This window comes from Euprymna scolopes, chromosome 7, assembly GCF_053919585.1.
Source record: "Euprymna scolopes isolate OS-2025 chromosome 7, ASM5391958v1, whole genome shotgun sequence".
Lineage (NCBI taxonomy): Eukaryota > Metazoa > Mollusca > Cephalopoda > Sepiida > Sepiolidae > Euprymna > Euprymna scolopes.
Genome location: NC_136488.1, coordinates 155,462,488 through 155,521,073, shown reverse-complemented (window position 1 = coordinate 155,521,073; position 58,586 = coordinate 155,462,488). Strand labels below are relative to the sequence as shown.

Below are 58,586 nucleotides of genomic sequence, written 5' to 3'. Positions count from 1 at the left end.
AAGTGGTAGTAGGAAGACAGGCTCGAACCTGTACCATGAAAGAGGAAAAGAATGGGGGAAAACGTGACGTATTTGCTGTCAAACCGGAAATGACGTAGGTTTAAATTAAGGTTATACAATCAAAAAGAGGGGATGACTTTCGAAAATATCGGCGAAAACAGCGATCCCTCCCTGTAGAAAAGTGCTCAGTTAAGGGTGATGAAATTAATGTTTTTAGCCAATTTTTCGATATTTGTCGCCTGGAGAGTCAAGCTTCAAAACGATACTGATCTTGTGAAAATTTGTCGCCTCTGTCGAAAGTTTTAGGCATATAAGCAAACATATATACATACATAGATTTATATATTGGTATCTCAAATTTTCGACCCAAACCGATGAAAAAGCTTGCCCTATCTCTGAATACCCTTTATGTAAAATTTAAAATGTTTAGACCAGAAATTGTCTGAGTAATTTGGTAGAGACCGCAGAGGTCAATTTTTTTTTTTTTTTAAACTTTGACCCCTATTATGACCCCTTAATATGTAGAGTTATTGCGTGGGGAACAGACACACGGACAGGCACAGACACACAGACACGTTCACTTTTATAGATATATAGATAGATAGATCAGAAGTATTTTAAAAATGAATTGTTTATATCTATGATGCTTTATTTTCATAAGAATTCATACGTTTTTAGTACTAAAAACTATATTGTTCGTAAAGATGTTTTTGTTCATAAAAAATAATACGTTTTCGAGAAGATTTTAATAAATAATGAGTTTAATAGTGTTCGTGATCGTTAATTAATAAATATTGAAAATTTCATTAAAATTTCTTAAATTTTGGTGAATTTTTAATTGAAGGGAAGGCGTTAAAATGTTTTTACATTTTGGATATCGGCCATTCCTTTTGCACGTACATTATAATAAATTTCCCTTCGTTTTATGTTTACCTTTTTTCGACGTGCATAATTGTACCTATTTACTATGCCTCCCCACGGGACAGAGTTAGACACCAGGGTCGTTTTTTAACGTGGAGAAAAGGTACAAAAATAAAAATTGTCTCAGTCCTGAAGGATTTCTCCTCCACCGAAAGAGAACAAGAAAATGAAAGCCTTCTATGAAAAGGGTTAAACATGTCGGTATTATTAGAAATTAAAGCCCAAAGAAAGAATTCCTAACCATTATGTTCTCCTTCTCGCAATTCTTGCTATCAAACCCCCCAGCGCACATCCGTCAGAACTTACTTCTACCAAAGAAACACACCCCCTTCTCTCTGATACGCAGGCTTTTTATTTGAAAAACCGACTGCATCTCATTTGCATATTTCTCCCAACTCTCGTTATCTCACGTGACCACCATTCTATAGATAGCAGGAGCAGCCATTTTTTCTTTCTTTCTTTATCCCTTTCCTGAAACGGATGGCATGTTGTACAATTTCGTACCACTTTTTAATCACACTATTGAAAGGCTCACCGGCATGACAATTTTCTTCCACAAGTATTTTTTTTTTTAATATTAAAATTGAAGACAGCCATCTTGTAGCCTGTAGGGAATCAATCTAGTGGCAATGCGTTTCACGAACAGGCAGTTTTCGGAGACAAAACTCTATTAATGAAAATTCTGTTTGGTTTTAGGTAGACAGAGAACGGAAAGGAACTTCTTTGCAGGCAAGTTGTCACGAATGTTTTACAAGGGATTTGGTTTCTTATTGACAATAGTTCTTCCATTCACAACAAAATAACAAAATATTAAAGTTCTGAATTTTTTAGATGAAGGCTGATTGTTTATATCACTTGTTTGTATCGGACTATTGTTCTCATCTTGGGTTTTATTTGTGCAACGTTTCGGTTGAATTGTTTTTCGACCGTCCTCAGGATTGTTGGTTATTGTTTAGAAAAGAAAAGAGAAAAGTTACTGTCTCCGTAAATAATTTTATATTCTCTGAGTTAGTCTCTATTTTATGATTATTTTTTGAAACGGCGGTAACAGAGCTCTGGTGAAAATCCAAGAGTCGGCATCAAGATCTGTCGTCCTCTGGTCGAGTGAGAATTTCTTCTTCTACAGAATAGAGTTTATAGAACTCTGAACGCAACCGTCAAACAAAACACTATTACCTCGTATAAAAAAAAAAATCCGATACTGTTTTTCATTGCAGGACGATGCGTCCAGCATAACCACAGCTTGTAAATGATTATCAAGTAGCTGTTTTTCATTTGAAGGTAATTCATTAAAAAAAAATGCTTGCAAAATAACCAATCGAAGTGACACGAGATTAACGCATTGTTCGCCTATACTCAGCTAACACAAACATTTTATTGGACATCGCATGGTCAACTATTCCTAACTGTTCTAGAGCCAGCGGCAACCTTGTAGTGTTGGAGCTATTCGACTAACAGAACGCTGGTGAAAATCTAAGACTCGGTACCAGGATCCGTTGTCCTCTGGTCGTATGATAATTAATTGGAGTTTATAGAACGTTAAACGTAACCGTTAAACAAAACACTATTACCTCATAAAAAAATCCGGTACTATTTTTCATTGCAGAACGATGCGCTCAGCGTAACCACAGTTTGTAAATGATTATCAAGTAGTTCTGTTATTCATTTGAAAGTAGTTCGTTAAAAAAAAATGATGGCAAAATAACCAATCAGGTTGACACAAGGTTAACACATTGCTTGCTGACACAAAAATATTTTTATTGGACATTGCATGGTCACAAAAAGCACCAAATTATTACCATAAAATTCACATCCTCTTTCCTTACAATAACACTGGGTAGGTGGAGTAAGGGAAACGTGTCGCATGAAAAGTTTAACTGGTCTGTCTCCATATGTGAAGAGCAAAGACGTAATAGACGCGGAACCGCAAATAAATGGAGTAAAAGCTATAAAGTCCCTTCTGTGCCATTTCTTTGTGTTCTAAAGCGAACCTTCCCCTCAGCACATACCTAACAGAAAAGTATAAAGACGCAGAAAGACCAACCGGCGATTATTCAGATTGGCACTTATAACGATAAACAAAAATGAAGAAAAACTTTTATATTATACCTACTTGTCATGGAATGAAGACTTTTTTATTCCAAGAATCCCCAAAATTGATCAAGTAGCTTTATTATTTACGAAAAATAAATTTGCCGTTTTTTACTAAGTGGCAGACAAGGCCATGTTTTTCTAGAGACCATAATAAGGGGAGGTAATCAGTGATTGTTTTAACAATTTCCACGCGCATTAGGGTTGTCTGCCCTTGTCCACCGATTCGTTAGACGCTTTTTTATTCTCATCGAAACAGAGGAAAATTTGATTTTCTTGAATAAAAAAAACTACTTGATTAAATTACGTGATTTTTTGGAATTTTTCATCTTCATCCCATGACTAATATGTCCACCATACAGACATTTCTGTATTTTCTTTAATTTTAAATACCGCCATATGTGCCAATCTAAAGAAGTACCGTCCGATCCCTTTGTATCAATTTTATCATACGATTCGGTTTATTCTTCTTCTTTTTTCTACTTTTTCCTATCCTTTCCTTTTGTTTTTCTTCTTATTTTCGTGCTTGCTGCCTGTGGATATTAATATTTGGTAAAAGTACAACAAACTCGTAAAACAAAAAGCACGTAATTTATACCAAAGGCATTAGAATGAAATTTTCTAAATTCTGATTTTAACGTTTATAACAGTCTCTGGTGATTCTACAGAATTTGAACCTAGCTAAACTTACTAAACCTAGATCTTAGGCTATTGTTAGTTTAGAGTAAGATTATAGTTTGTTTAGAGTTAGGATGGGTTGGGGTTACAGAAAATACGGTTCGGTTCAAATTTTGTAGAAGTAGCCATTTTTATAAAATCTCTCGAAAATCCACATTTCATGGCGGCCAACAAGTGTAGGGTGACGGCCATTCACTGTAAGCATTGTTTGTCGAAAAAAAAAAAAAAACAAGGTCTGTAGAAGAAAAAGTATTAAATAAAAATGCTATAAACATTAAAATTAGGCAAGTTAGGTAGGAAATTTCATTCTAATGCCTTTGGTATAAATTATATATTGCTGTTTTTGTTTACGAGTTATCGAGTGTTAATTATTCTGTACTTTTCCTTAATATTTAGTTAAAAATACTTTTTAACTGCAATAACTACTAATTCACCTAATATTTACTAATTACTAACCAAATAGTTGCAAATAACACACAGCAAAAAAAAAAAAAAAAAAAAAAAAAAAACATAAAAAGACTTTGGGTGAAAGTGCCCTGGTTGACTACCGGAAGACTTACCTTTAAGAATTCGAGATTAAATTGTTACAGAATAGTTATAAAACACCCTCATCTCCCCATGTTAAATAATAGGTTTCTAAATAATTAACCCCAAAAACAGAATACATTCAACAACAAATACCCAACTTCTTAAAGGTGGTCAACCAACGCATTTTTACCAGACTTTTTAATTACTTTATTTCAGTGTCACTTTTTCTATCGTCTGTAAGTTATCGTAACTTTCCGGCACTTTCCGTAAAACATTTTATAGAAAAAGCCGATCGGCCATCGGCCTTAGATGATGATGATGATGATGATTATTATTATTATTATTATTATTATTATTATTATTATTATTATCATTATTATTATTATTATAGGGTGGGGTAGGAAGGAAATCCTTTGAGATGACGCTCCATAATTTGTGTATTCAGTCATTTTGCGGACTGTTACACTCATCTTACAGTTGTTGTTTCAGCACATTTCAGCCAACTCATCATCTGGCCTTCTTCAGGTGATTAATCACGACAGGATAGGAATGCTAAATCTTTTAACTGTATACCCAGTAATCACGGCCTTCCATAGTTGTTGTCTCACCACGTTTCGGTATACTAATCCTGTGGCCTTCTCGGGTAAGACTGAAATCGCTATCTTCAGACAATGCACAGCCTGGAACCGTAGAGACTCAACGCCTCTATCCACTGCGCCACGGACCCGGAAAGGCGATCAAGGTTGGATTTTTTGGTTTTATAAATTCAATTTTGTGTTCTTATCTGGTCTTCCGTTGTCGACTCTGAACCGAATGGAATATTTTTTAATTTTTATTTATTTATTTATTTGTGAAACAACAACAACAACAACAACAACAACAACAACAACAAAAAAAACCAAAGATGAGGATAACAGTCTGCAAAAAGAATGAATGCATATATTATATTAGTTCAAAAGTTGTTGATTAAATTGTACGAAATCTTGTTATTACGATATGTTGTGTCATACATGTTATCAAAGAGTTGGAAAAAGGTCTATTGTTTCTGGTCTAAATTAAACGTTTCATTTTCTTTAATCAAGTTTGGATCCGGGGCACTTTTGTGTCCGATGTTGATGAGCCCCCAACACACATGGAAGAGAGTCCTAACAGCACTTATAGTGATGGAGGAACTGGTTCTATCCAACAGGCGGCCACAGCCAACGCTAAATCAACCACTACGACTAGAACCACCACTCTACAGGGGCTGAACATTGGCAACTCCAGAAAGCAGTTAATATCACTGTGTGACCTCAATGTGGCTGACGTCGAAAATTGGAAATCCATGAGTATGTCCGTGAAAGATCTAAAACACTTGGAGATTGACGATTTTCTGAAGAATCCGGTGTTGACTCAATCCTACAAGGTGACTAAGTTCCAGTGGTTGCAGACTCAGCTGGAAGCATCGACGCTAAACGCGACGCAAAGTGTTGCGGCACGTAATTCTCAGGTCGACACGCTAACAATTACGAACCAGAATTTTCTAAAAGTTAGCGAAGATCGCGAGAAAACCTTCGTTACTGGAGACTCGAAACTACCGTCGGTAAATTTTGAAGAAATGCTGGGCGCCATTGAATTGCCTGATGTTAACAATTTTAATAAATGTCCGACGCAGTTCAGCTTAATCGAACGTCCGGACTCTGATTCCACTGCCCCGATCAGTGACGTCATTGCCGTTGAAACAATCCCAGAAAAATGCGCCGTTTCAAATTCGAATCCGGCTTCGATTTTAAACCATCTCAGCTCTGACCTTTCGGAAGAAATGTCCGACAACGGATGCATGTCGTCTGCCGACGATGTATTTAAGACAGACTGCGCAGTGGTGGAGACACCCGTTCCAAATGATGCTGTATCGCCCAATCGTGATTTGATCATCAACGCTGACAATCGTTCTAAAGCTTCGGAGCGAAACGATCAGCAGGAAAGCATAAAACCTAAAACGAGCGACGCGACAAAAAGAGAAGAAGCGACAAACACTAGCGTTTCTCATGCGATCACCCAACCAGAACCGGGGTTGAAACATAACCAATGCGATCATATGGTTTTAGATGTATCTTTGGTGGCGAAGGCAACAGATAAAAATGATTCTACGCGGAAAGAAGAAGTCCATACAAACAAGAAAGAGGAAGCCATTGTGAAGAGCGTTTTCATTAGTGTTTCGCAAGAGGAGATAAAAGGTCGGAAAGCTTTTGCAAAAGAAGACGCCCAGGAGCCAATGAAAGGCGTTATGCAGGTTATGACCAATCTGGAGACGAAAGAAATCGATAGACTAGAGCCTGTGAAAGAATGGAGAGAATATCCTCCATTAAATCTGGACATCGGTTCCCGTGTGTCAAGGGAATTAGATGTCCTCGTCTCGTTCCGAAACGATGACGCAAAATCTCTAGAAAACCTCAACGAAAATAACGTTGCTGAAATTCTGAGAAAGCGGGACGGTCGTGCATCTGAAATAAAAGCCATTATTCCATTGGAACGGTTTGAGATGAAATGCAGCGTAGAAAGGCGAGATGGAATAAAAGAAAATGTCAATTTTTATTCAAGCGAAAGGGTTAATAAAAGTGGGCAAAGTCAAAGTCTCGATTTGAATGGGTTACGTAATGGCTGCTCAAAGCAAGATGGCGTCGATACGTCACACACTGATGATGATAGCTTAAAAGAAACGCGAGCGCGGAATAAAACGTGCGATATTTATAAAGAGGTTACTATGTCAACAACTGGTTTGCTTGAGAATGCAGAATATAAAAATACCAGTTTACTGTGCACCAATCAAAGTAATGGCACAGAAATGGATGGAATGAATACCATTATAACTTATAGTGAAGGGAGACGAAATATTCACGAAAACAAAACAAAATATTATCCAAACGAGAGGGAAACGCCACAAGAAACTGCCGATTTGAGTCAGCAAGAAACCTACGTTTTTGAACAATATAATCTAGAAACTATTTCCCTGCCGGAGATTTTACGGAGTTATGTTAGTTATCAAACGGAGAACGAATTTTCGTGCATCTATATCCACGATGAGACGAAAGTGAACGAAACGAACAAAGAATCTGTGTCGGCTGTTGATGGTTCACAAAATGGTGACACTTTGGTCGGCAGGCCTGTTCCTGGCGCGGCAAAAAAGGAACCATCCGCGGAGGACGATCACAACAAACATGAAAATGGGGTTTACAGTATAAACTCAAGGGAGCTAAGCAAGGAAGAGAGAAAAGATCACGATTCTGGGTCAGTCGTAGTTTTCGAAAATAATGTTGAAAACATATACCGACCGACCGTTGAAGATGATGGTCGTGCCGTAGTGGCCAAGATAACTCAAGGCCAAACAGAAATCGCTTCCACTAAATGCACTCGCAAAACCGCGGACAAAAGCACCGATGTAGACTTCATTAATGTCTCCAAACCATTTCATTTGACAACGTCGTCGACAAGCTCCATCTTAAAACTCAGTAACAACGACTTACAGGCAGGCGGCGGCATTCGGATTATGCATGGGGTTAAAGAGGATCACTCCAAGGCGGGGCCATCTATGATGTCCAGGGATAAATTAAAGCTTCTTACTTCGAATTTCGCACCTTTAGATCATCGCAGGGCTGAAACTTCCATAGACACGTTTATGGTGACATCTTCGGCGATCGATGACGTCAAAGTTCCTGAATGCTCTGAAACGGATCAATCGTCATTTGATTTTCGAAGGATGAATACGAGTTCAATTAACATCACCAAAAACGTTACTTCGAACAGTTCTGTACTTCCCAATTTAACGTCATCTAACATGGAAGAACGGCAGGCTGGTAGTGTCGGATGTGTTATCAAGGAATTGTCGTCCGTCGGAAAAAAAGGAGAATGCATTTCGCCGCCGAAAACAGTCGACGTCACGCAGAACAATTTATTGAACGCTCCTTCAACCGAAATGCAAAACAAAGATGACATACGCTCAAGAACAAGTCGTCGAGATGTGAACGGTGTATTCTTGACCCAGCTAATCACTGAAACGTCCGAAATGAGGAAGCCTTTGATAAGAAAAGATATTAAAGATGAAGTATACGGAACGACCAAGGGTGACCCTGCTGTACAGCATATTGGTGGTGGTGGTGGTGGTGGTGGTGGTGGTGGTAACGGTGATGCGACTGGTGTTTCGAAAGAAGCTGCGCCGACATGCCAAGCGCGAGAAAAAACAGAAAAGAAATGCAAAGAAACTGAGCGAGCCCAACGCGAACTAAAAAGCTATTCGATCGAGACGCAGCCAGACTCTGAAAATAATGCGTCGACAAACGTCCAGGTCGGTATTGCGGTGACCATGATTGGCATCACGAAAGACCCGACCTACGAAGCAAAGACCAAGATTCGTGAGAAAGACCAAACGCAGAACGACGACCAATCAGTCACCACTTCAGTGACGAGAAAAGTCGATAAGTGCTCCTGCCAAAATCGAGAGGCTGTGCAAACCCAGAAGAACGGTGAAATTACCAGAGCAGTTCGTGACATGTTTATAGTTGGGGGTGAATATAAGGAAAGGCGCTCAGCCTTTTCTGGTCACCGTGAAGCTTTAAAAATGCCAGCACATTTACCGACGTGCCCGCTAAAAAGATATCAAGAAACATTCTCGACTAGGTGTTTTACATCACCGATCATGCCATCCTCCGTTTCGAATTCGTTCAAATCAACTCCCAATTGGTCTTCAAATAAGTTATCTGGAAAAGCATTAAGCGTTCTTAGTACTTCCGGATTCCACTCAGATTGTAACTCTCCCACATGCGCTGCAATGCACGTCCTATCCAAAGGGCAAAGAGAAAGCTGCTCCTTTGTGTCTAACGAGAAAATTGTCACTAACGAGAACACTAACGAGAACACTAACGTAGCCAACCGGTCAGAGTCTTTGCTGTCACAGGTTGACCAGAACCAAGATGTTAAGCATGCAGTATTGTTTTCGGGCGATCAGTCAAACATTCCATCAGGCGACCTGACCGTATTTCCGAATTTGTCTACGAAGAAGCACAACAAAGCGGACCCTGTGCAGCCACGCCCAAATCCAAATGTCCGCAAAAAGAACAAGTCCTTTCAACATGAGAAGGACCATTCTTGTGGCGACGGATCTGCCGATGTTTCGTTCCGGAGTTCCAGAAGAAAGAAAAACAATGATCAGCTGAATGAGTTGATGCGTTATCATTTAAACCGGAAGAAACGCTGGAATCCTTACGAGCAGTGGGCTTCGATGCCTCCGCCTCCTTCTCCGGCTTCTCCCGCTGTTCATTCGCCTTTGAAGGATTTCGTCCAACATGACGACCACAACACCTTAACAGAAGATTTGCCATCGACACCGAAAACGTTCAGAAAAGGTGAAATAAGTGTAGACTTTGTTGTTGTCGTCGTCGTCGGTATTTCTTAAGAATCGGAGCAGAAAATAATCGGCAAAAATCGTAGACTTGTACGAGTTTTGACGAACATCTGCGACTTTTGCCGGAAAAAAATAAAAGCATGTAGAAGCGGAAGTTTCGTGTAAGGAGCCATGCAAATCTATAATTATCAAAATTGTGTCGCTTTATACGGTCGATCACTAATCACTAAACACTAAATCAGTGGTTCCCAACCATAGTGCCGTCGCATAGTGATGTGCTGCGAAATGATTACTAGGTCTGTGACAGCAACATATTCTTTTCATTGTTTTGACTCTATGTATCCATTAATATCTTATATGTTTTTATAGAGATTGATGTGGTTCTCGGTTGATTGACTGTGTCTTATTGTGTCGGATATATGCTTGAGAGTCAAAACAATGAAAAGAATATTCTGTTGTCACAGGCCTAATCATTACTAATGTGCCACGAATAGGTTATAAGTGGAAGTTACAAGTTGTTATAGGTGAAAAAAAATTTAATGCCGTTAGAAACAGAGTTGCTTGTATTAATAAATACCAACCCACACATTATTACTTATATGATATCAATGCTTAAATATCCAAAATGAAGAAATAAAACGTATAATAAATCGTTTTTTTTTTTTTAATTTTTAAATATTTTGAATTTTCCATAATAAACGATGCACCTGAACAATCAGCAATCCCTTTACACATTTTGCTACTTTTTAAATAGTATTTTCAAGTCACATTCAAGTTTTACGATATCTTTTTTTTTATTATTAAATTTTTAGGTGAAAGTACAGAATAGTTACAAAATACTCTCCCCTCCTCATGTTAAATAATAGATTTCTAAATAATAACGTTATTATTTTAGCGCGGGTCATTTATTGCAAAAGTACCTTTTGTTCGTAAGTAATTACACGTGAATTCAATTTTTTTGTGTAATCTTGTTTCTAAGCGATAATCGGCAGAAATAGCTCGAAAAAGTCGAAAACGAAAACAATTTGTAAGGAGGTGCTAATCGTTCAGGTGCACCGAATAAACATTAATAAGTCTTGTAAAATATTCACGTAAATATTATTATTATTTATTTATTTTTTTTTTTTTTTGTGATAGGTGTACCGCAAAAATGTAAAGAGTTCAATAGTGTGTCACCATGTAAAACAAAAAAGCTTGGGAACCACTGCATTAATCCTTACTAGCAAAACGTAACCATAATCTCTTAAAAGCAATCTTAATATTTTTTCCTCGGTAGTCAGTAGCTCTCACCTCTAACTCTTACTCTCATCCTAACCCTAACACGTAATACTAAGTTTAACTACTAAAAACTAACCCTAAAATTCCAGTAGAAAATGTGGTATCTTGTTGAAGCATTCCCGCCTCGAAACCGGCTTTTCTTGCGCTTACTCTAGCTCAAAGGAAAAACTCATTTTGAGACGGGAGCGATTCTATAAAATTGCCAGAATTTTCTTAAATGTTATCCTAAAAGTATTAAGCAGACTCAATAAAAAAAAAATGGTGCTTATTTAGAATTAAAACTGTTTTTAAAAACTAAATTGCACAAAAAAAAAAAAATATATATATATATATATGCTGAGTTACGTCTGGTTCGTTAAATGCACAAGTACCATATATATATATATATATATATATATATATATATATATATATATATATAATCCTTTTTTACGATTTTTAGTGATTTTAATAGGAAATTGTAACAATTAGAAGGCTGATTTTGATCTCAATATTTCGAATTGAGTTGTCTCCTCTTATTTATAAAACATGGCGCATCAAAACACAACGTCCCACTTCATCATATAATTTAATTTTCTTATTTAAAAATATAACTACTTTATCAATTTATGTGATTTTTAGAATATAACATCTTCGTTTCTGTGACGGGTGCATACGTCATAAAGTTCTTAAAAGATTTTTCTGTATTTTTGTTTTGAAAATAGGTTTAATTGTAAATAAGCACCAAAAAATGTCTGCATTTTTGTTTTCTTACTATTTCAGGAAACTTTTCTTGGAATGGGGAGACGTTTGTAAAATCTCGAAACGTCACCGAATTTTGTCAGTAATATTCTGCTCCTATTCTTTAGAAGTTGCTTTCGTTGTTTACAATATATGCATTGGAAAAGACATGGGCACATCTTTCCCGTTTGTTATTTTCGAATTCCGTTGAACACGTCCGCTATTAGCACAAACATATAAACTAAAACCAAAACAAAATATCACAAAGAATATTTCATTAAAAAAATGAAAAACAAAACGAAAAAAAAAAAAAACGAATTATGACATGACGTTTCTAGAGACGCCGTTTTAAACTGGTTATTCAAACTAGTTCGAAAATATTTAATTTCGTTTCCGCTTTGTTAAAGGATCGTTACAGATTATTTCAACAAAAAATTAATACATTCCTGATTAAAATTTAAGACCACTTGAAACTCTTAAAAAATAAAACTTTTTTTTTTTTTAAGGATAGATTTTAAACTCCTCCTACTTAAGTTTACCAATACTACAACCTAAAATGTTATGGGAGAAAAAAGCTACATTCCAAACAGATTCAGAAATTTACATTTTCATAGAATGAGTCATTTTTCACTTGATCAAAATTATAAGACCAGGGTATAAATTCTACGAAATGTAATAATGAGGTCTACCTTCACTGGCTTTGATGACTTCAAAAAAAATTGGCTTTTTTTTTGGCGGGGGGTGCTAGAAATAAGCGTTACCATTAAGGTGCTGGGGATGTTACTCCAGCTTCTGAAGATGGCTTTACAAAGTTCATTTTTTGTTGAATATTGTTTGTCATTTCGATGAACATCTATTGTCATCCATCCTCAAGCATTTTCAATTGGATTTAAGTTCAGTGAGCATGCAGGATATCCCAAGAGATAGACCTCATTTTCTTGCAGAGAGGTCAAGGTCTGTCGTGCAGTATGGATTAGAGCATTATCCTGTTGGAATAAACATCCATTTCCACACAAACGATGGCCCTCCGTCATCAACGATAGTTTTTGTAGCATGCTAATATAACCAGCCGTTGCTTGGCAACCCTTCACCACTTGGAACTCCATCGTAAGAAAAGACACCCTATACCATTAGGGACCCTCTACTACCATGACGTGTGGAGAAATTTTCAGGAGGTATGTTTTCGTTATGCCAATACGGTTGGAAACCATCAGGACCATCTAGATTGAATTTTTTCTCATCAGAAAACAAGGCTTTCTTCCACTTCTCAACGTCCCACAACCAAACATTAAGTGGTCCACCTTGTGACGTAGAAGCAGGCGGGCAATTTGTTTACGCGTTTTATTTACCATTGCTTTTTTTTTTTTTTTTTTTTTTTTGTCGTGTCATCTGATGGTTACTGGACTGCAATCAGCATCTGTGCCTTAATTTGACTAGAAGAAAGCCATCAGTCTTTCACAACAATCCGTCTTATTCTCCTTCTCAATGCAGGAGAATTAGGGGGGGGGGCTACTAGTGGATTTTGTTTTTCCATAATTCTCACTGTTCTTTCGAAAGTTGCAAATCACAGTTTTACTGTGATTTACCTTAGCTGCGATCACCTGCTGTGACAAATCTTGTTTATAGAAATCTAAAATTCGAGCAGGCTCAACTTCGGTAAGTTTGCTTGCATTAGGCATGGTGACACCTTTAAGCAGTGATTACTAATCTGAAACTGAACTAAAAAACAATTTATGCCCATAATTTTGATCAAGTGTAAAATGCCTCATTTTATAAAAATGTAAATTTCTGAATTATATGTCTGGAATGTAACTTTTTTTTCCATAACATTTTTAGGTTGTAATCTTAAGTTGGAGGGGTTTAAAATCTATCCTAAAAAAAAAAAAAAAAAAAAAAAAAAAAAAAAAAAAACAGAAAAAAGGTTTATTTTTAAAGATTTTTAAGTGGTCTTAAGTTTTTGATCAGGAATGTGTCTGCAGTTTTTTAATACTGTCGTTTCATCTATATTTCTATGTCCGTGCAAAAAGCGAAATGTGTTTGACGCAACACGGAGATGACAAAACAAAATTTAAGTTGCCTCAAAACACAATGCAAAACGCTGTAGAAAATATGTTTTGTTTTGTTTTGTTTCGTAGTCGCATAAATTAGAAGTTGAACATATGTATGTGTATAGTTCGTGAAAAGTTCTCGGTCCAGTTAAAATCTTTCGAGTAATTCTTCACCTATCGGACTATAATGGGTAAGTATGGGGCTAATTCCAAAGTTGTTCTGGTAGATGAGACATTTTTCTCGTTGCTTGTATTCGGCATAATATCACTCACATATTGTTCTACCATCGAGTGGAAAACAATATATAGATATAAAATATAGAACAGATTTGTTCCGTTGGGTACAATAATAGAAGTCCGTGCCGGGTAGCAACAACTGGTGATTTGACAAGTAAACTGTTAAGTGGAAAATTGGTAAATTTGATTACTTAAGGGGATGGCTTATCAAGAACTCGTTTACGTTCACTATCTTTATGTAGCTTTTGTAAGCTGTGACTTTTTGGTGGCTTTAATCCCAAGCTGGCATAGAGACTGATGCAGAGCCTACATTGAAACCCCTTGTTCTAATTTATGCCGCTCGAAGGATTACATTATAGCCTTCACGGATCAGCTGTCTTTTTAGATCCTCATATTTCTCTATTTTCTATCTTTGAAAGTAAATGATGCAATCATTACTTTTCCTGTTGTTGTTTTGTTGTGGTTGTTGTTTGTAAAGTCTGGCATCAAACTTTTGAACTCATGCGTTTTGATACAAAAATGAACAATATATATATATATATATATATATATATATATATATATATATATATATATATATATATATATCGGAAACTTTGGCATGGATAAGATAGACAGAGGATTCGAACTTGGTACGTTCAGGTTGTCAGTTCATGTCATTAACCATTTAGCCACCGTCACTTTCAAATTAATATCGATGTTACGTGCAGGAACAGAACTGCTGCATATGATAATTTCATACAATTATGTGTATTTGATTACAATTAGATAATATGACTCCTTTAATGGATCGATATAATCAATATGTATTTTAGGCTATGGAGAACTTGTTTCAGGCCAAGGTGGAAATTTTGTAGGTGATAATATAGCAGCTCTTGTACTAAGCTGCAAACATCCTCGTCATTTTTAAGTCAATACACATCATTTCACATTGTAGTAGAAACTTTGGCACAGATGAGTTAGACAATGCCTAGTCGTTTAGTGCAGGATTCTCCAAAGTTTTCGAATGACGAGCCATATTTTTTTATAGCTATGCAGATCAGTATAAACATAAATGACCTAGACGGGTGTTATACTGTTTTCTCATAAGCTTTTTTTTTTTTTTTTTTTTTTAATGAAATTGGTTCTCCAAAACCTCATTCTTTTAATCATTTTTTTAACAAAAAGAAAAACACTATTTTCTATTTTTCTTGAATATTTTTACATTTTCCATAAGAACTCCGCATAGCTGATTAGATATTTTGGCGGGCCGGATTTGACCCACGGGATGTAGTTTGGAGACTCTTGTTTTAGTGTATCGCAGACGCAGCTCTTGTATGGCTGTTCTAGTGGATGATGATGATAATGATGATGAAAATGAGGAGGAGGAGGAGGAGGAGAAGGAGGAGGAGAAATACTTTGGTAGGCCGGATTTGGCCCGCGGGCGCTAGTTTGGAGACCCCCCTGATAAGTGATAATTTAGCAACTCTTGTATAGTTATACTAAAGTTTAAACATTCTCGTCATTTTTAGGCCAATACACATTATTCCACATTGCAGTAGAAGCATCGACACAGATGAGTTAGACAATGCCCAGTTGTTTAGTGAACCGTGGCTTCTGTTAGCAAGTAGAAAAAAGGTGCGATGAAACGTGGAAACAACAAAAGAAGACAAACCCGCGTGTAAAAATAATTTTAAAAAATGTGTTTTTATTGCGGGAAAATAAATAGTCTCTTTGTTTGTATTTCATGCATCGCTAATTCGTTAGAAGTATGTAGTGGGCGATGATAATCATCATGTTTTCTCCTAATGCTGTTGGTTATGTCGTCTGATGTCTAAAGTCATGAAGTGGATTAGTTGTATTGCGACTGCCATCGCTGAGTATTGACAATGCGATAGGAACGGGGTCGTTGCTTGTCGTAGTCGTGGTAGATTGCTTTGTCGCTTAATGGCAAGTATGGGGTCAAGCTGTAGAAATGCAGTCTTTCATGTTGGCCGCAACAGCTGTTGATAGCGATGTCTTAATGTCACCTGATCGGTCGACCGAAAGGAAGATGCGCAAAGAGAGATGAAATTATGTCTATTTGATCGCATGCACCGAAGTTGTCGAAGGATTAACTTCCGGTTTTGGATAGCCGAGTTGTAAACATGAGAACGACAATATCATATATGCAAACGATAATAACAAAGACACTTGTAATTTGGTTTGGTACATTTCGGCGTGGCCGATCCGGTATAGCCGATTGTGTATCAAATTAGCGCTTCGTCGTTATAGTCAAAATTTTGATTATGTTTTAAAAATTAATTCAGTAAATGAAGATATTTTTTCTTTGAATAAAATTGAAATAAAATTGTTAAAAGAAAAAAAAATGTCTGAATTAAAAAAAATGAAATTTAAAAACGGTAATTTTCAAAATGTTTTAAAATTTAAACTCGAACTAATAAAAAAAGAAAGGACTCGTTAAATATATTTTCTAGAAATTTTTGAATTAATTTATTATTGATATTTTATTTTATTTTTTTAAATAGTGCTTTGCCTATAGAGAGAACCTAATAATATTACACGCGGCATCAGAACACGGTTAGTTAGTTCAGTTTCGGTTCAGTTTCAGCTAAAATTATTTTATTTTTAACTTAAAAATATTTTTTAAAGTTTTAAACATTAAAATTAAGGCGGAGTTATACAACCATCGTAATTTGTATACTGATAGTTTTTTGTTTTGTTTTTTTTTTAGATTTTTTCACTGGATTATTATTGACTGGGCACTAATTAACCAGATTATAAAAAAAAAATTGAAAAAGAAAATCTTATTTCGAAGGGGTTTTCACTTTTTTGTTACAACGTTCTGGTAAATCAGTCTCCCATTTTTCTTTTCTATTTTCTAAACACGAAAACGAATTTGTTGAAAGTAAGTACGATAACTTTTATCATGGACCCTTTTATGATTACTTTCCTTTTTACGTTTTAATCCCATAATCCCTTTTTACTCCCCGCTTCCTCTTCCTGTTCCAAAAAATAAAATATACTTCTCTTTATACTCGTCACACGCTTGTTCGTGTCCTCCTTCAAATCTTCGTTCCAGTTCCTTTTCTCTTCGTTCCAGTTCCTTTTTACTGAAATGCAACTCGTAACAGGTTATGTGCCCAGGAGGGATAATGGAAGCCGATGGAACAGACTTTTATTTGACGGAGATGAAACCAAATACGAAATTTGGAAGACAAAGTGTTTATGTCATTTACGCACGCTCGGCCTAAAGGACGGCATTTTAGGTATACACCTTAATAGAGACGGAAGCGACACTGAGAGAAATGAAGATACTTACGCCGAACTTGTATAGTTTGTGGACGACAAAAGTTTATCCTTAATAATGAGAGAAGCTATAGATAATGGGAGAAAAGCTCTCAAAATATTACGCCAACTCACAAAAAAAAAAAAAAAAAAAAAAAAACTCTCAAAAAGCGTCACAGAATACATGATAAGAACTGAACTGAGACAATTTTAACAGCTCTGAGAAATGCCGGGCAAATAGTTGACAATGCCCTAATTATCGCCATGATATTAAAAGGACTACCAAGCTGCTACGACTCTTTTTCGATTTATGTGACACACAGCAAGAAAGAAATAACATTCCTGGAATTTGAAACAGAACTCCATGGTTTCGACGAAAAATTGAAACATAAAATTCAGTCGACCAGTGACGAAGTGATGAAATTGACATTATCTTTTTCAGAGAATATGATGACGAGCCGTCACTACCATGACGAACGTGAAATATCGTGCTTCACTGCTTCACATGCGGCGGAAAAGGACATTTATCCAAAGAATGTACCAACAACAAACACAAACAGTGAAAACAGTGGTGTAGTTATTGTAAAAGTAACACCCATAAAAGGGAGTTCTGCCGTTACAACCGAAAAGATACAATGAAAAAGACAGCCGACACCAAAGAAAACTCCTCCGCATTCAAAACGGAGGACTACTACTATACCCACAACTTAATACCACATACGAATCTACTAGTCGACGCAGGGGTCACTTTGCACATTATAACAGACGTGAAAAAATTTAAGAATTTCGACCCAATATTCCGTTCTGAAAACCACTACATGGAGTTGGCAGATGGAACTAAAACCAGTGGCTTAGCCTTAAAAAGAGGAGACGCTGAAGTCTGTCTTTTAGACACTAACGGAAACTCCATTACGACTACCTTTAAAAGGGCACTACTTATACCTTTATATCCACAAGATATATTTTCTGTGAAAACTGCGACCCAAAACGGAGCCACAGTTATTTTCGAAGAAGACAGGAATATACTAAAACAAAAATGGAACGAAATTCAAAATACACATGCACAACAGACTATACTACCTAAAAACTGTGGAGGAAGGAAATGCAGAAGATAGTTGTCATCAATGCCATGATATCCACACGTGGCATAAAATACTCGGCCATTGCAATTACGACGACATAACAAAACTAACTGATGTGGTCGAAGGGATGAAAATAAAAAACAAAACTGCAAACAACGAAAACTGCAACGTCTGCATCCAAGGAAAATTTCCCCAGAAAAGAAATAAATCTCCCGACAAAAGAGTGACAAATATTCTGCATTTAGTACATTCAGGCCTGGCCGGCCTCATAGAACCAGCGGATTTAAACGGGAACAAATACGTCATTTCATTCACTGACAACATTTTTGGCGCCATATTTGTATATTTTATTAAAAACAAAATTGACGCCACACTTGCCACCGAAAAATTTCTCACAGATATTTCCCCATACAGCAAAATAAAAATAATGAGGTCGGATAATGGTTCGGAGTTCAAGTCAAACGACTTCGGAAAATTACTCCGCCGTAACAACATAAAATACAAGACCTCAACGCCATACTTGTCCTCATCAAAATGGAACGGCCGAAAGAAACTGGCGAACTCTATTCAAAATGGCAAAATGCCTTATCATAGAAAGTGGCTTACCAAAAACACTGTGGAGCTATGCAGTTATGTCATCTGCAGTTATACGGAACAGATGCTTCAATAACCGTCTAAAACAGATACCCGGGAGAAAACCGAACTTATCAAGGATGCACATTTTCGGTTTGCCTTGCTATGCCATCTCCAGCATAAAAAGAAAGCTAGACCCAAGGTGTCAAAGAGGAATCTTCATCGGATACGACAGAAACAGCCCAGCATATCTTATCTACTACCCAGAAAACGAAAAAGTGTGTAAACACAGACTGGTAAAATTCACTAACAACACCAACGACCAACACACTCAAACACAAACCCACTCATCAAGCGATGATGACGCAAATTTTCCCCTAAGAAACTTTTTAAAAAATTTAAAGTCAAGGGAAAACCCTGAACAGTCCAATGCCAACAAACAAGCCGAATCTATAGTAGAAACAAGCTGTACGCGAAAATACCTGACATGCGAGCACAAAATGCCCAGCTACCTAGAAGAATATGTGACAGTAGTTTAGGATGGGAACGGTCACGCATTAATCGACACTTACCACTGCTACAAGGCTGCACACGGCATACCCCGCACTTACAGAGAAGCTCTGACTTCCCCACCGACACACCACTGGATCCAAGCGATGTGGAAAGAAATTGACTCCCTAAAGGAAAATAATGGATACCATCTAACACCCTTACCCAAATGCAGAACGACAGTAAGCAGTAGATGGGTGTATAAAATCAAAGAAAACGCCGACAGGTCCCCTAAATACAAGGCTAGGTCCATCGCAAAAGGGTACTACCAAACTAAGCGACTAGATTACACTGAGTCTTTTTCTCTGATGGTAATGCAAATAGCTATCCAATACAATCTAATAGTACACCAAATCGATGTAAAAACGGTGTATCTCCATGTTCCAATTGACCACAAAATTTACGTGGAACAACCGGCAGGATTTGAGACAAAAGGGGAAACAGACGAGAAACTAGTCTGTTTACTGAACAAATCCCTGTATGGCCTAAAACAATCAGGTCAAAACTAGAATCAAATCCTCCACAGCTACTTCAGCAGACAAGGCTTTACCTAAATTCAGGTGGACCATTGCATCTATATGTAACACAACAGCAAAGAAAAAGTTATCATCATCTCGTTGGTCAATGATTTAATCATTGCTGCTGATAACATCAACTCACTAAATGACACCAAACAGTTGTTAACATCGGAATTTAAAATGAAAGATCTCGGAAAACAGTACCATTTCCTCGGAATAGACTTCAATATAACCAAAGGTTATATCCAGATAACCCCAGGAAATACCGCAAGGTCATCAGGAGTCTAATTTACCTGATGATCTGCACCTAACCAGACCTATGCTATATTCTCGGGAAATTGTCGCAATATGTGTCCAAGCAACAAGAAAAGCATTGGGTGGCAGCTAAACACATACTGAGATACATAAAGGGTACGACGCAACACCAACTGCACTATGCGAAAACAAATCCACCTAATCGCATATACAGTAACACCGATTGGGTGTCTGATCAATGAGACAGACACAGTACATCCATATATTGCTTTAGCCTAACCCAGGATGGGCCGCCTATTTCCTGGAAGGCAACCTATGGTCGCTCTATTCACATGCGAGGCTGAGTATGTAGTGCTGCAAAAGCCACCCAAGAGGGGCTATATCTTGTGCAACTATTCAAGGAAATGGATCCACACCGAGAACACGTCCCCATAAAAATATTCGGAGACAGTCAAAGCGCTATAGCACTTTCTAAAGACCCCATTCATGTAAACACATCGACATTAGATACCATTTATCCGAGAAGCTCTGAATAATAATAAAATGCAAATAATTTACTGTCCCACAGCAAGTATGATCGCCGACATCATGACAAAACCTCCAACTCGGATGAAGCTGGACAAGTTTAAAAAATGTTTATTCAGACCCTAAACTGACACTAATCTGCTCTCACATAATCTTCACCCTAAAAAGATACGCTAACCAGAATCTATGAATAACCTTGACTCTAAAAAACGACAAAAAAAAACTCTTATACACTAATTCCAACCAATCCTAACAAATCATACTATGACTCTAAAATCAATGATTGCAAATGAGAATTAAATACTTTTTAACAAATAAATATTTGTGAAAAATTTCTACGTTACTTCAACCGCAGATTTCTTGAAGCAAAAGGGAAAGATTCGAAACTCTTAACGTTATCAAGTATGAAGAAGTGTGCATGGTTACTCTAAGAGTAATTCGCAGACATTTATGCTGATGACACTACTATCTATGGTAGCACATCTAAGACCGTAAACGACCAAGTTCTCTCCAATTCTCTCTCCTCTCATCTTGAGCATGTGGTACAATGGGAAAAACAATTCCAGCATGCCGAGTTTATTTATTATCCAAACTGACTTGAGCATAATGGTTGTAATTTCTTGGTTCTGCTATAATAATGGTCATGATGGGTTTTCATGCTTGCTGAACTCTCGTGTAATTGTTTGCAGTGTTCTTCCTTTTCTGGTTCTAATCAACTGGGTAAGGTGGTTGGTATAGGTTTTCCAATTACAGTACTGTACAAGGGTTTATGTTTCACTAGAGGTTCCTTTTATTATCAATTAGCAATAGCAATAAAAGTCTGGGTTTCTTTTTGCTTTTGTTTTTTTACAAAGGAATAACCACTTATCAAGGGATAGAGGCAACTCGTGGATAAGGGTTAGAGAGTGAACAGTGGGCAAAGGAAAATATCATAATAATCGTTAGAAGTGTAAATTTGATAAATTGGATTACTTAAGGGAAACGGCTCATCAAGAACTTGTTTACATTGAACTTGAAGACAGACATATTGAAGTCAGCTTGAAAGCAGGTAAATAGAAGAGAATTCTACAAGTATGCAGTTCTAAGAAATAAGCTTTGTTCATGGAATCTACGTCAGTGGCGTACCTATGTAAAATGGCGCGCATGGCAAAGTTTGAATGTGCGCCCCTTCTTAATAATTTATACCTTAGATATACCTAACTACTAATTTTAATTTTTGTCAAGCAATTTTTGCGCTCATGTCAGAGTGGCGCCCATGGCACGGGCCATGCCTGCCATACCCTAGATACGCCACTGATCTACGTTTAGGTTTAGGCATAGATAAAGAGTGGGGAAAATTATTGATAGTAGTTTCAGCTAGACTGGAGCTCAGACGAGTACTTGCCATGAAATAATGATAGAGCAGAGGCTTGCAACGTCTCTTCTGTGAGAAAGAAGTTGCAAGGAAGAGAAAAGGGCATCCCCCACTAGGCTATGAAGTCTATTTTGAACTCTGTCAAGGCAAGATAAGCTGTTTCTAGCAGCTTCTGCCCAGATATGGCAACAGTACTCCATTCGTGGACATACATGACTCTTATACAGATAGAGAATTGCATCAGAAGTGAGATATCTGCTGGAGTGGTAGAACAATCCCATCATTTTTCCAGCAGCTTTGGCAACGGATTTGATGTATCTGTACCATTGCAGATCAGGAGCAAAGGTCAGAACCAGAAGCTTGTGAAAACATGGAGCCTCCCCAAGACGAGAGCCATTCATTTCAATTGATGCCAGACAGGGATCAGAGCGTTGATGATGTAAAGATAGAAACTTGGTTTTAGATGCATTAAAATTAACCAGCCACCTCTTTCTCCATTGCACCACATGCTCAAGATCAGAGGAGAGAGAATCAGAGAGAACGTGGTCGTTTACAGCCTTTGAAGTGTTGCCATAGATGGTAGTGTCGTCAGCACAAATGTCTACGAATGATTTTAGTATGTGATTTGAGAGATCATTAATATAGATCAGGAAGAGAGTTGGGCCAGGATTGACCCCTGGGGCACTGTTTTCATCAATTGATTTATCATGATGATTAAAGTGTATTCTGTTGTCAATAACTAATTTCAGTGCATATTTATTACATGATTGTAATGAAGTGGATTTATTTTTTTGTTTTATTTTTGTTTTATTTTTTTCTTGTTTTTTTGTGTTTTCTGTTTTTTGTGTTTATTTTGGTTTGTGTTTTTTGTTGTTTTTTTGTTTTTTGTTTTTTTAATGTGTTTTTTTAATGTGTTTTTGTTTTGTTTTTTTTGCTTTTTGTGTCTTATGTGTTTTTGTTTTTGTTTTTATGTGTTTTTTTTTGTTTTATTGGGGAGGTTGTTTTTTTTTGGTTTTTTTAGTTACGTTCACTTCTAACAAGGCATATCGTCACTTGGACGACGTTAGGGGCTACTATTTTGGACCATGCGAAGGAAAGATTAACAAGATGTTGGTTTACATTACATTTAAAGTTCTGCATCTCAGTACAGTCAAGGAAATAGGTAGCAGAAAGGGAATTCCAAAGTCTAGCTGTTCGAGGGAAGAAACTATTAGAATAGAAAGCTTTCTGGTATTTAGGGACCTCAACAGTGAAGTGGGGAGATTTTGTTGTTAAGCGGGTTTGTCAGGGATATCTATGTCAAGGGGGCACAAGTGCAACGAGTTCATCAGAGCACATTCCATTAAAATGCTTGTATAACAGGCACAGGGATTCAGCATTGCGGTGATGGTACAGGGGCTGGAGCTTAGTTGACAAAGTGGGACCTATTAGATTGAAGACTTTTTTGAGGCCCTATCCAAGAGGGAGACACTAGTGGTAGATGCACCACCCCTGATGTGGTGACAATACTCCATGATGTAGTCTTTTAGCACGATAGAGAGAACCTTTTGTTTGCATGTTTTTTTTTTCTTTTTTTAATTTAATTTTTTTTTTTCCAGGACATATGAACTGTAAGAATCTGCGGGAGTTGAAGGAACTAGAGAAATGTCTTAAAATAGAATCTTCTCGAATCAACAAACCGGCTCAGTAAGTCAATTGTGTCATAAAAATCAGATTGTTTTTTTTTTATTTAGCATGTTATTTATTTGCATATTAAACATATCTAATTTTATATATAAACAGAAGACAAAAAAAACAACATCGTCTGCATACAGTAACTCCTTGACCAAGACACGATGCAGCTTGGTTCTGGCATTAAAATCTTCTAAGATTAGAAATGCGACCTGTGGTTCGAAACTTTAACATGACACACTTATCGCAATCCCAAAACGCATGGGCAAGTAGAGCAGAAAAATATATAGAGAAAAGTGTAGGGCCAGGAATATCACCTTGTTTGACACCATTGTCAACAGGGATTTCATCAGACAATTTTCCGTTAAACGAGACTCGAGCTTTCATGTCCTTGTGCAGTTCCTTGAATATTCTAACAAAGGTTGGAGGACACCCTACTTTCTCTAAGATCAATCAGAGAGCATCCCTATTAACGGTGTCAAATGCTTTGGTTAGATCCACCAACACTTGATACAGTGGTATCTGTTGTTCAATTTATTTCTCCTGGACTTGCCAGGCTGAAAAAATCATATCCATAGCTCCTCTGCCAGACCTAAAGCCACTTTGTGACTCTGGAATAGCATTAGGACAAACATCCTCCAGTAACCTGTTTAATAGAAGTCATGCAAGAACTTTCCCAGCAGCTTCCAAAAGCGTGATCACACGGTAGTGGTCACAAACATTCTTCTGTCCCTTTCCATTAAACAGGGTCACCAAGGCACTATCAATCCAATCCTGTGGAACAGGAGCACCTTCCTAGATTTCCTCAACAAAACCAAGGATAGCATTAGCAATATTAACACCTCCAAACCAGATGCCTTGCAACCGTTGACTTGTGCGATAGCCAACTGCACCTCAACCAGACTAGGCAAACGATCCATTCTCAATATGACTTCACATTGTGGTAGGCTATCAATTGCATCAGCATTTACTGCTGAGGGATTGTGAAATCACATATGCATATATATATATATATATATATATATATATATATATACACACACACATATCATATACATATATATACATGCATATCATATATATATATATATATATATATGCACACACATCATATACATATATATACATGCATATCATATATATACCGTGTTTGAATGATATCATAAACAACTCTAATAAAATCTTTGTAAAAGCAGATAAAACCAGAAACTTTTACAAAATAGATAAGCAAGAATATAACAAACAAATCACAGAAAACATTACAAAAAACTAGACACAAACGAATGCGACTACATAGATATAATAAATACTGAAAGTAAACAAATTACCGATAAACTAAAAATTAGCGATAAAGTTGGCAAATTGAAACCTAGAGAGTCATACATTCTGCTTAAAGACCACAAATGGGACTTTAATAATAATTCCAGCACCCGCCTGATAAACCCAACTAAACCAGAAATAGGTAGAATTAGCAAAACTATACTTTCTAGAGTAAACAAACAAATAAAACGGGACCTAGAACTAAACCAGTGGGCAAATACTACCGAAGCAATCACCTGGTTTAAAAATATAGAAAACAAAGATAAATGTACGTTCATACAGTTTGACATCATAGACTTTTATCCCTCGATATCCGAAGAACTTTTTAACATTGCCCTAGAATTTGCCGAGGCATACACTGATATATCCTCGGAAGAAATCAACATCATTAAAAAATGTAGAAAATCAGTTCTAATAAATAACAATAACCAATGGATAAAAACTAAAATGAAAAATTCGTTCGATTTGGCGATCGGTGCCAGAGACTCTGCAGAGGCATCAGATCTTGTGGGATTATTCATTCTATATACCCTCACAAGGATATTCGATACTACGGATATCGGCCTATATAGAGATGACGGACTAGCTATAATAAAAAACTCCAACAAAGTCAAGGGAGAAAACTAAGAAAATCATACACAAAGAAATGAAAAAATTAGGTCTAAAAGCGGACGTATCAGCTAACATAAAAATAACAAACTTCCTGGACGTCACGTTAAACTTAGATAAAAACACATATGAACCATACTTAAAAGATAACGCTACTCCAATTTAGGTAAACCCTAAGTCCAACCACCCACCATCAATTATAAAACACATTCCTAACTCGATCGTAAGTAGACTTAGTAATAACTCAAGCGATGAAAATGCATTTAACAGGTCAACCAATATCTACGAAACAGCCCTAAAAAATAGTGGATACAAAAATATCGATATCAAATATAAGCAACAAAACACCAACAGCTATAATAAAATTAAAAATAGAAGAAAAAGAACTATAATTTGGTATACGGCCCCATACAATCAAATGTTAAAAACAAAACCTGGCAAGAAATTTCTAGATCTTATTCAAAAACACTTTCCCGCAACCAACCCCTTACACAAAATCTTCAATAAAAATACTTTGAAGTTATCTTACAGTTGTTGCGAAAATTTAGAGATGATAATTAAAGCACATAATAACAAAATACTAAATGAAAACAATGTAAACAACAACAAAATAAACAATAAAAAAAGTACACACCATGACAGAAATAAAACCAACACTAGCAGAAATAATAATAATAATAATAATAATAATAATAATAATAATAATAATAACAAACCAACCCCGGACAAGAACAACCATACCATAAATAATAATACTAATAATGAACAAGATAAATGCAATTCACAAAATAAAACTTACTCTAGGATAGCGATACAAAATAGCTTTAAAACTAACAATAACAATAGAAAACAAACAAATAAACAAATTAAATAAACATGAATATACATAAACGATCACACATATATGTATATATATGTATATATGTGTGCATGTGTGTGTGTGTACACATAGGTATATTCATATATAAAAAAAAAAAATACACATAGGTATATTCATATATTTAAAAAAAAAAAAAGGAGGGAAAGATCCACCTTAAACCACTAACCTAGTTCTAAAACAGATCCTTTGTTCGATAAAATGCATGCCCATTGGCTGATAGGAGGGGGCGCGGTGGATACTAGAAAGCTGATTGGCTAACTAGAAATCCTCAACATATACAAAAACAAGAAGCGACCACAAAATTCGCGCATAAGCCTGACGAATCCTACAGTGGATGAAATGCAGAATATTCAGTGTAGCTTAATCGCCATATATATTTTATAAATTACTAATTAGCTCTACCTACGTATTGAGCACTTTTGAAGTAAATACTTAAAGTTTACGCATAAATCTATACTTTCGTATATTAAATTTGTGTGAGTAAATGAAGTAGTTATATATATATATATATATATATATATATATATATATATATATATATATATACTATTTATTTGTTTTTACATAAGCAGTAATATGTTGCTACACAGTCTTGAGCATGTTTCGGAAAGCTAGTTACCAGTAACTAGAGACCTCTTCAGGCAATACAGCTTATACTAAAGCAAAGTTTGCAATGAAAATATCAAGTCTTCTCATCACAGGGAGTTAATATCGGAAGGTTCTGTCAAATGTTGTGAAAAATAAGACTTGGTTGTATGTAAATAAGAACCAATAGGGGTGCGATTTGAGTCTGTGTTGAGATATAGGAAGGAAGGGGAAAGGGTCGGGGTTAAATATCGAAATAGAGGTAATGGAAGACTAGAAAGAATAGTATTTGTATGTGTCTGTTATGGCCGCCCTAAATCTTAAATATACTACTGTGTATAGGTTCAATCAGCAGGGGAATGTGAATTTAACATATCTATGCTAAAAGGGGTTTCAGATTTAATTGAGGTTATTCAGTTATAAAAATGCTTTTAATTTTACTATAATTTTTTGTGGTCAGAAAATGTAAGACTTGTTACCCTCTTGTATATCATTCTTACATACATTAGTGAAGAGGTTAAGAGATAAGGAAGAAAAGGAAAAGATGCAAACGAGAAAAAAGGGGGAGAAAAAAGGGGAAGAAAGGAAGAATGGAAAGAAGGAAAAGGGGGAAAAGCATAAATAATTTATTGGTGATTCTAAAACATGTCTTCCTCTTTTCTACTCGTCCCCCATCTCCGTCCACTCCTCCCACCCTTACTCCCATTTCTCGAGATTGATCTTACGATTATGACATCATGATCTGCTCATAGTCATTGGAAACAATTTGATCTCAACCAAAATATGCAATGCTGTTTTATGTCGTCTTATGACTGTTTTGAACCTGGATTTTATTTTCCAGGCTTTATTTTTTCTTACTTTTACTTATTGTTGTTGTGGAATTAATACTCATTCGATCTGAAGTTTTCTTTTTTTCTCTTTTAGCCATTTGTATTTTTAATGTAATTTGAAAATGAAATGTTTTAAAATATTTCTTTTTTTTTTTTTTCAGGGTGAAATTTCAACCCTATATATTCACAAGTTTGGAGCCTTATTATGACACAAGCCTGGTCAGATACATGATGGAACACGTGAGTTAATCATCCAATGTGTTGTATAAAAAAAAATTTAAAAAAAAAAAAAAAAACTAATATTGGGATATTTCATTTTATGCGTTTTTATCTTAAGTTGAGAAGAAAGTTCTTGTGTAATTTTTAATTTTGATTTCAAATGATGTATTTTCAAATAAGTTTTCGTTATAATACTTTTACTTTATATATAATCTTAAAGATCGTTTTCTGTTCTATCTAATCGTTTAGATTAGAATCGTTTTAAAACAATTATGTCTTCTTTTCAGAACGTTGAATACAAGATGAAAAAAAAGTAAAATTCGCACAATTTTCTTATTTCAATTCAAGCTAGGCCAAAAAGCTGCTGAAACAGCTCGTGATATCAACAAAGCGTTTGGCACAGGAAGCACTACTGAACACACAGTACAATGGTGGTTTAAGAAATTTCGTGGAGACGACGAGTCTTGAAGATGATGGGTGTAGTGATCAGCCATCGGATGCTGACAATGATCAATTAAGAGCTTTAGTCAAAGCCAATCAACACTCAACTGTTCAAGAACTTGTTTCTGAATTAGATGTAACATATGCGACGATTTCCGACCACTGGAGAGAGATTGGAAAGACAAAAAAAAATAGATAAATGGGTGCTTCATGAATTGGACGACAATCAAAAGAAACGCCATTATGAAGTGTCATTTTCCCTTCTTTTACGCAACAAGAATGACCCATTTCTCGACTGGGTTGTGACTTGCAATGAAAAGTGGGTTCTTAACAACAACCGGCGATGCTTAGCTCAGTGGTTAGACGCCAAAAAAGCTCTACACACTTCCTGAAGCCAAAAGAAGGTTATGTTGATTGTTTGGTTGTTTGCGACCAGTTTCATCCATTACAGTTTTTGAATGCTGGCAAAACTATTATAGCAAATAAGTACTGTCAACAAATGGATGAAATGCATCAGAAAATCCAACAACAGCCAGCATTAGTCAACAGAAAAGGCTAAACAATTCTGCTTCAACTGCTGTACTCTCCAGACCTCTCACCTACCGACTACTACTTTTTGCAAGCATCTCGATTAACTTTCTGCCTGAGAAATACTTCAAAAACCTAAGCAATGCCAAAAACGCCTTCAGCAACTTCATCGCTACCAGAACATAAGAATTTTACGTTACTGGTAAAAAGGCACTTTTTTTGCGTTGACAAAAGCGTGTTGATTCTGATAGTGCTTATTTCGATCAATAAATTTCCGTTTGAGCCGAGATATGTTCATCTGAATTTAAAAATTAAAAACCGCAAGAACTTTCTTGTCAACTTGATAGCAACACCCATGGTGGACCTTATTCTTCATCAAGTGTACCGCCATATTGGATCGGGTCACGAACTTCGTAATATGTGTCTTAAGATTATTATTACAAAGAGAACCGTGATTGGCTACGCACGAAGATCGAAAATGAATGTAAAAAAATAATGATTAAGAAATAATTGCAATTACATATGTACGTATTTACAATCATACCACCCTGAAATAAAAACGACCTATCTCTAGATAAAATTAGATATGGGTATATGTTGATATATTTACATGTATAGGATTGACGCATAAACTAATTAACCGATCATTATAAATTTTGAAATACAGCTGTTGTATCTGTTCACTCTAGGAATGCAATCAGGCACTAAAAAAAAAAAATGAATACTGCATTTGTTAAACCACATGAACCTTATTTTATCATTTTATGAATCCACAGGTTAAATAGTTAACTTTTTTTTTCCTTGAAAAATGTTATTAACACTTATCATGTATAGGAAAAGTGAAGCACTGCATCCATTGCTAATTAACAAAAAAGAAAATTGATTCTACTTTCTTAGGATATGACCTTTTTTTAATTTTTTTATTACATTTTCACCCTAAACAAGACACATTGCCACTTTGATGTAGGGGGCTACTATCAATGACATAATCTACAGGGGTACTATGTGGGGTGTTGGGTAGCAAGATGTCGGCCCACGTTACACTTGAACTTCTGCATGTCAGTACAGTTGGGGAAGCAGAAACCCGGAAGGGAATTCCAAAGTCTAGCGGTTCTAGGGAAGAAACTACTGGAGTAGAAGACTCTCTTACATCTAGGGATCTCTACTGTGAAGGGCTGGGATTTAGCTGCTTGTCGGGTTTGTCAGGGATATTTACATTGAGGGTATACGAGTGCTTGCAGTTCGTCAGAGCATTCACCGTTAAAGTACTTGTAGAACAGGCAGAGGGATGCTACATTTCTGGATTGGACAGAGGCTGAAGCTTAGATGACAGTTCAGGGCCTATCGGGTTGGTGAATCTCTTTTGAACCTTGTCTAGGAGTGAGAGACTAGTAGCAGATGCACCAGCCCAAATGTGACAACATTACTCCATGCATGAGCGAATATATATACCTTATAGAGGTACAGGATACTTTCGGGCGTTAGTAGCTTTCTAGCACGGTAGAGAGAACCTACCTTCTTTGCAGCGGTCCTGGCAATGCTCTCAATGTAATTGTTCCAACTCATGCTTCCTTTGAACGTTAGGCTGAGGAGTTTAAAAGATGTACTTTCAGATAAAGAGTCTTTGGTCATTGCTTAAACTATATTCGATGGTGAGGTCCCAGCTTGCAGACTTTGGGGAGTGTGGAGCCACCCTTTAATTGCCATTGCTTCCAGGTCCACTCTGACCCGTAGTGGTAGTACCTGTTAGAGTCTCAACTATGGATTAAATAGAAACCGACTTGAAAAAAAAAAACAAATATATTCTATTAAAGAAAATTTTCTTCAAAATCACTGGATTCGGCATTAAATAACCTGAAAAGGGTTGATATGCCGTAAAACAAAAATAACAACCAACCATCTTAGGCTATTACATGTAGAAAACATAAAAAGTAGGTTGTAAATTTTTTTTTTTTTAATCTAAGATTTTGGAGTTGGGAATCACTTTCAAGTGTAAATTTAATGTAAAATGATTACAATCACATGGTAATGAACTAGGAAGCGTTTTCCAGGACTTGACTTTAAACATGCTATCTAACCTGGAAGTGGGTGATCATTTTACGTTAAATCTATATGTGAAAGTGATTCCCTATTCTCAAGTACAGGGTGGAATGATAAAGTTGTCGCCCTAAAGAAAACAACACTACTGCTTTCGTTTAAAACTTTTATAGTCCAGCGGGTTCAGGTCAGGGAAGGAGGAGGCCATTGAGAGAAGAGTACAAAGTCGTAGCACTCCTTTTGAAGCTAAACCTGGGTCTCTTTGGACTTGTGGGCCGGTGCCGGGTCCTGCTGCCACACCTAGGGTCTGCCAGAAGCCACCTGATTGCACCAGGACATCATCACACTCTTCAGCACATCCAGGTACACTTCGAAGATGTGAGATGGCATGATGTGGCCCTCAAAACCACACCAAAGACCATAACCATGGCCGGAAATTTTGTTGAGCTGTACTCTTAAGCATTGAACTGTTGAATTTGCATTTTGATGGTGCTGGCAATGGTCCTGTTGTCATAACTTGGATCAGTAGAGAGCATGGGTTGTATAGCGGCGCATCTCTGATCTCGTTTGTTGAACATTGTGTCACTTTCAAACATGACAGAAGGCTCCTATCGCTCTTGGGATTTGTACACAATTAACCAACTAGTAGATGGTATGCAACAAAGAAAATTGGTTTTCATCAAACGGAAATGAAATCATGTCATCTTTTCTATGGCGAAAATTTTATCGTTCCAGCCTGCATAAAATATTGTTTTTGTTTTTTTTTTATCTCCTACGTTTTTTATCTCTTACTTTTTTTTTTTTGTTTTTTATCTCCTACTCTGTTTTTAAGTAATCTCCTAAAAAAAGTAGAATTTAATTTTCATTTTTAGGAGAATTAGCACAGGATGTAGGACTCCACCTCATGTCTTACCCTGTATAATTTTGGACTTTTGCTACTGACAATAGAATTGTTATCATTCTTATTAGAAATGATGTTTTTGCTTTTTGTTTTTTCATTTTGATGCAGCCTCGTGGGCCTTATCCAGGCTACCGTAGTCGCCAGACGGCTTTAGGCTTATGTGACCCGGCAGAAGACCTCAAGCTGGACACATACATCCTTCCAAAGGTTTCCGTGAAAACACTCAAGAAAATTCAAGACAGCTACAAAAAGATGTAAGTGATTGTTTAGATACACACAGGTTTAGGAGGCATACAGAAGGCTACTTGAATCTCTATTAACGCATGTAGTCATGATCTTTCTATAACATAAATCTCACCTGTCTATTTAAATGTATGTATGTATGTATGTATGTATGTATGTATGTATGTATGTATGTATGTCTGCCTAAAACTTTCCATGAGGCGACGGATTTTCATGAGATCGGTACCGTTTTTAAGCTTGACCCATCAGACGACAAATATCGAAAATTTGGCTAAAAATATCAATCCCTTCACTCTCAACTGGGCACTTTTCTACAGGGTGGGTCGGTTTTTTCGCCGATATTTTCGAAAATCATCCCCTCTTTTCGATTGTCTAGTTTTAATTTAAACCTACGTCACTGCCAGTTTGGCGATGGGCGCAACAGCAAAAACGTCAGGCTTTTTTTTTCACATTCTCTTCCTCCTTCGCGGTACAGGTTCGAGCCTGCCTGCCTACTACCACTTTTTCTTCTTGCTCAACACACACCTCCAAACACCCGGGCAATGCTGGGCACCCGGGTTAGTTCCCTATAAATCTAAACGAATAAACGCAAAAGTTTTTTCATTCATTTATTACTCTTATATTACCATAAAAACAGATTCCTATAATTTAAATAAATAATACAAATACTCTAGTTTGAAATAGCAATTTTCTTGGTCTGTCATGCTTAAGTTTGAAATAGCAATTTTCTTGGTTTGTCATGCTTAAGTTTGAAATTGCAATTTTCTTGGTCTGTCATGCTTAAGTTCGAAATAGCAATTTTCTTGAGACTGTCATGCTGAAATATTTCCTCTTTCTTTTCATTCCTTTATACTCTTTAAAAAGATAAATAGATTAATATCAAAATTAACAAACTTTGCAAAATGACATTGAGTTCACAAAACCAGCTAGTATCTAATAAGTATGACAGAGGTGATCTATCTATCTATCTATCTCTTTATGTCTCTGTTTTCATTTCACCCAAAATAAAACTGAATATTTATATCTATCCATAACGAACAGAATAATTAACCAACGACAATCAAAAGTGATAATTTTTAATAGTTTTTTTTTTTTATGGAGGAGGGGGGGGGGATAGATAAGGCATGAAGTCACTTGATGTAAGGAGCTAAAAAAAGACACACACACACACACGCACATACATACATACACACACTTCAGGATTAAAAACTAACCAACAGTTAGTGGTATATGGATAAACAAGGCATGAAGCCACTGAATGTAAGAACTTAAAAAATACTATTTCAAGGTCAAAAATTAGTCAACCAAAAGTGTAAGATAGATAGATTCTGGCACAGAAAATTTTTTCCCTTTGTCAGAAAACATTGCTCATGGAATGTAAGAACTAAAGGACAAAATAAGAGAAACAAGAGTTATGGATTTGCACAAACTATGACTCTTTCGGTCATGTGTTATCTGGATATTATTTCAAGGTAAAAAATACTTGCCAACAATAAGTGCTACGTGGATAGATTCTAATCCATAAAACGGCATTTCATCCCCTTTGTCAGAAACACGGCTCATGGCATGTGAGGACTAAAGCACAAAATAAGGGAAGAAAGAGGTTGTTGAAAGTAAACGCAAGATCCACTTTTTATTTTCCTTACGTTGTCAACAGAAATATTGATTCTTCTTTTTTTATTTGAAGCAAAGCAATAATGAGGCCGAAAACTGTTGTGCAAAGACAAACGAGAAAATGATTTGTGAAGTTAGGAACCTTTTTTTTAGCAGTGGAGGGTGTTTGCGTGTTTGTTGATGGTGGTTAACAAAGTTCCAACACCAGAGAGTATACTATATCTTTACAAAGCCACAATTTGCCTATGCATGGCACATCTGGGCTGGAGCATCTACCACTAGTCTCACTTTTAAACAGTGTCCAAAGAAAAAGAGTCTGAAATCTAATAGGTCCCGCACTATCAGTCCAGCTCCAACATCTGTCCCATCACTGCAATGTTGAATCCCAGTGCCTTTTTTGCAAATACTTTAATGGAATATGCCCTGATTTACTCAATGAACTTGAAGTCGGACGTTATGCCTTCTAACTTTGCAATTTTGTATTAAACCACAGTACAATTTTTTTTTTTCCTTATCAATAAAAATTGCCTATTTAGTAAGAAAATAGACCCCCCCCCCTGGATTTAGGCCAACCATTACTCTTTCGGTCATGTGTTATCGAGATGATATTTCAAGGGCAAAAACTTGCCAATGATAAGTGTTAAATGAATAGATTCCGGCCCATAAAACATTAATTCTTCCCCTTTTTGTCACAAACATCGCTCATGGAATGTGAGGACTAAAGGACAAAATAAGGGAAGCATGAGTTACGGGGTTGCAGAAGGTAAACCCAAAATCCATTTTCTATTCTCCTTACGTTGTCAGCAGAAATATTGATTCATCCTTTTTATTTCAAGTAAAGCAAACAGAAAACTGCTGTGCAAAGACAAACAAGAAAATGATTTGTGCAGTTGGGAGCCTTGGGGGGGGGGGTCTTGTTTGTTAGTGGTTGACGAACTTACATTATTATTTTTCACACCTGAGAGTATTCTATATCTCTACAAAGCCATCATTTGCCCATGTATCGAACGCTGTTGCTACATCTTGACTGGTGCATCTACCACTAGTCTCTCGCTCAGACGGGGACACAAAAAGAGTCTCAAATCTAATAGATCCCGCACTGTCAGCCAAGCTCTAACCTCTGTCCCATCGCTGCAATGTTGAATCCTGGTGTCTGTTTTACAAATAATTTAATCAAATGTGCTTTGATTAACTCAATGCACTCGTGCCACCTCGACATACATGATTCTTTCTAACCCAACAAGCAGCAAAATCTCACTCCTTCACTGTTGAGGTCTCTAGATGCTGGAAAGATTTCTACTTTAATAGATTTTTTTTCCACCTCGGACTACTATAATTTGGAATTCCCTCCCTGTTTACTGCCTGTACTAACTTGCATATGTTTAAATGTAATATGATCAGACATCTCACTGCTCAACTCCCCATAGTCCTCTGTTAGGTATGATCCCAAATAGTAGCCCCTTACATCCCAAGTGGCAATATATCTTGTTTGGGGGTGAAGAGTAATAAATTTATTTTTTTTATTAAGATCATCTCAGGTCAGGCAGCTTATTTTTCCCAGAATCAGACAGTTTTTACGAGCTTTCTTTTTTTTTTTTTTTTTGTGAAGTTGTTTTAGAGTGTGAGATTTGACTCATTCATAATCTGTGATTGGTTTTATTGGATTTTTTTTATTTTTTTATTTTTGTCTGCTTTTTATCCCGTGTTTTCTGAACAAAAGTTCCTTCTTAATTTTAGACCGTCGGCGACACTTTACTCTACCACAAAAAAAAAAAAAAAAAAAAAAAAAGAGAGACAAATATGCATTTTCTTTTTAGCACCTAATAAAGTTTATTTTTAAGAGAAACAATATTTTTTTCTCTTAACTTAAAAAAAAAAAATAAATCTTTGAAGAATTCTCATTGGTTGAATGTTATCACATTTTGATCTCAATCAATCACTTTCTGAATTTTTTTTCACTATTATAAGTACAAACGACCTATGTTGTTTATATTACACTATCAGAGACACCCAACGTTGTCCGAGATTGAATTAGGATCAACAAATATCCTACACTTCCAATACTTTTATTGCCATCGAAATCTGTGAAATTTGCCACTTTTCAATCCAACCAATTAATTGGCTGTTCTAGTTGGGAACCCACCATGAAGCACAGGGAGGAAACTTCACATGCCTCCTCTCAGTGATTTAGTCTAGAATACATTGTTGTCAGCATTGCACTGTAGAGAACCTACGGTTGATTTTATAAAATGATTTTTATATATAATGGCTTGAATTAAAGTTTAAAACGCAAACGTTAAGTATTATGGTTGAATTGTGCTCTAAACAGACACATTATTTCAAACGCTCCCCTATCTTATCAAATAACCTACTGTTGGTTTTATATGTCTGGACTTTCTGCTTGTGCAGTGATAAAAACTTCTAAAATGCACTTGTGATATCAGAGTGTTCAGTTTGGTCGAAATCGAACTGTTCCTTCTTTAATCAGATTTTTTGGATTATAAAATTTGGATACTTATAGGGGGCATTCTAATACAAATCCTATCTAAGAACGCTGTCAAATACATAAAGTACATTTGTGTGAAATTTCATAAAAAATCGACCAAGCCATTTCCGTACGGAACTCACACACACACACACACACACACACACACACACACACACACACACAAAATGTGACTTTTATATATAATTAGAGATCTAGGTATTAAAAACTTTGACATTTATTTAACCCTTAGGCCAACGCTGGCTGTTAATTTTTTAACACCTAGTTTTTACTATTACAAACAACTGCAACAATGGTGTCTTCAAGGACTATGGAATTCTTCTTTGCCTTAACTGCATTAATCAATGAATTAAACCCATCATGTAAATCTATGTTTGAATGCTTGTATTGTTTTTTGATAAAAAAATTATTTTTTAAAGACCCTAGACTTGATTTTATGTGATGTGAAAAAATTCCCATCCATCGTAGACAATGTGTGTAAAAATAAATGGACTACTTATATTTATTTGCACCAGCGATCTTGCATTTTTATCAGATGAGAGATACGAAAAAAAATTTGGTCTGTAGTTTAATGCAAAATTGCAAAGTTAGAAGACATAACGTCCGACTTGTAAGATTCCAAATTCGGACTCCTTATTTCAAAGTCTTCCAATATTCAAGCTGTCTGCTGACTCTTCAGAGATTAAAAACTCCAACTCCAATTCCTAGCATTCTTACGAGTCCGACTCTGACTCAGTTTGAAACCTATAACTCCACAACCCTATTTTCATGACTTAAAAAAAAGATTATTTAAGTAAATACAGTAGAATCCCACGATATGGCATCAAAAATTAGTAATAAAATACAGTACAGTATATAATTTTTTTTATTACATTTTCACCCCAAACAAGGCACATTGCCACTTTGATGTAGGGGGCTACTATCAATGACATAATCTACAGGGGTACTATGTGGGGAGTTGGGCAACAAGATGTCGGTTCACGTTACACTTGAACTTCTGCATGTCAGTACAGTTGGGGAAGCAGAAACCCGGAAGGGAATTCCAAAGTCTAGCGGTTCTGGGGGAAGAAACTACTGGAGTAGAAGGCTCTCTTACATCTAGGGATTTTTACTGTGAAGGGGTGCGATTTAGCTGCTTGTCGGTTTGTCGGAGGTATTTATGTTGAGGGGGTACGAGTGCGTATATATGTATGTATATAATCAAATAACATTATAAACTAGCAGAACCCGTTAACTGGGTGTTGCCCGGTGGAAGCATCTCCCCCCCCCTCATAAAAAGTTTAAGTATGGCTGTTGTTAGTATTGCCCAACCCCCATACCTCCTCATGTTAAGAACGGCTTTTAGAATAGACACCCCTAACACCCTCATGGTAAGAATGGCTCTCAGAATGGACACCCCCTAACCTACCCCTGTTAAGAACAGTTTTCAGAATAGACACCCCATTTTGTGGAGGCGGGGGTCAAAATATCTGCACCAAATTTAACCTTGATAATCATTGTCATGATCTCCACGCGCAAATACTATGAAACAACCTTGAATTTTTGTGTGTGCAGTGTAGTGTCGGTCGGAAAAAAATGAAAATATTAGGTACTGATGTAGTTTTGTTACCGTGCTGCTGAAATAATAACGTTATTATTTCGAAAGCCATTCTGAACATGTTAGAGGAGGATGTTTTGTAAGAAATCCGTGCTTCTACCCTAAAATTTAATAATCACATGATCACATGATCAATATTTTACCTGTATAATGTTTGTGAAGCGTTTACAATATAGACAAATCGTTCATGTCAAAATGTTGAAAAAAGGCTTATGTTTACATCAAGGGAGATAACCGTATTGACATTAGAGATCTTTTAGTTAGAGGGTGTCGTGTGCACCGATCTAGGAATAAAACAGTAAAAAAAAAGAAAGAAAAGGGAACGTCCCGTCATAAAGCAAAGTAAAATAAAAGCAAAAAGAAGTAGCGTCGTCGGTAACTATATTGCCCAAAAACTTCTATCAAATATTAGTCTTTTTAAAACGCAAATAGGTCACAAATACATAGGTAAACCAAAATGAATGTTTTAAAAATAATTTCACAATGTAGTTTTTATAAAATAATTTTGCAACTGTAGTTTTTATAAAATAATTTTGCAACTGTAGTTTTTATAAAATAATTTTGCAACTGTAGTTTTTATAAAATAATTTTGCAACTGTAGATTTTATAAAATAATTTCACAACTGTAGATTTTATAAAATAATTTTGCAACTGTAGATTTTATAAAATAATTTCACAACTGTAGATTTTATAAAATAATTTCGCAACTGTAGTTTTTATAAAATAATTTCACAACTGTAGTTTTTATAAAATAATTTCACAACTGTAGTTTTTATAAAATAATTTTGCAACTGTAGATTTTATAAAATAATTTCGCAACTGTAGTTTTTATAAAATAATTTCACAACTGTAGTTTTTATAAAATAATTTCACAACTGTAGATTTTATAAAATAATTTTGCAACTGTAGTTTTTATAAAATAATTTTATATTTATGCACCTTGATTCACCCCACCAACGGTATTTTTTTACAAAAATAATAATAAAAAAATATATTGCTTAGTATTTGAAAAACTGCCTATTTGTGGACAATTAAAATGCATTGGGTTTTTTTTTTTAACGCAAATAGGTCACAAATAATATAGGTAAACGATATTGATTTTTTTTTTTAAATAACTTCACACCTTTAGTTTCTACAAAATCATGTTGTGGTTATGCACATAGATTACCCCCCCCCCCAGGTATTTTTTAGAAAAATAGTCATAAAAATTTATATTGCTTAATGTTTAAAAAACTGCTTATTTGTGGACAATTTAAATGTGATAGTCTTTTTTTAAACGCAAATAGGTCACTAATAAAGTAGGTAAACGATAAATTTTTTTTAATAATTTCATAACTGTATTTTCTGTATAAAAAAAATTGTGCTTAAACGCAAATAGGTCACAAATAACGTGGGCAAACCAAAATGATTTTTTTTTAAAATAATTTCACAACTGTATTTTCTATAAAAATAATTTTGTTCTTATGCACGTAAATTACCCAGACCGTCATTTTTGAGAAAAATAGTCATAAAAAAAATATTGCTTACAAAAATTATAGTGCTTAATAATCGAAAAACTACTTATTTGCAGACAATTGTAATGCGAAGGCGGTATTTGTTGTCAGCATACTATTTCCCATTTAAATTTATAAAAATATTCCGTGTATAAAATTAAAAATAAAAACATACAAAAAAAATTCTGTCCGTATTGTTTGTAAGTAAAGGAAAGATTTATAATGTTTAAAAATATAAAAATAACTTCTATGTGTATTGTGTAAAAGTGAAGAAAATGTTCTGCTTAAAATGAATAAAAAGTGTGTAATCTTTTTCAAAAAATTATTTCTCTCTCTCTCTCTCTCTCTCTCTCTCTCTCTCTCTCTCTCTCTCTCTTTCTTTTGGTATCTGTCTATCTGCATCTCTCCCTCTATCCCTATCTTATTCTGTCTGTGTATCTAACTTTCTCCATTTGTATTTGTTTACAAAATCTTTCGTTCGCTCGCTGTTATGGCAAACCTCGAATATTGTGCTTACATTTTTGTTTCATTTTGCAAAAAACAATCTATCTATCGATCTATATATCTATAAAAGTGAACGTGTGTGTGTGTGTGTGTGTGTGTGTGTGTGTGTGTGTGTGTACATTTCCCTACGCAATAACTCTGACCATTTTTAGTCTATAGACTCAAAATTTGATATACAGGGTACTCAGATTTGGAAAAATCTATGTGATCGGGTTTCGGTCAGAAATTTGGCTGTTAAGGGGTCAAAGTTCAACGATTTCACCTTTGAGAACTCTACCAAACTCCTTCGACAATTTGGTGTCTAAACACTTGAAATTTTAGATATAGGTTCCTTGGACATGCATCTAACTTAATAACTTGATTTGAGCCCAAAACTATAAATGTTAAGGGGTCATAATAGGGGTCAAAGTTTTTAAAAATTTTACCTCTGCGATCTCTACCAAATTACTCAGACAATTTCTGGTCTAAACATTTGAAATTTTACATAAAGGGTATTCAGAGATTGGGCAAGCTTTTTAATCGGTTTGGGTCGAAAATTGAGCTACCAATATATAAATGTATGTATGTATGTTTGCATGTCTGCCTAAAACCTTCGACAGAGGCGACGGATTTTCATGAGATCTGTATCATTTTGAAGTTCGACCTTTCAGACGACAAATACCGAAAAATTAGCTAAAAACATTAATTTTTTCACCCTCAACTGGGCACTTTTTACAGGGAGGTGTTGCTTTTTTCGCTGATATTTTTTAAAGCCATCCCCTCTTTTTGACTGTCTAGCCTTAATTTAAACCTAAGCCACTTTCGGTTTGGTGGTGGTCATAACAGCAAAGATGTCATGTTTTTTTTTCTTTTCCTGCTTCGCAGTACGGGTTCGAGCCTGCCTTCCTACTATCACTTTTTTTTTTTTTTGCTCAACACACACCTCCAAACACCCGGGCAACGCCGGGCACCGATGCTTTTGTAATTGTAATTAACAAAAGTAGAATTTAAGTAATATAGTTGGGAAAAGGAAAATAAAACCAAAAAGAAACAATTGGTTTGTTTTAGGTTTTAACTAATGTAGCGCATAAACAGAGCGGACATGTTTTAAAAAATCTAGCATGTTCGTTTATTCAATAAGGTGTCTATTCTGGAATAGGCAAGTTGAGAGCTAGCAACCAATGAGAAGTGCTGGAAATGTGTATTATTATTTTGTGTAATGTGAAATGGAAAGTTAATGGTTTGTATAAGAGTTTATAACCCCGCTAAGAAGGGTGCCTGGAAAACATAGTTATAATGTGTATATATCTTCTGGGTGTAGACTGGGGCAGGAAGAGTACTGTAGATAAAGAGGGAAAAATAAAAACTACTTTGTCTGTAGATGATGACAATCGTGATGATACCTCTCCTAGGATTTTTAGCTAGGGTTTTATTCTAATGAATAAATGTGTCTATAACAGCATTCTAAAGTTGTATAAGATGGTTGATAATAGTTTAGACATAATAAATTTGTATGTGGCATCTGTTCTTGCAAACTGACGCTAATTTGGTCCAGAGAGGAACTTCTGCAATCAAAATATTATATAATAATAGGATAACACCTTAAGGTGGGGCAAATACCATAACCAGAGACTGGAAAAACATGGTGCTCCACATCATAACCTGAAAAAACCGTATCCCGGGATTCTACTGTATACAAAATCAACACATTATGACTTGGCCTTTTGTTTTGAAGCAAAGTATAGTATCTGTTCTGATAATACACTTCATCTTTTCTGTCATCGGTAAGTAAAAGAGAAATCTTACTATACTGAGACCATTTTTATTTTATTTCCAATCTAGGGCACCCCTTTTGGTGAGCTGAATTTTCCTCACCTTTAAAACAAACCTTGTGTTTAACATTGCCCTTGTGGATGAGCCAAATAAATAGGAACTTTGCCTTGTCACTAAGAACAAAATGTAGTATCTGTTCTGATGCTACACATGGTCTATTCTGTCTTCGGTCAGTGAAAGAGAAATCCTCCTAGACTAAGAAAATTTATATTTTTCTTCCAATCCAAAATACTTTTTTGGAGAAGCTGGATGGATCTCCCCCACATTAAAAAAAACGTCCATGTATCTAACTTTACTCTCATGGGGAAGTAAGTAAATAGCAACACTGAACAGATAAAAAAAATCACTTCATGAAAAATGCTGACAATTTTATGCTTTCCTTGGCCACATCTAAAACATTTTTTTATATGCAGAGAAAATTCAATCTTTATATTTTTTTTCAAATTGCACTGTAATTTAACCTACAAGTTAAATAAAAGAATTTGGAATGCTGAAACCATTTTGCATAAAAAATAATGCCATGTTGACATCTGGGTCTATCACTATGATTCAGAGACCAAAGCCAATGAAATGTAAGCAGTTGGACTTACCACCGCCAAAGAAGGCAAGGGTTTTAACAATTCAACATTATTTAATAAGCTAATAATATTAACTGTATTTAAATTATGTACATTTTCAATTCAATTTATTTGGCAAAAAATAAAACAAGTCTGTTTCAATACCATATACAGAAAAAGTGGTAAAAATTTACAGATAAGAGGCCTAAATTTACATTAAATTATTGCATTGTTGTTGCATTTATTACTTCACTTGGAAGTCTATTGCAAGGCCCAGGGATTCTCAGGGCGAATACTTGGCAGATGGTGGCGATCAGGCTGGCTTTGGTGCTGTGAGAGATCATGATTTCGGTGTTAAGGATTGAGATCATGATTTCGGTGTTAAGGATTGAGAAAGCAGCAAGTTTCAGGTAGTGTCCGGTGCAAGAATGAATAAAAGGTTCTGAAGAATTTGATCATGCCATTGAAGATATTGTAGGCCAAACTCATATCACCACATAAACGTTGACACTCAAGGGAGAAAAGGTTAAGTGTTGAGTTGGCTATGATAGATTCAACCACACAATGCTGGGTATATTCAGCTAGTATATATATATATATATATATATATATATATATGTGTGTGTGTGTGCACAAAACTTTAATGCGCATGTACAAAAACAAACATGGCCACCAATGAAAAAAATAGGGAATATATTGGATAATAAACGTCTTACTTGTCGGCAACAATTTTATATGTACTATTTGTTCAAAACAGAGCCGAATAAACCTGCAAATCAACTTTATAAAAGGTAAGTCTTTAGTTGGTACTCTATTGCAAAATATTTAATAAAACTATTGAGACCAAACATTTTAATGGCCGGCATTTTACTTTTTTAAATAAAGAAAAACTCACTATTCCAATCCATGGTGTCTCATTTTGAAAGGAGCAAGCTTTCCAAAATGAGGCACACTGAATTGATATTTTTATTTTTAAAAATATATATATCCACTTATTTAAATGCATTTTGTTAAATATCTTTTGTTCCTTACATTAAAAACTTACCTTTTGGTTTAAATAGTGCCAATTAAAAAGTTTTGTAAATATATTAAAAAAAGAAGAAAAAAAACTCTACATAAAAATATTGGTTGCGAAAGTCTGAACACGTTTGTTATTTTATATTTCTTTACAGAGGTCATGTGTGAGTGAGTGAAGGTCAAGGTTAAACTAGTGCTGCTTGAAATCTGTTTTGTTTTTCTTGTTCGATTGTTATTCTTGTCTTGATCCATTGATTCTATGAATCGATCTGAACTGCATAAATGATTTTCTATAATTTAAAATTCTTTTCATAATTTCAAATATCATGCCAGACAAAAGTGTGAGAGACGATCTCAACCCAAATCTTCCAATACAAAGCAGTCATTTCCTTTGGTCAACAAGCAAGGTCAGAATATGACAAAGCGCCAGATGACTTTTAGTGAAGACTCAACGTTCAGGTGCCATTTTATTTTATAACCTATTCAATTTTATAAGATTATTTGTTGCAGACAGCCATATTGAAAAAATGTGAAAAGATGTTCAAATTGGTTCTACATGATTTGCATCTGTACAATTGCGTTTTAAGCCAGCATATCACCTCTTAACCATTGTTTCCTGTCAAGCAGCATCAGAATAAAACTTATATCAAGCCATTGCCTCGCTTTAACAGTATTTTTCCCATTAGAAAACAATGCTTTACTAACAGACAAAATACGGATTTTTCCATTATTTTGAAAGTTTGTAGCTTCACTTAAATAACTGTAATTTGTAAAGTAATAATCCGATTAGGCTACAAAATTTGATACATGCCATTTGAAGGTTAGTACTTCATAAAGATCATACGAATTTGTTTTTAGTAGTAGCATCATCTATGTCAGCCTAAAACTTATTGAACAATATCTCATGTGTGTATGTTTTCTTAAATTATACCATTCTATAAAAAAAAAAAAAAACGCTTAAAGTTCTGAATTTTTTAGATAAAGGCGGATTGTTTGTATTATTTGTTTTGATTGGACTATTGTTCTCATTTATCGTTTCAGTCGGTTTGACCTTCGACCTTCCTCAGGTTTTTTTTTTCTCTTTTCTACAATTAGAGGCTCTCAAATGCTATTAATCTCTAGTCTTGGATTGCATATGTGCTACCTCCTTGAGTCACCTGACCCTTCACCTTGCATCCCTGTCAATTATTTTGACTTTGTTCCACAAACGAAAGAGTGTTCCTTTTTCTTTCAAATGTGATAAACTAGTCCTAACTTTTTGACCTCTCCCCATGTCATGACTTTACAGTGTTCTTCTAGCTTTACCTTTAGGGGCGACTGGTCTCAACTTTGTATAGTTTCTGCATTTGCATGAAATCTCATATACAGTTTTTTTGTCATGAGACTTTCAGTCAGTGGCTTCACTTGTACTAGGTGTCTTTTAAGAATTGAATCACTCTTGAATATTGTTCTGATGTCATATGGAATGCATATTTAAAAAAAATTTTTGACAGGCTCTTTATATATGGTGTGTTGTTCACTGTGGTAAGTTTTCGGGTATTGTCCTTTGATGTTTGCTCTAGGTTTCCAGAGCCAATGTAACCCTCTCTTGGTCGTCATTTCAGTGGAGGGTTATTTTTAGGTTATCCAACTCCTCCTGTTGCAGTCGCTACATATTGTTCTGGCACAGTATTGCAAGCACCGGACGATTCCTTTTTTTTTTTTTTTACGTTATATGGATTGTGGGAGTTGAAATTCAGAGTGGTTTTCGATATGTGGAAGATACAAAATTCTGAAATGTGCTAGTTTGTTGTTGTGTTCTTTTTCCATAGTGAACTGGATAGATGGACGAATGGAGTTTGCATGGTCTAGTAAGTTTTGGACGTCCTTCTGGTGGGACCAGAGTATGAATGTATCACCCATATATCGTAGCCACATAGTTGGTTTCAGGTGACTTAAAGAGGCAGAACATTGCTAAAAAAAAATTACTAAGCAGACTAAGCCTGGAGATTAATAGCATTTCGGAGCCTCTAATTGTAGAAAAAACAACAAAAATTGTACACCCTTAAAATTTCGGCGATGAAAGGGAGATAATCCCCTGTTGAGCTTTATTAGAGTTGCCTCCCCTTTTTTAATCAATTTTTTTTTTTTTTTTTTTTTTGCATACATATAAGACATAGACTAACTCAATGAATATGATAATATCTACAGAGCCAGTAACTTTTCCCTTTTCTTTTCAAAACAACAACCTGAGGACAGTCAAAGGCCAAACTGACTGAAACGTTGCACAAATAACACTCAAGATGAGAACAATAGTCTTATAATATAAGTAATATATATAAAAAAAAAAAGCTTGTTTTCTTTTTTCTGTTGCAACCTTTTTCACACTAATATTCATATAAAAGAGAATTTCAACAGGTGAAGTAAAAAGAAGACAGAAAACGTCTCAAACTGGAAAGTTAAAAAAGACAGAAAGAAACATATCAATAGGTACAGAACGAAGAAAGGAAAGAAGGAAGGGACAAGAAAGAAAATGTCTCATTATGGAAATAGAGTAAAGAATTTCTTTTTTAATTAATTTCTGATGGTGGAAATGAGGTCTAATTTGCTATTTACTTTCTTCATTTTCCTAAAAACTTGAAATGGTTTCGTCCATCAGTTTTTAAGTAATAACTTTTGTGTGACAGAATGGATATTTATATAGATACAAATAAACAAACATTAATCTTTATGACACAGGTGCACTTTAGCTAAACGGAAGTATTTTTTTGCTTTCATTTTTAGAGTTATGGTAGGAAAACAGAGACGATTCCAAATTTAATAATTTTGTCAAACAAAGATTTTATTGTAATTCAAAACAGATTCAAAACAAATCCAGTAAAAATGAACTAACACAAAAATAATTTGAAAGCATTTATTGAATTGAATTGAAGGTTATTCTTCATTATAATATCGAAATTCGAAATATTGAATTTTGAGTAAAACCAATGGTTGTCATGTAATGAACATATCCAAAAAACGATAAAAAACAATAAAGTAGAAAATTAATTAAGCATGCAAATAGTTTTTGAAGATAATTAGCAAAAATTGAGTTAAAAAAAAAAAGAAAGAAATGGGAGAGTTCGAATTGTAACAGAAGGGAGGTAATTATTTTCTGAAAAGTGAAAGTTTTTGGCCAATTTAGCAAAACTTAATTTTTGCTAGTTGTCTTCAAAAACTGTTTTTATTAATAATTATCGTTTTTCATAATTTTTGGATATGTTCATTACTGCGACATGACAATTAAGTAGATACCGTTGATTTTACTTGAAGTTTAATCTTTTGATTTTCGCTATTATAATGAAATTAATTTCAATTTTTTTAAAATGTACTTATATATAAGCAACAATATTTCACATTATTTTTATAATTCACTAATAAAACGTAACATTCTATATCTCAAAATAATGAATTTTAAAATAATTTTTTTTAAATACACAAATCTCTACTATTACATAAAAGTCACTTGTGTGTGTGTGTGTGTGTGTGTGTGTGTGTGTGTGTGTGTGTGTGTGTGTGTGTGTGTGTGTGTGTGTGTGAGAGAGAGAGAGAGAGAGAGAGAGAGAGAGTTCCCCATAGGTTCTGATACGGCTGATCCTATCTTTAGCAAATTTCACACGAAGGTAATTTATATGTCTGGCAGTGTTCTTAGATATGTTTTGTACAGAAATTCATCCGATAAGTATCGAAAATAAAAAAAAAATCCGATCCTAAAAATAACTTTTCTCTATTATAGATAAAAAAAAAAAAAATTTTTACAGGGGAATATTTTACAAGGGAGATAATAAAATCTTAGCAAATCATTTCTTCTTCAAAAAAAACCCAGAATTATTAACATCTGGAGATATAGTTGAGTGGTAGAGAATTCAAATACAGATCAAATGATCGCGTGTTCAAGCCCGGGTAGATCTCACGATTTTATTTTATTTTTTTCTTTATAATGAGTTCAATTTATGATAAAAGAAGAGGTACAGTACTTTGGGGTAATTATGCCAAGTCCGAGGTAATTATGCCATGTCCGAGGTAATTATGCCATGTCCGAGGTAATTATGCCAACTAGCTAAAAGTGCTCTTTTGGCAACCACGCATATAAAGAACACTTCTTTTAGTTGACACAATTACCCCCAGATTTGGCGCAATTACCCCAAAGTACGGTACCATTTAAAATCACTGCAAATCAGTTCTTCGTTTGCATATTTTAAGACTAAACATTAATCAGAAGTGACTTTTCTAGAGCATTCATCATCAAGCCTAAATATCAGCTGACGTGATATTGTAAACAAACACAGATGGAATTTGATAAATGAAATTATGATTATTATTATTTTCTTTTCTTTTGCGAATTAGTCCACCGGGCAAATTATTCCTTGTAATATATAATAATCAATGGATTAATTCCCTAAATTTCAATTTCTTCTTAAGACTCCTTAATCTTTACATTTTAGATATTCTCGGGAATCAAAATCATGTAATGGATTTGATTCAAAATTGGAATAAAGATTCTAGACATAAGGTTTAATGTCATTATTTTTTTATTTTAATCTTTGTCAGGTAGGTACGGAAGCCCAAAATGTCAAAAAGTCAATTTTATTTTTAACTTTATAGAGGAATTGAAACATTATTATACCTTAATTTCTGTATTTTTGGAGATTATAAAAAATATTCATTAATTTAGGTAATCCTATTTGTTGTTATAAAAAGGAAGTGTTTATTTAATTAGAATATTTACTTACTTTTTAAATGACTCGGTTTATTTTCAAACGTGTTGTAATGATAAAGTAAATTTATCCTTTTTTGAATTAAAGTAAAATTGTATTTTTAAGTGTGAAAAATTAAAATCACTGATTACACTGAAGCTCAGTCGAACACTTTCCATGAAAATAACGATACATCAGAGACAGACTCGCAGCATCTCTTCTGTGAGATAGAGGTTGCAGGGAAGAGAAAAGGACATCTCCTACAAGGCTACAAAGTTTATTTTGAACTCTATCAAGGCAGGACAAGTCCTTTCTAGCAGCTCCTGCCCAGATGTGGTAACAGTATTCCATCCTTGGACGTACCTGGCTCTTATATAGAGAATTGCATCAGCAGTGAGATATCTACCGGATCGATAGAAAGATCCCACCATTTTTCCAGCGGCCTTGGCAACAGATTTGATGTACGAGTTCCATTTAAGATCAGGAGTAAAAGTCAAGCCCAGAAGCTTGTCAAAACTTGAGGCCTCCTGAAGACGAGAGCCATTCATTTCAATTGATGCCAGATGTGATCAGAGTGTTGATGATGTAAAGAGAGAAGTTTGGTTTTAGATGCATTAAAAGTAACCAACCACTCCTTTCCCCATTGTACAACGTGCTCAAGATCAGAGGAGAGAGCATCGGAGAGAACTTGGTCGTTTACTGCCTTAGATGTGCTACCATAAATGGTAGTGTCATCAGCATAAATGTCTACAAATGATGTAAGGATGTGATTTGGAAGATCATTAATGTAGATCAGGAAAAGAATTGGGCCCAGGATGGACCCCTGAGGGACTCCAGCATTAATACTGTGAGCTTCTGATTTTTGCCCCTCAACTACTACTCTTATGAACCTATCAGAAAGAAATGATTTAATAATTGAGAAGACATTTCCAGCTATACCATAGCTAGAGATCTTGTGAAGTAAACCTTTATGCCATACCCTATCAAAGGCCTTTGATATGTCAAGAGCAATTGCCCTAGAAAAGTTGCCTCTATCGAGAGATTTGCTAATCCTATGAGATATAACTGTAAGCACATCTGCTGTAGATCTAGCAGAACAGAAACCATATTGAGTGTCACTAAGAAGGTTACTTTGGTTGAGATGGTTGATTACTTCTGTATTTAACACAGATTCCAGCAACTTACTTATGATGCACAGGAGACTTATTGGCCTGTACTGAGAGGCGGATGAGCGATCACCAGAATTCTTAAATACAGGGCATACTGATTAGATTTTCCAGGGTGATGGGAAAGTATTCTCCTTAAGACAACCTTTAAACAGTTTTGTAAGTATGGGCGCTAGTTCTGGTTTAAGTTTATTGAGTACTATAATTGGAATACCGTCAGGGCCTGTTTTTTACTGGAATCAAGGTTTTTGATTAGTTTGGCAACATCATGTACAGATATATTTATATCACATAGTGTGTTTTCTGATACAGGAGGAAATAATGGGGGTTGGTGGCCTTGGTCACAAAGGGTAGAATTAGCTACAAAGTTCTTAGCAAAGAGTTTGGTTTTGTCTGATGCTGACGAGATTACCTTAGGTTCATTGATGATAGTTGGGATAGAGCACATGCTTCTGTTCAGGATTCTGTTTGCTATTTGCCAAAACTGGTGGGAACCAAGCCGCTGCTCAGCTACTTTGGACTTGACGGACTGAGCATACAACTCTCTTGCGTTCTTTATTACTTTCTTACAATGGTTGCTGGCAGTCCTGAAAGTGGCTTTAGTTTCCATACATCTATTACGTTGGAAGCAGTGGAAAAAGTGATTTCTGTGCGCAATGGTAGCAGCATATTCTGGAAAGAACCATGGCTGGCTGTTAGGTTTTTGCTGGAACTTTTTCGAGGGTATGAAACGTTCTATACCTACAATTAACCATTCCGTCAGGTCTGATACTAAAGAGGACACATCCTTTTTAAACATAGAACGAAGAGGTAGATCCGATATAAATGTACGGAAGCTATCCCAATCAGCCTTAGTGTATCGATATACTGTACGATGGAGAAGTAGGTCTGGGGACTTATTACATTTCATTTTTATCTTAATTGATACAACAGAGTGGTCGGAAGATCCAAGAGGATACAGAACAGAAACTGAACATAGTTCAGGGCAAGTTGTGAGAAAAACGTCTAGTAGACTCGCATACTGGCCGTCATTGTCGGGCACACGGGTGGGTTTGTGAACAATCTGAGTGAGGTCATAAGCAATGGAGAAATCATGACAGAACCTTCTCTCATATTCGATCTTGTTTGAGTGAGTCAACCATTCGACGTTGTGAACATTGAAATCTCCACATACGTGAATGTTAGCTGAAGGATAAGCAGATAGGACTTGGTCAATTTTCTCAGATATGCTTTTAAAGATAGTAACTCCGGTGTTGTGGGGGCGATAAAGAGTAAATATAAATGCAGTAGTGTGAGCTAATGCAACCTGGAAGCACATATAGGGTAAGTTAGGATCTTCTCTGGAGATGTCCCTACCACATGGAAAGCTACCTTTAATATAGGCACATATTCCATGCCCATGGCGATTTTGGGGGTCAGATTTAGAAGTTAAGTTAGAGTATCCTTCAATTGCAAACTCTTCTAGGGAAATATCTTGTCCAGTGCCAGTTTCACTTAAAAATTGCTCATCCGTATTTATCTGAATAATTCGTTATTAAAAATAATACCGTTTTTTTAATTATTTTTTCTTCGTGATCCTGGATCTCAATTTTTCATTTTTTTTTTTTTTTTCACGACTATAAAAAAATTCGGTGCAAGTCTATAAATGGTCCACAAGTAATCTTTTTTACTATAAAAATCTGAAAAAAATCTTTATAATGTACGTACTTGTCACTGCATGAAAATGTCATATTCCAAAAATTACGTAAATCGATCAAGTAGTTTTTTTTTATTTAAGAAAATCAAATATTATGAGACATTTTATCGAAGAAAAACTTCACGTCATCTTGTTTTTGAATGATACACTGCTAGCGACACCTATTGGGAATGTTGGGAATATAAGACCGGAAAGGGGCAGACAATAGACTTTCCACACTATAGAAAAAAAAACTTGGAAAATTAAGACATTTATAAGTTTTTGAGGATGTTAAAAACGAAAATAACGTTTAAAATTTCAGCAAACCAGTAGTTTCCAAGATATGAAGAATTTTACGTAAATTGAGCACCCACACTTTGACGCTCCGCCAACAAAAATTCAGAAAATGTGTATTTCAGCGGCGTAAATTCAAGTTTTACACTGGTGGCCATAAAGTGGGTGATCATTATACGTTAAATTATTATAGAAAAGTGACACCCCACTTTCTTTAAACTAACATTTCTTCATATCTTAGAAACTACTCGTTTGCTGGAATTTTAAATGTTATTTTCGTTTTCAACATCCTCAAAAACTTATAAATGTCTTAATTTTCCAAGTTTTTTTTTCTATAGTGTGGAAAGTCGATTGTCTGCCCCTTTCCGGTCTTATATTCCCAACATTCCCAATAGGTGTCGCTAGCAGTGTATCATTCAAAAACAAGATGTGTGCAAGTCTATAAATGGTCCACGAGTGTGAAATCATGTGTGAAAGAAAAATAATTTAATATTACATTGAAATTTTCGTGAGAATTGTTATTAAAATTACATGAGTTTTTTTTTTTCAATTATATTATTTTTTGGAGAAAATATTAAATAAACAATGATTAATGCAATGATAATATCGATAGTTTGAGAAATTAATTTTTCTTCGGGTTATATTGATTTCATTGACATGGATTTTAGGGGACTTTTTCATAATGTTCCTGAAATATTAAAAAATATATTTTTTTTTTAATTGTTAACATCTACAATGCTTTATTTTTATTTAAAAAAAAAAAAGCAAACATAAATTCATGCGTCTTTTTTTTCTTCAGTACTTAAAATTTTAACTTTAGTTAAAGTGTTTTTTGTTTACAAAAAATACATTTTCATTGTTGTGAGTTGCATTGTTAGTGAAAAAGATTAGGAATAAACAGAAATTCAAAGGAGGAAATCTACGACACGTCTAGAGATAAGAAATTATATGGAATAAAACCAAAGGGAGATTAAAAAAAAAAAAAAAAAGACATCACTCCACTTTTAAAAAAATATAATGGCTTATTATATTCTGTGATTATTAATTAATAAATACTGAAAATTTCAGTAATTGTGCATAATTTGAACCAGACGTAACTTAGCGTCTGATTGGCTTTGCTTGGAACATGACGTCATGTTCTCGAGTTTGCTTGTAATTTGGCGTAAGATGTCAGTCAGCCAATTGATGCGCTGGAAACTAGCAGACGAACATTTCGAAACAAATTAGAAGAAGAAAAAAAAATAAAAATAAATAAATAATTAAATTCAATAAGCAGCACACTTGTGAAACATCTTTTCCGTAAACTGTCTACCCCTTCAGCCCCCCCCCCCCCAAAAAAATGAATATTTCCTGTTTGGCGAAAGTTTGGATGATGCCTGAACTAACGGTATGATAGTGTCAGAAAAAAGAAAAAACTAATTGCAAAAAAAAAAAAAAAAAAAAAAAAATACCTGCATTTCCTGTGGTCAAATGTGTATCATCACAAAGCGAAGATCTGTAAAGGATGGCTGTGGTTGGCGTTGCACACAATGCCGTCCATACGAACAGGAACATTTTTCCAAAAGGCAAGGCTGCAGCGCCACTGACATCCGTTTTATTTACTTGTGGGCGTACGACATGGCAACCAGAAAAAATATTATGCAAGAATGTGGGGTCATGTCATCACATACTGTTACTGACTGGAAGAACTTTATTTGGGACATATGACTATTTCCTAAGACATCTCCGGCAAATTAGTGGCCCGGGGTATACCGTCAAAATAGAATGATCAGTATTCAATCGTCAGAAATACAATGTTGGGCGACTGCTAAAGCCACCATGGGTGTTCGGTGGTTATGTGAAATACTTCTTCCTATTATAAAACAATATATTCTGCCAGGGACTATGGTCGTGTTGGATTGCTCGAAAGCATATAGCAGTGGGATGAAAAGGGTTTCACCCTTTAACGGTGAACCAGTTTTCACTTCGTCGACCCTGAATCATGTGGAGCAGATGTAAAAGGAAGCTAAATAGCTAAATTAAAAAGGATGTGGCACCAACCAGGAGCTTCTCAACAGTCACCTTTTGGAGTTTATGTGGAGAGAAAAATTGGGACATGATCCTTTTGTCTCCATCCTAAACCACATTTCAGAAAGTTACCTGGTTGGTGAATTTTTTTGCACATCCGCTGTCTCTTCTCACCTCAGTTTGCCATCATCTGATGCGACCATAGAAAACTCTACAGAAACATAGTGTCAAAAAAAAAATAAAAATAAAAATACGTTGTCCAGTCCCACCCTACCGAAAAAAAATAAAAATACGTTGTCCAGTCCCACCCTACGGAAAAAAAAAAAAATATGTTGTCCAGTCCCACCCTACGGAAAAAAAAATACTTCAACCTTTTTCTTGAAAAAAAAAATAATAAAGTTTCTTTTATTGTTAAATTGACAACTTTTTCCCGACAAAAATGTAAAGAAGTCCCACCTTACAAAAAAAAATATATGTATATATATTTATTAACCTTTTTCTTTTAAAAAAAGTTTCATTAATTGTTGCACAAAAGCTTTAAAAAAAATTGCATATCTGTTTTGAACTTTTTCGTTGGACAAAAAAAAAACAAATTGCAGTAAAAAAAAATTATTTATTACAAAAAAATTTTTTTAAGGTAGTTTTTTCTTGGTTTATTTTTGTTTTGTTTATTTCTTTTGTTAAAATTATGATGTTTGCATATTTCCTTCTTTTTTTAAGTAGCGTTTGTTATGCTTTCATAATTGGTGACGCTCGGTGAAGCTCAGCAGTAGCAATGTTACAAACCAATCTTAAGAATGCGTGGAAAAAAATTTGAATAATTCGACCTCCTATCTTTAGAAGCTTATAACTACTTAAAAAATGTAATTCAAACCCTTTTTTTTTTCAATTAAAGGAGCAAAGACCAAATTTTAAAAAAAATAACAGGTTTAATAACAAATTATGCAATATTTGTTTTTTTTAAATCGGTTTTCTCTAAAAAAAGGTTTCAAGAAAATCAACAAAATTTTACTTAATTCGATTATAAAAAATCGATATAAATTTAAACAAATCAATTTCCTATAAAAAATACTATTCTGATGTGTAGTTCCATGCTTCATTGTTCAGAATTTATCCATATTTATATTTTAAATTCCATTTATTTTTTTAAATAAAAGAATTTTTTAAACGACTATTTGAAAAAAGCGCCATTTGCGTAAGCATTTTTATGTTCTTATCAAAAAACCGGAAGTAGTGTTTTTTTCTGGTTTAGAACTACGGATGGACAGAAGGCAGTAAAAACCACTTGTTCGCATTAGCCATCTAGCCTTGTGCCTGAAGAAATATGTGTTCCCATAAGTAAAAACTAATCAAATTTTAAGTTTTTGTCTTAAAAAAAACAGTTGAGGAATTTTTTATTCTTTTCTCAAAGAAATACATAAATTTTTGGATTTAATATATTTTAATTCTTCTTTATTGAATGAAATTTCTTTTTAAAAAATATCTAAAAAAATAAAAACAGTGAATTAAATAGAAAAAATTGTGTTCAGCGTCCAATACTTATTGGACAATACAAGCAGGCTTCCAATTAAAAAAAAAAATCGTGTTTTTTAAAAAAAAGTTTTACACTTTGGACTTTACAGGTAAATTTCCAAAATTTTTAATAAACATTTCAAAATGGGGCGGGCGGTGAATTAAAAAAAAAACGTTTGTCTAAAATATTATATTCGGTTTATTGGAAAGAGCATAAAATTTTACACTGACCCTGAAAATATCGTAAAAATTTAACCTATATAAAAATTTTGATAGGTTTTAAAGTTTAAAAATTAAAAAAAAATTAACTCGTAAAATTCTATTGATTTCATTACGTAAAAAAATGGCTGCATGAAGGCAAGCTGGCACTTTGTAAACAGTGTTTTTTAAGAAATAAAAGATAATATTTCTATTATTTTTTAAACAACTTTAATAGTTTATTTTGGAAGCATATTCCATAAAGAAAATGAACAACCCACTTTTAAAAGAGAAATTACGAGTTTTTTATATTTTATTCGCAGTTTCGTGTTGGGGCGGGGTCAAAAATTCACAAAAAAAACTCTGATACACCTAACTCAGCAGTTGCCGTCATGTTCCGAAGAAAGCTGATCGGACGCTGAGTTACGTCTGGTTCAAACTATGCACAAATACCAAAATTGGTTGATTTCCTGAATCAAGAGAGGAATTAAAATGTTTATCCATTTGAGGGTCAGTCATTCATTCATTTTGTAGGGGGACAAAAATGTTGGTGTAAAACTGTTGCGTTTGGAGAATTAGTTCTACCCGTTTGTAGAACAGATATTCTTGTAGTTAAATATAAACGTTTTGCTTCTAAAATAGAATTGAAAATATAAATTCCTTAAAAAGTTCATTCTGAATAAAAGATTTTTTTTCTACCTGCCAGGAAAGAACTTCAGCAAAAATGTACATCGAATGAGCGCAAAAAAATCTTGCAGGATTATCAGCGTACAAAAGAAGACATTTACAGAGTAGAGCGAAATCCGGCACGTTAGCAGGGAAAACACGAAGGCCTCGTATTTTGTCTCCTTCCAGAAGAGTCGCATGACGCATGAGTGCATGGAAGAAATAATTCATAGACAAATTGGATTACAATTTGTTTGGATCAACAAAAGACAAGATGGAAATAAGAACAATAAAATGGATTTTTTAAAACAATAATAAAAAAATTAAAAATTGTTCTCAGATTTTTAAATCGTTATTTATTTTTAATGACAGCGGCGGCTCCCACTCGTATCCTAGTATCGGATTCTATTGGGCACTGTTTGAGAAGTCGTTATTGGTTTTACCAAGATGCGTTCGTCTTTTTTTTTTTCTTTTTTTTCATACGAGAATTTAGGACACTAAAACCTACCCAACTTCGAGGAATTGTAAGAAAGATGAGATTACATAAAAAAAAATAAATAAAAAGATTATGAAAGAAAAGGAATTTTGGCAATGTTAACACATATCTGTCCTATGCACAGACGTCATGACCACAGATATATCACGTGACTTGTGTTTATGTAAAATACGAACAAAGACATGCTAGGAACTGAAATGAAATAAATCTATCTATCTATAATAAATATAAAAGTTAAAGTGTGTGTGTGTGTGTGTGTGTGTGTGTGTGTACATTTCCCTAGGCAATAACTCTGTCAATTTTTAGTCTACAGACTCAAAATTTGATATACAGGGTACTGAGATTTGGGAAAATCGATGTGATCGGTTTTTGGCTAGAAATTTGTCTGTTAAGGGGTCAAAGTTCAACGATTTGACCTTTGAGAACTCTACCAAACTCCTCCGACAATGTTTGGTCTACACACTTGAAATTTTAGATATAGGTTCCTTGGACATGGATCTAACTTAATAACTTGATTTGAGCACAAAACAATAAATTTTAAGGGGTCATAATAGGGGTCAAAGTTAAAAAAATTAACCCTTTTTTTTTTCTGCTCAGCATACACCTCCAAACACTCGGGCAACGCCGGGCTGAAATGCTAGTATATCTATAAAAGTGAACGTGTGTGTGTGTGTGTGTCTGTCTGTGTACATTTCCCTACGCAATAACTCTGTCAATTTTTACTCTACAGACTCCAAATTTGATATGCAGAGTACTCAGATTTGGGGAAAATCTATGTGATCGGACAGTTTTCGGCCAGAAATTTGGCTGTTAAGGGGGTCAAAGTTCAACAATTTGACCTTTGAGAACTCTACCAAACTTCTCCGGCAATGTTGGGTCTAAATGCTTGAAATTTTAGATATAGGTTCCTTGGACATGGATCTAACTTAATAACTTGATTTGAGCACAAAACAATAAATGTTAAGGGGTCATAATAGGGGTCAAAGTTTTAAAACAAAATTGACTTCTGCGATCTCTACCGAATTACTCGGACAATTTCTGGTCTAAACATTTGAAATTTTAAATAAAGGGTATTCAAAGATAGGGCAAGCTTTTTAATTGGTTTGGGTCGAAAATTTGAATTACCAATATATAAATATATGTATGTATGTATGTATATATGTTTGCATGTCTGCCTAAAACTTTCGACAGAGGTGACGAATTTTTACAAGATCAGTATCGTTTTGAAGTTCGACCTTTCTGATGACAAATATCGAAAAATTGGCTAAAAACATTAATATCTTAACTGGCCACTTTTCTACGGGTGGGAGGGGGTCGCTTTTTTCGCCGATATTTTCGAAAGTAATCCTCTCCTTTCGATTGTCTAGCCTTAATTAAAATCTATGTCCTTTCCAGTTTGGCGGTGGTCATAACAGCAAAGACGTCACGTTTTTTCGCTCCTTTGCAGTACGGGTTCGAGCCTGCCTTCCTACTACCACTTTTTTTTTTTTTTTTTTTGCTTAACACACACCTCCAAACACCCGGGCAACGCCGGGCTGAAATGCTAGTCAATATATAAATGTATGTATGTTTGCATGTCTGCCTAAAGCTTTCGACAAAGGCAACGGATTTTCACAAGATCAGTATCGTTTGAAGCTCGACCCTTCAGACGAAAAATTGGCTAAAAACATTAATTTCTTCGCCCTCAACTAGGCACTTATCTACAGGGAGGGGTCGCTTTTTTCACCGATATATTCAAAAGTCATCCCCTCTTTTCGATTGTCTAGCCTTAATTAAAACCTATGTCACTCCCGGTTTGACGATGGTCATAACAGCAAAGACATCACGTTTTTTCCTCCTTCATGGTACGGGTTCGAGCCTGCCTTCCTACTATCACTTTTTTTTTTTTGCTCAACATACACCTTTAAACATCCGGGCAACGCCGAGCACCCATGCTAGTAATTGTAATTAACAAAAGTAGAATTTAAGTAATATAGTTGGGAAAAGGAAAATTTAAGTAATATAGTTGGGAAAAGGAAAATAAAACCAAAAGAAACAATTGGTTTGTTTTAGGTTTTAACTAATGTAGCACATAAACAGAGCGGACATGTTTTAAAACATCTAGTATGTTCGTTTATTCAATAAGGTGTCTATTCTGGAATAGGCAAGTTGAGAGCTCTAGGTATCAGTCTATCTGCCTTTCTCCCTCTCTCCTTATCTGTCTTTCTATTATAGCGCACATACACAGAACAGCCATGTTTTTAAACATCTAGCATGTTCATTTTTTTATTTTTAATATAAACAGTTACATTAAAAAAAAAAAAAAGCCGCTGCAATTTTTTTTTTTTTTTTTTAATATTTTCATTCTTTTTTTTTAATAAAATGTTTTGTCTAATAAAAATTATAATTCCTCTGCAATTATAGTCGCATTTTCCTTCTATTTTTTAACGTTAAAGATTACAGTTTTAAAAACCTTAACATTTTTGGTTATTCGGAATGTTAACTTATTGTTC

General features: G+C 35.0%; 1 protein-coding gene across 1 annotated transcript; it reads left to right on the top strand.

Moving 5' to 3' along the window:
* Window positions 1-5,790: 5,790 nt before the first annotated feature.
* Window positions 5,791-55,931, top strand: LOC145280082 (uncharacterized). Its single transcript, XM_080131790.1, has 6 exons — window positions 5,791-9,596; window positions 23,600-23,687; window positions 28,058-28,136; window positions 32,131-32,276; window positions 43,699-43,824; window positions 55,639-55,931. The coding sequence occupies exons 1-6, from the start codon at window positions 5,816-5,818 to the stop codon at window positions 55,745-55,747; spliced, it is 4,329 nt and encodes a 1,442-aa protein (XP_079987916.1). The 5' UTR covers window positions 5,791-5,815; the 3' UTR covers window positions 55,748-55,931.
* Window positions 55,932-58,586: the final 2,655 nt, after the last annotated feature.

Excerpts from the sequence above, each read along its gene's own strand:
- LOC145280082 (XM_080131790.1), top strand. The coding sequence starts at position 5,816 with ATGCTGGGCGCCATTGAATTGCCTGATGTTAACAATTTTAATAAATGT. Across the intron at positions 23,688-28,057 it reads CGAATCAACAAACCGGCTCA|GGTGAAATTTCAACCCTATA; the intron begins GTAAGTCAATTG and ends TTTTTTTTTCAG. Across the intron at positions 43,825-55,638 it reads AGTGAAGACTCAACGTTCAG|GAAAGAACTTCAGCAAAAAT; the intron begins GTGCCATTTTAT and ends TCTACCTGCCAG.